The sequence below is a fragment of the Pinus tabuliformis genome, chromosome 4_1 (genome assembly GCF_031772625.1).
Source record: "Pinus tabuliformis cultivar Carrire ecotype Pingquan chromosome 4_1, CPIR1, whole genome shotgun sequence".
Classification (NCBI taxonomy): Eukaryota; Viridiplantae; Streptophyta; class Pinopsida; order Pinales; family Pinaceae; genus Pinus; species Pinus tabuliformis.
This window is the reverse complement of record NC_142303.1, coordinates 692,434,372-692,506,460: the sequence shown is the minus strand read 5'-3', so window position 1 is coordinate 692,506,460 and position 72,089 is coordinate 692,434,372.

Below are 72,089 nucleotides of genomic sequence, written 5' to 3'. Positions count from 1 at the left end.
GGAGTGAAGTGAAAGGATGCGCCTGAGTTAATCAACCATGCCTCATGATCTACATGTGTACTTGAAGAAGTGAAGTACACATCCCCACCTTCATCTAAGGCGGTTTTCACCTCTACAGAAGGAGCCTCATCAGATCCCTTTCCTTTTTCAGGAGCTTTAGATTTACAATCCCTTTTAAAGTGGCCTTCCTTTCTACATTTCTAGTACACCACCTTTACAGGTTTTCAGGAGATTTAGATCTCCCTCTAGATTTAGATCTCCCACTTGATGAATTACTTTTGTTTCTGTTTTGGGACCGTCCTCATATAGACAAGGCATCACCATGCTGGCTCTCGATATTTTTCCGTCTCATCTCCTCCGTCAGCAAGGCTGAGACTATTTCATCAAACTGCAAGGCAGTTGCATTGCTACCTATTACAATAACCAGACTATCCCATGAATCTGGTAGAGAACACAACAAACTGATGCACTTATCTTCATCTGAAATTTTAATATCAACATATGCTAACTGACTTACCACAGTATTAAATGCGTTCAGATGCTTTGTCACCGAGTCTCCATCTTTCATCCTTAGGTTATATAGCTTTTTCCACAGGAACAGTTTATTCACCAGAGACTTAGATTGGTACAAATTCCCTAACTTGTCCCACAAATCCTTTGCTGTAGCTTCCCCTGATACATTTAGTAATACTGAATCTAAGACACACAATCTTATTGTGCTCTTTGCCTTCTGATCCAACTTTTTCCATTCTTCATCGGACACTCCCGTTGGTTTAGTACTCGGATCTACCACAATCCACTAATCTTTATCCACCAACAGATCCTCCATCTTGAGTTTCCACAACTCAAAACTCTAACCATTAAATTTCTCGATCTCTATCTTTCCACTGCTCACCATCTTCTTTCACCACCAGAATCGATCTCGCAGATCTCCTACTAAACAGGGTCTACGACAGGCCCAATCAAAACCCCTCAGCAACAAAGGAATCCCCTTGAAGCCAAATCATCTCTGATACCAAATGTAGGTTTTAACCCCGTACAAAAATTACCTGCATATGAATTCTAAAACACAAAAAATAAATAATGCGAGAGCAGAACACATAAAACACATATACACAGAGATTTTCCCCTAGATCCCAAAACCAGGACTACTAGCTTGATTTTTCATTATGTTCCTTTCAATGTTATAATACATATTTATACATGCCGAAGCATCCAATACCATGGACCGAAAATCGCGTCCATACGGACCGAAAACCATCGCGTCCAATACCATGGACCGAAAACCATCGCGTCCAAAAAACATGTGTGAAAATCATGCACAAAACCATAGGCGGGTCCACCCAACCTAACATAGGGTCCAAAACCAAAATTTTTACCGGTGCCCCTCAAACCCCCTATTAACTACGTGGAAAGAATATAACACAACCCAACAGATCAAACCTACAACACAAAAACGTTCAAACTATCTATGAAATATACACACAGCGCACACAATATTAACACCGAACACACTTTATAGTATACACGATATGATTACAGATCTAAGGCATTTCAGCCTAAGAACGAATTCTCTCTCTCCTACATTTTGATCACTCTGTTCTCACAAATTTACTCTGTTCTCACTCTATCCCTTTTGAACACGCAAGTTCATCATTTATAAAACACATTAGATCGGATCACTAAAAGGATCCGATCAAATCCTCTCCATGAATCACTCAATTGTCCCTAATTCTCTCTACATGCATATATACATATGGTAGATTACATTTAATTAAGTCTTCAAGAGACTTTATCCATTCCATCAATTAAGCTCCGTTTATAACAAAATTTCTCTAGTTTGCTCCGATGGTCCATGTCATCCTCCTTGCTTCGCTTTGGATTCCTCATTTAAAGAAGAGTGTCGGATGCTACTGCATCAACCTTCCCCCCACCCCTATTGAAGATGGAGCAAGAAATTCCTAATTTAATTTTCCATTAATTAAATTAGGAGAAATTCAAATTTCAATTTCATTAAAATACTTGGAGGAATTTAACTAAAGCAATATGGCTCTTATCACTCAATTAAATGAGTTAATTCAATTTGGAGACACTTGAGTTCATTTCTACATGATTGATTGCTAATTTGTAGCAATCTAGTTCAATTAATTTGAGTTTTTGTCAATGTAACTAGTTCTCAATGTTAGTAGAACTAGTGAAGGTTTAGTCAAGGGTGTGTAACTTTTTTCACATTGAGTGATCATCTAGTTAAACTAGTCAATTAGCTTAAATTAACTCATGCATGTAGAGTGATTATGGTCCAACTTGGTGCAAGAAGAGATAAGGTAGAACACCAGAGATGGAACCTCATTTAAGTGTGATGATGAGGAGAATTGTGCCTTGGATGAAAAGGAAAATAAAGGGAAAGGGATGAAATCCCAATACAAATTAAATTCTGGTTAGGCAGGCAAGAAGAAAGACTTGTTGAAAATCAAGTGCTTTCAATGTCATGAAATGGGACACTATGCCATGAAATGTCCACATAAGAAGGAACGTAAGAAGCCCTCAGGAGGAGTGGCAGGTGAAGCTCTTGCTTCACAATTCGAACTTGATTTCGCCCTCATCACTTGTATGGTGAGCACTGTGATGGGTAGTGTGTGTTATCTGGATAGTGGAGCCTCATTCAATATCACAGGAAACCGATAATTCTTCAGTGACTTGGAGGAGAAGGACCTCCACATGCACATCGAAATGGGAGATTACGGAAGGTATAGTTCCACTGGTATTGGTACAATTAATTTTCAAAGGGATTCTGGCTCCCCTCTCAAATTAACAGATGTGATGTATGTTTTGGGTCTGAAGAAGAATCTCATGTCAGTTGCTATGTTGGAAGATCGTGGCTACTATGTGATATTTAGCAAAGTAAAGGCTTTTCTTAGACACATCTCCACAGGACACGTGAAGTGGATTGGGGTTCGAGTGAAGAATCTCTACAAATTAGATGTAGAATATTGTACAGTATTGAGCACAAAACTAGAGAAGGTGCAGATCCGAGACATCGGTGAATTATGGCATACATGTTTAGGCCATTTTCACCATGGAGATTTTAATATCATGCAAAAAATTTCTACAGGACTTCCCAAGGGTACATTATAGTAGAAAGATACATGAAAAGGGTGTACATTGGGGAAGTACATGAAATCCACCTTCAATGATCAGGACAATAAGGTGCAAGAATCCCTTGAAAGCTTTCACTCGGATGTGTGTGGACCTTTCTCGATAGCCTCCATGGCCAAGCACAAGTATTATGTGATATTTGTATATGATTTCTCATGGAAGTGTTGGATCTTCTTCATGCAAAATAAATACCAGACATTATCCAAATTTGTTGAATTTAAAGCACTTGTTGAGAAAGACACTGGCAGGAAAGTAAAATCTCTCAGGAGCAACAACAGTAAATAATATGTGTCAATTGAATTTAAGAACTTCTGTGCAAAAGAAGGCATTCGACGGGACTTGATAGCACCTCATAACCCACAACATAATAGGGTGGTTGAGAGGAAGAACAGAAGTATTGTGGGATCTACACGGGCCATGTTGCATAATCAAAGCCTACCTCTTCACTTTTGGGATGAAACATGCAACACAGTTGTTTATTTTCATAATAATATTCCTCACGGGATTCTTGGCATGAGTACACTATAGGAGGCATTTTCAGGGAAGAAACTAGAAGTGTCACACTTTAGGATCTTTGGATCTTCAGCTTACTGTCATTCCAAGGATGGAAGGAAAAAACTACAGCCTACAACTGAGTTGGGAATTTTTTGGGGTACACTAATACACCCCACAACTATTGTGTGTACTTTCCATCTCTTGGGGTGAAAACTATCAAAAGAGATGTGAATTTTGATTAGGAGAAGGATATGAGGTGTTCCCTTGAGAGGGAGCTTTAGTTGCCTTCAGAAAAAGAACTTTTGGCTCCAAAGGAGGAACCTTAGGAAGTTGTGGAGTAGCCATAAGTAGAGGTAGAGAGACTGGAGACTTCCACACTAGCATAGACATCCAAAGATGGAAGGAAGCACACCAGAGAAGATGACATATTATTTCATGATTCTAGAGAGCATGTGGGATCACCCACATCACAGCGCAGGCAAAGGAGGTCACCAAATTAGTACATTATCTGCATTGCTCTGATGAATGATCTTGCAAATACTGAGTCAACCTCATTCAAGGAAGCAGTCAACAACCAATATAGGTTGATGCCATGGTAGAGGAGTATGACTCCATTATCATAAATGTTTTGGAATTGGTCCCAAGACCAGAGTTCAAGCTAGTGGTAGGTTCCAAGTGGATCTACAAGGTGAAGACAGTAGAAGATGGAAGCATCGAGAAACCCAAGGCTAGATTTGTGGCCAAGGGGTTCTCTCAAGTGGAGGGTATTCAATACGAGGAGACCTTTTCTATAGTTTCAAGGTACTCTTCAATTAGATCAATTCTAGCTCTTGCAGTTTAGATGGGGTGGAAGATCCACCAGATGGATGTGAACACAATGTTCCTCACTGGAGTGATTGAGGAAGAGGTATACATTGAGCATCCAAAAGGACTTCAGACCTTCAATAGAGAGTCACATGTGTGTAAAATCAAGTGAGTGATGTATGGATTGAAACAAGCTCCTCGTGCTTGGTACACCAGGATCGATAGTTATCTCACTAGGTTGGGCTTCACCAAAAGTGAAGCAGATGCAAACCTTCACCACATTTTTTTGAAGGTAAATTATTGATTATAGTATTATATGTCGATGATTTAATTTTAATCGGTGATGAGAAGTTGACCAAGTCATGAAAAGAGGATTTTGCAAGAGAATTCGAGATGAAGGACCTGGGGCTCATACATTATTTCCTCGATATGGAAGTATGGAAAGGAGATGGGGAATTGTTTGTCTCTCAGGGAAAGTATGCCAATGATATACTGAAGAAGTTCCAAATGGAGAGTAGAGAACCCATGGAGACTCCTCTAGCAAGGAATTGGAGGAAGGAATATGCTACTTCAGGTGAAGTAGTGGTGACTACCATCTAGAAACATCTTGTGGGTTCACTTATGTATTTGGTGAACACACGACCAGACATGTGTTATGTAGTTAACTAGCTTAGTCAAGTTATGGTTAAGCCAACCAAACTATATTAGAAGGTAGCAAAGCATGTGTTGAGATACTTCAGAGACACCACTCGGTTTGGTCTTTCATATAGACGAACATAGGAAGTGAAGTTGCAAGGCTTCACAGATGCAGATTGGGCTGGTAGTCCATCAGACAGGAAGAACATATCAGGATGAATTTTCAGTGTTGGTTCAGTAGTAGTTTCTTGGTACAGTAGGAAGCAACGATTTGTTGCACTCACCTTAGCAGAGGCAAAGTACATGGATTCTAGCCAAGCAACATGCGAGGATATCTAGATGAGAAAACTTATTATTCGGTTATTTTGTCGAATGATGGATCCTATAGTGATTTGACAACCAGAGTTGTATCAAACTCTCTAAGAATCCATTTTTTCATGATCGGTCTAAACATATCGACATTCGGTATCAGAATCTACGAGATTGTGTGCAGAGGAGAATCATGTTGTTAGAGTACATTCCTACAGAGGAACGTGATGCAGATATTTTGAAAAAGGAAAATTCAAGATGAAAATTTGAGTCCAATAGAGGCAAGATTGGGGTAGCAGATAATCCCTTTCTTGCTCAGAGGGAGTGTTGAAAATGCAGCAAGAAATTCCTAATTTAATTTTTCCTTAATTAAATTAGGATAAGTTCAAATTTCATTTGCAGTAAAATAATTGGAGGAATTTAACTGAAGTGATATGGATCTTATCACTCAATTAAATTATCTAATTTGATTTGGAGACACTTGAGTTCAGTTCTACATGATTGATTTCTAGTTTGTAGCAATATAGTTTAGTTAATTTGAGTTATTATCAGTGTAACTAGTTCTCATTGTTAGTAGAACTAGTGGAGGTTCAGTCAAGAGTGTGTAACTTTTTTCACACTGAATGATAATCCAATTAAACTGATCATTCAGACTAAATTAACTAATGTATGCAGAGAATTCGAGTTACCTAGTTGACACTGGAGTTCAAGAGAATTGTGCTATCAGTTGTAGACAATTCCAAATTGTACAAGTGGTTCATGCAGCCAGAGAAGGGGCCTACAAGGATTTCACAATTCTAATTGTGAATTTCCCGCATTAATAGGGGGATAATTCCTTGAGGAAAATTGCAAGGAAATAGGGACCTGGGCACACTTAGATTTGGTTAAGCATTGACCAAATCTTGTCTAGGAAGTAGTGAGATAGATTATACTAGTGCATAGGTTGCTCAACCTTGAGAAATCATTGTATTTTTCCTCTATTTTATGACTAATTCAATACATATAGTAAGGGGGTTTGAGCATTTACTTTCCCCTTAGATAAATCTCTTAGCATATGTGATTGAACCTTGCCTCATGTTTATGTTGTGATTTCTTGATCATTTAATTGTTTTTGTTGATGAGTAGAGTAAATTCAAGTATTTTGTTTTAGCATATTTCATAAGTAGTTTGAATCTACAAGGAATTTATACACATCCACCCCCCCCCCCCCCCACCAAATTTCCTCTATCCTCTAACTATGCACGACAATGCCTTATAAATGGGCTTGTGTCAAGAGGAGAATTGCTTACTATACATAAATGAGGGGTGGCAGGGCCCAAAAAAGAGTGGAAAGTTTCACCACCCATTTTCAATCCTATACTACAACCCATATTTAGGTAGAAATTATAAATAAACACTGTGAAATAGTTGATTAGCGCTAATTGCTAATAGTTTTTGAAGTGGTAAAAAACATGGAATATTTGGTTCCAGAGATAGGTCACTCGCGAGGCTTCTTCAATAATTATATGCATATTGTGGACCTCTATTGGCATCTCAAAGCTTTGATGTGTTGGGTCCTGATATATAAAAATGAGCCTCGAGGAAATTCTTCTTTAGTTGGATGAACTCCAGGTGCTATTGTACTCCATGGACTATAGATTGAACAAAAGTGAGGCTCACCTGGGACTATCTTGTACACAAGGCTACTCATTAGAAGACAACGAGGAACCTATCATAGTTTAGGGCCCCTTCAATTTCGACAAATATTAATGCTCTTTTGTTCATCTAGTTTTCTCTATCCTAGCTTTAGTTTTTTTATTTATGTGATGGAAAAAAATCCCTAGTGGCCCAGTCTCTATAAATGTTTTGTTTTATTCTAGCACAAACCTAATATACTCTTCATTTGTTTTTTTTGTAGATTTAAATTCTATTATTTCCTCGGATTCCCTAGAGGTAGACCAAAACAAAATTATGGAATTTCGATTGAAATCTTATTTACATGAAGAGAAAATTAACTTCACAAGAAAAAAATCATATGTGGATTGGGAGATCACTCCTTGGAGGATTGTCCCAAGATTTTGGAAAGGTTCATGAACATGGGAGTTTTTAATATTCTCTAGTTGTTTCCCAAGAAATAAGTATTAACGTCTAAAAAATTGCATGTCATCACCAAATCTAGGGATGGACAAGAAAAGTGCCCCATAGAGAATTTGCAGTTCATTCAATGAGGGTTGATAACCCTTACCTAAATACTCAATACCAATAAGAACTTATGAGTGAAGCAATTGAGTTCTTCAAAAATAATGAATACAAAAAACATACTAATCAATAGAATCATAATACAGTGTCAAGTAAAGACAACATCCACAAAGAATTCCTAGAATTGTTAAGAGAAAATTAATTACTCGGTTGATTTATTTTGAACTATCAAGCACACTAAGAGGATTAAGGGAGGACCAATGTCATACAACAATATTCACCAACTATCTTAGGAAAGTTTTTATGAAGACTATGATCCATAAGTTTACCTAGAAATTAATAGACATATGATAAATCGGATCATTTTTTTAATTTAGGTTTCAATTTAATATTCTTCCATAAGGCATTTGGAGAAAACTTGGTAAGTTGACTTTGAAAATAATCACAATCTACTTGAGCTTGGTGGATTAAATATTTTTGTATCATATTGGTAATGTAAATAATGCTCAGACTACAATGTTGGGCATACCAATTTTCATTCACTTCAAATAATAGACTCGATCTAAGTAATACATGCATATTCCAAGATGGTTGGATGCCCCTGGGGTTGAAACATGAAGACAACTATGTCCATGGAAAGAGATAGGATAAAACTCAAAGGAAACAATAGAAAAATTGTGATTACCCTTTATCCATGAGAAGGGAACCCCTAGGTAGAACCTTGGGATGGCACAAAAGCCAAACAACTATACCAGTTTATGCATGAAGACAAGGATAATGTTGAACCAAACATTGTAGGAGAAATTTTAGTCAATTCACCATTATTTCTCGGCAAAAATTTAGATGTTGAACTATATGAATGGAAGATACAAAATTATAGGTCAAAGGCTAAATAATGATGATCTATTGAAGTAATACCAATTGAAAAGATTCAACCTTGTTTTTCCAGAAAAGAAGTAACCATCGACTATTCATAATACAATTTAACCTCTTAGTCTCACACATTTTCATCACGCATAAGATATTATACATTAAGTAAATCTGTGTAATTAAGAGAAAATTTATGAAGTAAACGTAGCAGATGATTAGTTGGAGAAAGTACAATTGCTCCAATCATCTCTACTATGTACAAATACTCATGAAGAAGGAATAAAAACATGGTTAGTTAACCTTCCAAAAATATATCTCTTCTTTGTATGTGTGTTTTCTTGGAAAGACTTAGTCAGTTCCCAGATGCGTATGGAAGCCAAGCTTCCAACACTTTAATTCCATTGTTGATGGTACTAGATCTAGGACTTTACTAAAGAACCTAGATGATGAGATAAAAAGGCATGCAAGAAGATTAAATAATACTTGCAAGTTGAAATTATTGATCACATACATGTGTTGATTTTTCAAAAATTCCATGTGAAAATATTTTGTTTGTAGATGTTATTCAATTGTACAAGAAATTCAGTCACCTTTAAAATGCCATTTCTTCTTGTATTGGTTGCAAAGAAAATTGATTAACCTTGCCAAATGCATGGAGGCCTTTGAAGCATGCTACAACATTAACATTTATGGAGCACTTTAGGAAGATACTTGTTGCCACTCCTACCTTACTAAAAATCGATGAAAGGAAGTGCAACTCACTCAACCACAATTCAATGCGAAACTTTCATTTTCGAATTTCATTATCTATCGAAACAAGTATTCTTAAGATTTATGCTTTATATTTTAATTTTTAATCGACTATAATACTTATTATGAATGGTTATGTATAAATAATTAAAAGTTTGCATGTTCCATTCACATCATGTTTAGTTGGTTGATTGAAGTCTTGTTGGTCAAATTCAAGTAGATTGGTGGTTCTAGTCCATCAGATTGTGGGTTCTAGTCAACTTAGTCGACTAGTCAACCCAGTCATGTGATGGTCTACACATATATTAACATATTTGATAATGAAACTTCTATTATTATTTGTGTCACTTTCTCTTAATTCAACTAGGAAACCCTTCCTCTGTGTTTTCAATCAATTTATATTTTGAATGATTCTAAATGTTATTAGTTTCTAACCAATATATGTTTCCAATAGCATTACCTAATTTAATTCAAATTATCTCCATGACAAGTTGATTAATGGATGTTATCACTAAGGGTCATTGAATTGGTTGTTACGTTGTTTCAACCTATGGTTGGGAAGGAGAGACATGCTAGCCCCCATCCACTAACATTGATCACTTATCAATAAAAATCGGTGATATATGGAAGCCTTACATAAAAACAAAACTCTTTGTAACAATATATTTTCTTTGGGGGCCTTATTTTCCCAATCCACAATATTCATGTCATGTTGATCATTTTTGGTATTGTTTGAATTCCCTTTGATCGCATAATGGGGTATGCAATGAACCTGGAAACCTCCTCATCAATTAATAATTAATCCTAAATATTGGATGACATTGCCAATCGGTTGAGGCATGTGATGGAGTATAGTACAACCAAGAGGATTATTGGACAAAAAAGTGGACACGATCATTGTTGCAGCCCTTGAATCTTGAGTTGATATCAAATACCTTCTTAGTTATCTCTTGCTAGCTAACTTGGATGATTGGTGATACTATGGAGCTTTAAAATGAGACTGACTCACCATCATAGTACATGGTGATGGAGAGTTAATTGAGGACAACCTAGTAACCACCTTCATCAAAGTGCATCTAATGGGCCTCAACAAATTTTGTGTTGAATTTTTGAGAGAACACTTGATGCAATGTGTAATTATGCTTGAAAAAAGGTCAATTATCAATCACTAATCAACTATATGGGAGTTCCAACTACCAAAACACATGAATAAGGAAATATACATTTAACTAGTAGTTGATCAACTAATTCCAAGATGGAGATAATTGACCAACCATTGACTATCCAATTATGTGCATCAAATGCTCCAATTACTTATGAATTTATGGATGGCTCGCTTACTCATGTGACTTCTGTAACTATCATTTTATGCAATGAGTTGATCAAAATAATCATATGGAGTCGAGCCAAATTTGTTAAAGAAAAATATTATCTTCATTGACAAATAGGAATATTCATGATGTTGTATCAAGTTTATCAAAGAGAAAATGTTTGGATATGGAGTCATATGTAAAAGAAGAAGTTATGTGAAGGATACCTAAGTCGAGTCTATAATTTAGTAGTCTAGTAACTTTGCATTTCAAGGGTCTAGTTGAAAATAAAATGTTGTATCTATCATTTGATTGTGTCTTAATCATGTTAATATATGAGTTGAAAATAAGGAGAGGGTTAAACATGAGTCTTCAAAGGCAGGAAATCCATTATGCCCTTGTAACTTAAGTCAAATTCTAATTAACAAGATTAGTTCACTACCGACATTGGTTGATATCTAGTCAACAACATATTTGTTCAAGTTTTAAGCCCATTATTGGCAAAGTGTCTTGTTTAATTGAGTTTTAGTTAGAGTCTATTAAATTATGTTCTAGTGAAGTCAAATCATGCACATGCAGCAAAGTATTAGTTGAGTCACTCAATTTTAATTTCTTTCATGTAATATAAAATGTAGACTCCACATATTTCCAAAAATAAAAATAAAATTGTTAGGTAAACTTGACTCGGGGAAAGAGTCAAATTTTACCATATCAATAGTAGTGATTTTAGGCCTATATTTTTTTGGTTTCCCATGGATTTGTGCCTGTTGATTGCATGTAATGGAACCTTTAAAAGGCTAGGAGGAAGTCTAATGTAAGGAGCCAGGAGATGTGAGAAATGAAGGATCACTTAGATGACTTGACAAGAGATTTAGCCAAGGATCTAATGGAATTCCTTTAGATGGTTTTCTCCCTAAAGTTAGGGTTTTCTTAGGGTAAACATGGTGTTATATTTGAGTTTAGTTGTTGTCTTAATGTTTCTCTAAATAAATATTTTATGTATCTTCAATAAATTATTTTAACATTTGGTATTAGAGCTAGATATCGGATTCAAAGGGATGCCTCTATTTCTAAGGGTTTATTTGGCATCGTGGATGGATAGATTGATGTTGTTCGTGGATCTAGGTGTAGGTAGAAAGGGGTTGTTTTGAAAGTGGAAACATGTGATTCATTGTATGCCTCGGTTATGAATGGCATGGATTTTTTAGTGATCAAAAGTGTCAAGGAAATAGGGAAGATGGATTTTTAGGCGATCAAGTTAGATCCAATGTTGATGGCTGGGAAATAATTTTGAGGGGAAATCCACAAGTTGTCATCAAGAAATTTACAGTACAAGCAGGTGACTAGCAACATCAAACATTGGATAGATGAAGTGTTACTGAGGATCAAGCAAGGTCGTGGTAAAAAATTATGGATATCATATAACAATGTGAGGCAACCCTGTAGAGAAAATTATATGCACTAATGGACATATGGACGATCACATATAAATACTTGCAAGCATCTAGGATAGGTAGTAGATGAGCCTAATGGGTTTATAGGTGTTGATTGATGAGAATGGCCATGATGAAGGTAGAAATCATGGCTAGATGATAGTGGTTTATCTAAAGTGGTAAAGAAGCACAGTAGGGAAGAGAAAGGGTAAAAATGTCCAAGCATCGAGTGACATCAAGAGTCCCCCAAACATACAGGGGGATAGAGAATCAAATAGGGCCATGGACTATATCTTGAATTTGGAAGGCCTAGTGACGGGCTACGTAGCACAAGTTTTTGATTCCTTAATTGGCCTAATGGGTTAGAGAGGTTTCACTCAATGCTATTTGTTGAATTTCTATGAGATGGCAATGGTTTCCAAGCAACTAGAAAGTGGTTTTTTGGATGCCATCTCTCGTGATACATTTGCAGCTAGAATGATCAGGGAATCGTAGATTGATCACACTGGTAAATCATTTTCTTTCCATGTGTGACTCAACGAGATTATTTTATGTATTGTGTGAAGTGGCCTCTCATACCCCCCATGTCAAATGGTGGAAAAATTATGTTGGTCATGGTGAAGCAAAGTGGAAAATATGAAAGAGTGTTAGGTATGTGTTATATTCTTTGCATAACTAGCCTCATGCATAATATGTATCTATGGGGTGCACCGGGGGGTTCAAAAGGAGTCATAAGAGGGGAAATAGACCCCCCTATTGGGTGGTTTGCAGGCGTAATAGACTTTTTTTATAGGCATTATATGTACAATGTTAAAACCTACATTTAGCATCATATCATTTTTGGCTTCATGCAGTTGCCTTTGTGGCTAAGGAGTTTTTCTCGGGCTTTTGGTACACCTTGTTATAGTGGGAAATCTGTAGGATTGATTCTTCCAGTGAAAGGAAATGATGAACAATGCAAAGATAGAGATCAAGAAATTCAATGGACAGAGTTTTGAGCAATGGAATCTCAAGATGGATGATCTATTGGTGGATAAATATTAGTGGATCATTGTTGGTCCAAGTACTAAACCAATGACAATGTTGATAGAAGACTGGAGCAAGTTGGATCGGAAGGGAAAGAGCACAATGTGGTTATGTGTCCTTGATTTATTATCACTAAATGTTTCAAGAGAAGGTACAAGAAAATCTTTGTGGAACAAGTTAGGGACTTTGTATCAATATAAGTCATTGGTAAATAAATTATTCCTACAGAAGAATTTATGTAACCTGAAAGTGAAGGAAGGAGACTCAGTGACAAAGCATATTAATTCCTTCAATATTGTGGTAAGTTAGTTATTATCTATTGATATTAATATTTTAGATGAAGATAAGTGCATCAATTTTTTGTGATCTCTACTAGACTTGTGGGATAGTTTGGTTATCGTCATAGGTAGTAATGCAATGACTTTAAATTTTGATGATATAGTTTCATCCTTGTTGTCGAAGGAGATGAGGTAGAAAATCATGGAAGTTTAGAATGGAGATGACTTGTGTATAAGAGGAATATCCTAGAAAAAAAATAAAAATATGTCCTTAAGTCAGATATCTAAATCTAGAGGGAGATCTAAATATCTAGGAAAATTTGTAAAGGTATGATGGATATGCAAATATGAAGGGCACTACATGAAAGATTGTAGATCCAAAACTACTGAGAAAGGAAATAGATATGATGGTGTTGCTTTTGAAAAAATCAAAACCACCTCAAATGTGGGTGTGGATTTGTACTTGGATTCTTCAAGTACACATGAAGATCATGAAGCATGACTGATTAACTCAGGAACAACTTTTCATATGACTCCCCATAGGGAGTGGTTTTACGAGTACGGGAGATATGATGGTGGTGATGTCTTACTAGGTGATGAAAGGAAAACTAGAATCATGAGACATATAAAGTTCAAGTTGAATTTGAAAGGTGGAAGGATTAGAACACTCCCTAATGTTCTACACATTCTAGGAATGGCCAAAAATCTAATTTTTGTAAGCAATAGATGATGCATGTGTAAAAATATGTTTTAGAAAGATACTTGCAAGATGGTTTGAGGTGCATTTGTGTTGATGAGGGGATTTTAGATCAGAACTTGGTACAAACTACTGGGAAGTACTACTATTGATGGGTGCAATTGTTCTATTGTTCCTGAGAGTGATGCAAAATAAGGAAAAATTATTGTAGTCCTCGGAGAAAAGACTATGTTGTGGCATCAAAGATTGAGACATATTGGAGAGAAGGGACTTTGAATACTACATGGTAATGGTATGGTAGAAGGTATGTCTAATTTCTCTGTGGATTTTTTTTGTGAAAATTGTGTATATGGGAAAAATAATTAGGTGAGGTTCTCCTATGGTGCTAAGAAGGTAAAAGGAATATTACAACTAGTGCACAGTGATGTGTTTGGACCTATGTCATTTCTATCACTAGGTAAACCTATTTATTACATCTCATTTATATATGAATTCTTGAGGAATACATGGATATATTTCCTCAAGAAGAAATTTGATTTTTTGGGCAATTTAAAAGAATTTAAGGTTATGGTGGAAAATCAGATAGAGAAGAAGATTAAGGCATTGAGGGTAGATAATGGTGTAGAGTTCTATGGGAAGGAATTCTAAGAGTTTTGTAAAAGGTGTGGTATAGCACAACAAGAGACTTCTCCATACACACCTCAACACATGGAGTTACAGAAAGGATGAATAGGAAACGGATTGAAAAAGCAAGGAGCATGCTTAGTGGAACTCTATTAAGATGGGAATTATAGGCAGAGGCAATGGATACAACATGTTACCTAGTTAATAAATCACCTACATAAATGTTCAAGGATAAGACTCTACATGAGATATAGACTGGTAAGTAACCCTCTCTCTCACATCTTAAGGTATTTGGCTATGATGCATATGCACGTGTTCCAAAGGAGAACATAACCAAGTTAGATAGTAAATTCAAAAGGTGCATCTTTATTGCATATAAATATGGTTATAAGGTTACAAGCATTGGAAAGAAGAAATAATGAAGTTTGTGTATAGTCGAGATGTGGTATTTAGAGAATTGAAGGATGTCATGAAACAAGAAGTCCTAGAAACGGAAAAGGAGCTAGAGAAGATAGAGTTTGAATTGAAGGATGGAGAATCAAACTCCATAGAAGAATAGGAATTAGAAGAAGAAGAACCACACACTATATTTTTAGGAGATCGATTTGAGAAAGAAGGAAGCCAAAGAGGTTAAATTCACCTTATTTCCATTTAAATTTTTCTTTACTAATTATTGATGATGATCCTAGAAATATTAAGGAGGAAATGGATTCAAAGGATGACAAACTTTGGAAAAATTCCATGGTTGAAGAAATGGAAACCTTCGACAAGAATGAGGCTTGGGGTCTAGTGGAGTTAATTGTTGGAAGAAAAATCCTTGGAAGCAAATTGATATTTAAGAGGTTGATTGCAAAAGGAAAAGTGGAGAAAAAGATAGATTGGTTAGTAGAAAAAGGTTATTATGAGGTGCAAGGAATTGATTTTGGTGATTTTCTCTTATTTTCAAGTTATCCTCTATTATATTTCTTTTATTTTTTTCTATTGTTTATTTTTATTTTGAGGTAGAACATATGGATGTGAAGACAATATTCCTACATTAGGATCTGGACAAAGAGATCTACATGAAGTAGCTAGAAGGCTTTGTAGTGAATCATATGAAAGAATTGGTATGCAAGATGAAAATGTCTTTGTATGTGTTAAAGCAATCATGCAGGATTTGGTATCAAAAATTTGATACATATATACAAGGACTTGGCTTCACAAGGAGCAAAGCGAATCACTATGTATTTTAAATTAGTTTTTGGTTGTGTTATTTATTTGGTATTGGATGTGGATGATATGTTGCTGATTGGAAATGATAGATAAATTATCGAACATGTGAAGACTGAATTGTTCTCTAAATTTTACATGAAGGATCTTGGTACTACAAATTTTATTTTGGGCATGGAAATTAAAAAAAATCAAGAAAAGAGGAAACTTTAGTTAAATCAAAGGAACTATGTCGAGACAATATTGCATAGTTTTAATATGTAGGAAACTAAACTAGTGAAGCTCCCCATTCTTATAGGTGTCAAGATATCTACAACCAATGTCCCAAGACATAGGAAGATGAAGAGGACATGTCCTATGTTCCATATGCGAGTGCAGATGGAATTTTGATGTATGCACATGAAGTGGGAGTGTTGAGAAGGTTTATGTAAAAACTATGGAAGGAGCATTGGACAACAATAAATAGGGGTTTTAGGTATATGTGTGACACTAGCTATTATGGTTTGTGCTACTAAGGAAGACTAGGATAGGATATAGTGTTAGACATATGCGTCTTTATTGATGAAAATTGGGCTAGAGATATGGATCATAGAATATATACAAGTGGCTATGTTCTTAACCTATTTGAAGGAGATGATAAAGAGAGAGTATGTAGTGGAAATTTCAACTACAAAAGTTGAATACATGGAAACCACTCATGCAAGCAAGGAAGCAATTTGTTTACAGAAATTGTGTTCAAGTATGGGGCTCATACAACAAGTTATAAGCATATATTGTGACAACCAAAGTGAATTTTTCTTGGTAAAGAACCTTTCTTATCATTCGATGAAAAATCATATTTATGTTTAGCATCACTTTGTGAGGGATATGGATGAAGACAAACTGGTGTTGTTGGTATGGACACTTTGAAGAATGTTATATATGCATTTACAAAGTATGTGAGCACTGAGAAGTTATCTTGCTGTAGAAAAACAATGGCCATTACTACATTGGATTGGTGATTGTGTACTCGTGTCCCCCTATGTGTAAAGAAAACAACAAGGGGGAGAATGTTGAGTATGTGTTATATTATTTGCATGGCTAACCTCATGTGTGATATGTATGTGTGGGGCACATTGGGGGGGTCATAATGGGGGTAGCATCCCCCCTCGTTCAAGGGGTCGTAGGGGGGTGATATCCCCCCTTGTTGGGGGGTTTGTAGTGGGGAAGTAGCCCTTGTTGGGGGGTTTTAAGGGGGGTAGTATCACCTCTCCATGGGGTTTGGGGAAATGGCCTAAAAGGAAAAAAAATGGGTGGTTAATCTCATCTATTTTTAGTGGTTTATGGTAAGTGCTTTTTGTTGTTAGTGGCTTTTCAAGTGCGTGGTGGTTTTTCCCATGGTTTTGTAGATTTGATCAAAGTAACTATGAATATATTATAATCCAAGGTTGATGGATTGGTGTTTTATGAGTGTTACAACATGTATATAATGTATTGTAACATTGAAAAGGAACATAATGAAAAATCAATTAGGTTTTCCCGGTTTTGGGTTTCATAAGAAAAATATATGTGTATATTTTTTGTAATCACCATTGTATGTTATTTATTATTTTTATAAGAATTTGTTTGTAGGTATTATTTATGCAGGGTTAAAACCTACAATGAGAAGAAGCAAGAGTTTTTGTGCATGATGGAGTGACCTACGTCAAAGGAATTACGTGGAATTATGTCTCATTATGAGGAAATTTGAGAAGACCAATTCAAGGTCATGAAAATCATGTTCCATGGCCATGGACATGGCTAAAATTATGAGCACCTCGCAGTGGGAGTTTTCATTGAAGTGAAAGTATTGATATCATTGTTGTTATAAATGAGTGTTTTCAGAAGAGTTGAGGTGAATTCTAGAGGGCCATTAGTGGCAGGCACCCTTGAATGTCTAGTTGTTCAAGTGAAGAAGCATAGAAGATATGCGTGAAAATGGTGATGTGTGAACATGGAGCTAATTATATAGTAGTTTCAAGAATATCCATAAAATCTAGGTCAAAATATGGATCAACAAAGTATAAGTTGAGATCAAGCATAGATTTAAAAGATTTTGATTGGGATGAAGGGATTAGGAGAATGTTAGGTCGATAACAACAATGAAACAAAAACATATATATTATTATGGAGTTGAAAGTTTATTGCATGTAAATGGGAATACTATTGTAATACCTAGTCATGCATGTGTACCCCTAGGAAATGATCGATAAATTTTGGTATTATACCTAAGTGATAGGGGCATGTCTAGTTAACATATACCACATGTATAAATTTTGAGGGGGGTAAGAGCTATAGTGAGCACGATTGACTCACTTGGCTGGTTCTGCTGGATTCGGTCAATGGAAACCCAAAGTCAAGGTTTTATGGGGGGTTGTTAGGTAAACTTGACTTGAGGAAAGAGTCTAAGTTGACCAGGTCAAAAATAGTGGTTTTTAGCCTATGGTGTTTTTGTTTCCCATGGTTTTGTGCCCATGGATTACATGTAATGGAGCCTTTAAAAGTTTGGGAAGAACTATCGCAATGGGTTAGGGGATGTGAGTGGTGAAGGCTTACTTGGATGGCTTAGCCAGGGATTTGGCCAAGGATCGAATGGAATTTTATTAGCTAGTTTTTTCCCTATAGTTAAGGTTTTTCCAGGGTAAACATAGTGTTATATTTGAGTTTTGTTGTTGTGTTAATGTTTCTCTCGGTAAATATTTTATCTCTCTTTAGTAATTTATTTTAACAAGTTTGACAAAGAGCATGATCCAATAAGAAACAAACATAAAATTTAGTGAAAATCATCAATTTCAAACCTCCATGACTGATTCAACAACATATACAACATTCAATGAAGAGTATCCATTATAGGCATCCATGATTTTTTTAGCAGTAGTAGATAGAGATTGATAGAACATCCATGAATAAGTGTAGTAGAAGTAGATTTACACGAAGTAGTGGCTCGACTAAGCCTTGAGTAGTTGTAGGACTTGATTTACAGATTGAGCATTATTCATAAAGTTTTTGTAGTAGTTGATAGAGAAATTGATGGATCATTTGAGCACATACAATGGGTGACAAAGAAAAGAAGGTATGTAAGAACAAGTCATCAAATAATGTGAATGAACACAAGTAGCTAAATGGAAAAGATGATGACAATAGAATATTGGACTACTTGAACCCTTTGATGTGAGAAGAGTTCTTGGGTTGTGACAGTGGAAAATAATAGATTGGTTGATGTTGTAGACCCTCATTGATCTTCTATATAAAGAAATCCCAAGAGCAACAAGACATGCACTAAACTCATCCAAAGTGTGGCAAGAGACCAATTGAATTCAAGAGGGGACACCCAATGGTTGTTGGGTAGAGTAATAGTTTGTAATAGTAGAGGAAAGCAAGCATCATTAGATTTTAAAGAATTATTGAAAATTTAATATATACACTATATAGTCACTTAGATAGTTGTAAGTCACAATAAACCTTGAATGTGCATATTTTATTATCCAACTTGTGGTTTTTGTGGTTAAGTGACCTATGTAAACTAGTATGCATGGTTTATGCACAACAAGGATACTTCTGCAAGAGTAGAAACCCGTTATTGCAAACTTGAATAAGACAAGCAAGGAATTGAGGTGAAGGCAGATGTTTAAGGGCATCTTAAGCTCATACAATGTGATCATACATAAGACATTAGACATTAAGTAAATATGTGTAATAAAGGGTAAATACGTGAAGTAAATGTAACTAATAATAAATTTGAGCAGGTACATCTACTCCAACCATTTTTACAATGTAAAAATACTCATGAAGAAGGAATAGAGACATAATTCATTAACCTTCCCAAAATATATCTCCTCTTTATATGTGTGTGCTCTTGGTGTTCTGGGAAAGATCTAGTCAATTCCTAAATGTGTGTGGAAGCTAAGATTCCAATATGAAGAAATTTCTCAAGAGGAACAAGGTTGTTTGAATACCACAACTAAATCAATTAATTATGTTTGGTGAGCACAAGACATGTGTTGTGCGCACAACATCATGGAAACCAGGAGAAAAGCTGCAACTTTTGTTTGCATTGAGCATGAAAAGGGAAACACAATGCCTAGAATTATGGATATATATCGCAATGCTTAGATAGGTTGAAGAGGATGGAGTGGGGATACCTCTTCCACTAAATATTTCTAACCTATTTAATGAGTATGTGAATCAGAGACCACATTAGTTTCCAGAATTTCTACCACCTATATACATTGTTGATCATTACATAGAGTTACAACCAATATTGTATCTACCAGCAAGATCTCCCTAGTATCATTTGTCAGTCATGAATTGGAGGATTTGAAATGACAGTTGATGGAGTTGATTGTTGCAAGTTTCATACATCCTTCAAGGTCCCAATATGGTTGTTTATTCTATTTTATACGAAGAAGGATACAAAGGAGTTGAGAATGCTCCTTTGTTATAAAGCCTTGAACAAGTAGATGGTGTAGAAAAAATATTCACTCCCACTTGCATCACATTGTTTTGAAAGATTAGTGAATGCCAAAATGTTCACAAAATTGGACATTGGGCAGGAGTAACATCAAGTTCAGATTATAGAAGGTGATGAGGTGAAGTCCAAAATGATGAGGTGTGTGATTTTTGAGCTCCTAGTGATGCATTTTGGTCTATGTCACACTCTAACTAACTTTTGAACATTAATGAATAACATTCTTCATCCCTTCTTGGACATGAAATTTATATCTTATATTTTGATCACATTGTTGTGTTTAATGGGAAATGGAGCAAAAAATAATTTGATAGAAGTCTTTAAGGCGTTGAGGAAGAACCAATTGTAATTTAAGAAGTTAAAGCTTTTTTCATAGGAGGATATACCATTCCATGGCAATGTGATAGGTCATGGATGTCTCTCAGTGGATCCCATGAAGGTCAAAGCAATCGAGGATTACGAAGAGCCACAAAATTTGCAGGATGCGAGAGTCTTGTTGGGGACAACAACCTACTACAAGAGATTTGTGGAGGGTTATTCCAAGAATGTTGAACCCCTCACAAACCATGTGAAGGAGAAGACATGGCAATGGAAAAAGAAGAGTGAACATGCATTTGAGGAATTAAAACATAGGATTTTATCTACCCCTATTTTAAAATTGAAAGACTTTGAGTAGTCATTCAAGGTGTGTATATATATATATATATATATATATATATATATATATAGATATGCTTTGGATTTATCCATTAAACGATTTTTGACATAGGATGGGAACCCCATATATTTCAATTGTAAGAAGTTACATGATCATTTTATGAGAAATAGATGACCATTGTTGTGCATTGTCTATGAGTATGTAGGCACTACTTGTCGGGCAAGCCATTTTAACCAGTCGGAATCACTATCCCAAATGAATAAAGGCCTAATTAGGGCCTTCACTAGGTAATCTCCCCAATGTTGATATTGGTTAGTTTTAGTCATCAAAAGGGTGTCATGTTGAGTTGCAATGTCACTGCAATAATGGCGCGGGATGGGCACTCCTGCCATTTAATCGATTGGAAACTTACACAAGAGCACATGTGATTCAAGTGGCTCCATAAATAGAAGTGGCTTTGGAAAAGCTCAAAAATAAAAGTAACTAGATTGAAGTGGAACTAGGATCATATCGAATATCTCGATGCAATATTTCGAACGGTGCGAACAACACCTCAATCTGAGTTTGTATGTGAAATTTATGGCTAGTCAAAGTTTTTGTAAAACTAGGCCCAGTGGTAGCCACTAACGAGGAAACAATTTGAAATTTACTAGTGCATGGATTTTGGCTGCTAGAGTGGGCGAATTTGTCACCTCTTCAATTTGACTTATGACCCTAAGTTTAGCAGATGGGTTTTTTTAACCACCTTGTTTATATATATATTATTTATGGTTGGTGGGTGGCGAGGTTGGTGGCCTACCACCTTTATATATATATGCATGCACACACACACATATATATATATGTATATATATACATATATATGTGTGTGTGTGTGTGTGGGTATATATATACACACACACACACACACACATATATATATATGTTTCAAACAATGAAGGGTTGAGCTGCAAGAGACCTAAACCTTGTCAACGAACAATTTTTATGGTGAGACCAGTAGGATTTGAACCTGCCCGGCCTTGTGGGTTGACCTGCCAAAACAGGCGATCTCATAACCACTAGGCAATGGTGGCCCAAACATAACCATGAAGTGCCATAACGGGGAGTCCCGCGGGTTAGACCCTAGGATCTCCCCAACCAAAATCTTTATTTTGATTCCGCTAACCAACAGGTCTTTCAGCTATGTGTTGGAAGTTTTGTTGATCCACTACATATAAAGCTTCATCATTCACTCGACAGGAGAGAAGGGAGATCCGACCGATGGAGTTGAGAGTGAGTTGTAGGTAGAAGAATGCACCCCAGGCTGGAACTACGCCCAAGAGGGCAAAATTTTCGAGAAATATTCCTACGGAATCTTGTGAGAATATTTTTGTAGGGAATCTTGAGGGAAATCGAAAGATTCCTTAGAGCTCCATAAGTCACCCGCTCAGAACAAGGTCAAGTTTATAGTCATTTGACACGATTTCGTTCCACCAATTCAACAACGATGTTTGTTTCTGCAGTTAAGATTTTCATTTTCAGACCATTCCAGAAAATGGAGGTATAAGGGTCATTTATGTAATTGATTTTAATTTGATTTCTACTATAATTTAATGAAATAGGCCTCCCCACATTGAGCACGGCCCAAAGTCATAAACCACAATAGGTGAAATCTGTCATAAAATTGTTTTAAGCCTTTGATGTCATGGTTTCTTTTTATTTCCACTTCTTTTCATGTGTTTATGTTACTTGGTTACATGCCCTTTTATATGCAATTTTGTATGCATCCTTGAAGTAAAAGATCTGGATCAAGCTTGGTATCAGAGCAAGTCTTATTGATGTGAGTTGCATGAGTGAATGTTAACCAGGAAAAATGTTCAAAGAGAAGGAAAAATCAAATCCTTTGATCCTAAAGCGGTGAGTGCAACATGAAGACGGAACATGGCAGATGAGGAAGCTCAAATGGAGGAAGAGTAAAATTATCGCAATATCTTCTTCACCATGGCAAAGAAAGTTGACAAGTTGTTTGCAGAATATGAGAAGACAATCAAGCCCAAGAACAAATAATGAGATGATCATGCCTCGTAAATCATGAAGGTGGAAGAGGAGAGTTGTTGGGTTGTGTTATATTCTTTCCACGTAGTTAATAGGGGGTTTGAAGGACACCCGTAACCCCACTTTATGGGGTCCGGGGCAGCGCCCCGGAAAATTTTGGTTTTGGACCATATGTTAGGTTGGGCGGACCCACCTATGGTTTTGTGCATGATTTTCGCACATGTTTTTTGGACGCGATGGTTTTTCAGTCCATGGTATTGGACGCGATGGTTTTCGGTCCATGGTATTGGATGCTTCGGCATGTATAAATATGTATTGTAACATTGAAAGGAATATAATGAAAAATCAAGCTGGTAGTCGCGGTTTTGGGATCCAAAGAAAAATCTCTGTGCATATGTGTTTTATGGGTTATGCTCTCGCATTGTTTATTTTCTTTGTTTAAGAATTCGTATGCAGGTAATTTCTGTACAGGGTTAAAACCTACATTTGGTATTGGAGCTGTTTTGGCTTCAAGGGGACGCCTTTGTTACTGAGGGGTTTCGCTCGGGCCTGTGGTAGACCATGTTCAGTGGGAGATCTGCGAGATCGATTCTGGTGGTGAAAGAAGATGGCGAGCAGTGGAAAGATAGAGATTGAGAAGTTCAATGGTCAGAATTTTGAGTTGTGGAAACTCAAGATGGAGGATCTGTTGGTGGATAAAGATCAGTGGATCGCGGTAGATCCGGGTACTAAACCATCGGGAGTGACTGATAAAGAATGGAAGAAGTTGGATCAGAAGGCAAAGAGCACAATACGATTGTGTGTCTCGGATTCAGTATTGCTGAATGTATCAGGGGAAGCTATGGCAAAGGCTTTGTGGGTCAAGTTAGGGACTTTGTACCAATCTAAGTCTCTGGTGAATAAACTGTTCCTGCGGAAAAAGCTGTATAACCTGAGGATGAAAGATGGAGACTCGGTGACAGAGCATCTGAATGCGTTTAATACTGTGGTAAGTCAGTTATTATCTGTTGATATTAAAATTTCATATGAAGATAAGTGCATCAGTCTGTTGTGTTCTCTACCAGATTTGTGGGATAGTCTGGTTATTGCAATAGGTAGCAATGCAACTGCTTTGCAGTTTGATGAAATAGTCTCAGCCTTGCTGACGGAGGAGATGAGACGGAAAAATATGGACAACCAGAATGGTGATGCCTTGTCTGTACGAGGACGGTCCCAGAACAGAAACAAAAATAAGTCATCGAGTGGGAGATCTAAATCTAGAGGGAGATCTAAATCTCCAGGAAAACCTACAAAGGTGTTGTGATGGAAATGCGGAAAGGAAGGGCACTTCAGAAGGGATTGTAAATCTAAAGCTCCTGATAAAGGAAAGGGATCTGATGATGCTCCTTCTGCAGAGGTGAAAACCACCTCAGATGAAGGTGGGGATGTGTACTTGGCTTCTTCAAGTACACATGTAGATCATGAGGCATGGTTGATTGACTCAGGTGCATCCTTTCACTTCACTCCCCATAGAGAGTGGTTCTGCGAGTATGAGAAATACGATGGTGGTGATGTCTTCTTAGGAGATAATAGGAAGGCTAGAATCATTGGTCGGGGAAAAGTAAAGTTGAATTTGCAATGTGGAAGGGTTAGAACACTTCCGGGTGTTCTACATATTCCTGCATTGGCCAGAAATTTGATTTTTGTAAGCAAGTTGGATGATGCAGGTGTAAAGACGGTGTTCGAGAAAGATACCTGCAAGATGGTTCGAGGAGCACTGATATTAATGTAGGGAGTTCGGATTGGAACTATGTACAAGCTGCAAGGTAGCACTGTTGTTGATGGGTGCAATAGTTCTATGGTTCCTGAAAATGGAGTAGAGAGTCTAGTGGTCTTTGGAGAGAAGACCATGTTGTGGCATCAAAGGCTTGGACATATTGGAGAGAAGGGCCTTCGAATACTTCATGGTAAAGGTATGGTAGAAGGTATGAATAATAGCTCTCTGGATTTTGATTTCTGTGAAAATTGTGTATATGGGAAGCAGAATCGGGTGAGTTTCCCCTCTGGTGGTAAGAGGACGAAACAGATATTAGAGCTTGTGCACGGTGATGTGTTTGGACCTGTGAAGGTTCCATCACTGGGTAAGTCTGTGTACTATGTATCATTCATAGATGACTTCTCAAGGAATACATGGATATATTTTCTTAAGAAGAAATCTGAAGTCTTTGACAGGTTTAAAGAATTTAAGGCTCTGGTGGAAATCAGACAGAGAAGAAGATAAAGGTGCTGAGGACAGATAATGGTGGAGAATTTTGCAGCAAGGAATTTGAAGAATTTTGTAAGAAGTGTGGTATAGCATGGCAGAAGACTACTCCATATACACCTCAGCAAAATGGAGTCGCAGAAAGAATGAACAAGACGTTGATGGAAAGGGCAAGAAGCATGCTCAGTGGTGTCGGGTTAGGATAGGAATTCTGGGCAGAGGCGGTGGATACTGCATGTTACCTAATCAACAGATCACCTTCATCAGCGTTGGAGGATAAGACTCCACAAGAAGTATGGACTGATAAGAAACCCTCTCTTTCACATCTAAAGGTATTTGGATGTTATGCATATGTACATGTTCCAAAGGAGAAACGAACCAAGTTGGATAGTAAATCTGAAAAGTGCATCTTTATTGGATATAAGGATGGTTTAAAGGGTTATAAGCTTTGGAACCCAGTCACACAGAAGGTTGTGTACAGCCGAGATGTGTTGTTCAGAGAGGTAAAAGATGTTATTCAACATGAAGTCCAACCAAAGGAACCTGAGAAGATAGAGTTTGAGCCAAAGGAGGAAGAATCAGACTCTGCAGTAGAGGAGGAATCAGAAGATGAAGAGCCACAAACTCCGGCTGTGAGAAGATCAGTTCGAGAAAGAAGGCAGCCAGAAAGGTATAGTCCATCTGCTTTCAGTTCAAATTTTTCTTTGTCTGTTACTGATAATGATCCCAAAACTGTGAATGAAGCAGTGGATTCAGAGGATGGAAAACTCTGGAAAGAGGCCATGGTTGATGAAATGGCATCTTTGCACAAAAATGAGGCTTGGGATCTGGTGGAGTTTCCTGCTGGAAGGAAACCCATTGGCAGCAAATGGGTGTTCAAGAAAAAGACAAATGCAGAAGGAAAGGTGGAGAAATACAAAGCTTGGTTGGTAGCAAAAGGTTATTCCCAGGTGCCGGGAATTGATTTTGGTGATATTTTTTCTCCTGTTGCCAAGGTAACTTCTATTAGATTACTTTTATCTGTTGCTGCTACTTTTGATTTTGAGGTAGAACAGATGGATGTGAAGACAACATTTCTTCATGGGGATTTGGAAGAGGAAATCTACATGAAGCAACCTGAAGGCTTTGTGGTGAAGGGTAAGAAAGAACTGGTATGCAAGTTAAAGAAATCTATGTATGGGTTAAAACAGTCACCAAGGATGTGGTATCAGAAATTTGATACATTTATACGAGGACTTGGCTTCACCAGAAGCAAAGCAGATCATTGTGTGTATTTTAAATTAATTGGTGACCATATTATTTATCTGGTCTTGTATGTGGATGATATGTTGCTGGTTGGAAATGACAGAGAAATTATCCAGGATTTGAAGACCCAATTGTCCTCCAAATTCGACATGAAAGATCTTGGTGCTACAAACTATATTTTGGGCATGGAAATTAAAAGAGATCGGTCAAAGAGGAAGCTCTGGTTAAACCAGAGGAAGTATGTCGAGACAATACTCCAGAGGTTTAATATGCAGGATAGTAAATCGGTGAAGGTTCCTATTCCTGTAGGTGTGAGGTTATCTGCTGAACAGTGTCCCAAGACACAAGAAGAGGAAGAGGACATGTCCCGTGTTCCATATGCAAGTGCAGTGGGTAGCCTGATGTATGCAATGGTCTGTACTAGACCAGACATTGCACATGCAGTGGGAGTATTGAGCAGGTTTATGTCAAAACCTGGGAAGGAGCACTGGACAACAGTGAAGCGGGTTTTTAGGTATTTGTGTGGCACTAGTGATTATGGTTTGTGCTACCAAGGAAGACCAGGATTGGACAGAGTGTTGGATATTCATGGCTTTGTTGATGCGGACTGGGCTGGAGATCTGGATCAGAGAAGATCTACAAGTGGGTATGTGTTTAACCTATTTGGAGGTGCAGTCAGTTGGATGAGTAAGAAACAATCTGTAGTGGCACTATCAACTACAGAGGCAGAATACATGGCAGCCACTCATGCAAGCAAGGAAGCAGTTTGGTTGCAGAGATTGTGTTCAAGTATGGGGTTAGTACAGGGAGCTATAAGAATAGACTGTGACAGCCAAAGTGCAATTTTCTTGGCAAAGAACCCTGCTTATCATTCAAAGACAAAGCACATTGATGTTCAGTATCACTTTGTGAGGGATATGATAGAAGACAGAAAGGTGTTGCTGGTAAAGGTGGACACTTTGAAGAATACTGCAGATGCATTGACAAAATCTGTGAGCTCTGAGAAGTTCTCTTGGTGTAGAGAAGCAATGGGAATCTCAGGGCTGAAAAAATGACTAAGCTCTCCTATGGCCCCCTGTGGAAAGAAAACAACAAGTGGGAGATTGTTGGGTTGTGTTATCTTCTTTCCATGTAGTTAATAGGGGGTTTGAAGGACACCCGTAACCCCACTTTATGGGTTCCGGGGCAGCGCCCTAGAAAATTTTGGTTTTGGACCATATGTTAGGTTGGGCGGACCCACCTATGGTTTTGTGCATGATTTTCGCACATGTTTTTTGGACGCGATGGTTTTTCGGTCCATGGTATTGGACGCGATGGTTTTCAGTCCATGGTATTGGATGCTTCGGCATGTATAAATATGTATTGTAACATTGAAAGGAATATAATGAAAAATCAAGCTGGTAGTCGCGGTTTTGGGATCCAGAGAAAAATCTCTGTGCATATGTGTTTTATGGGTTATGCTCTCGCATTGTTTATTTTCTTTGTTTAAGAATTCGTATGCAGGTAATTTCTGTACAGGGTTAAAACCTACAAGAGTCTCCTGAACTTCCCTCTCCATCCTCTAGTAATAGTTCTTCTTCTTCCTCTTCTCATCACTCTAATGGGAATCATAAGAATGCATCTAAGAAGCCATTTTTTAAGCTAGATATAAAGTTTGACTTTCCCACATATAATGGAGAATGTAATGTAGAGAAATTAAGCAATTGGATTAGAGAGATTAAGGTTTATTTCTGAATTTAGCAGATCAAGGAGGATGAGGCTAAGATCCAATTAGCATCTCTTCAATTGAGTGGCACCACTCTCGTTTGGTGGGAGAGAAAGTTACAGAAAGGCAACAAAAACTTGGATAATCTCCTTTATTCTTGGTTTAATTTTGTTTCTGCATTAAAAGATCAGTTTTTATCCTTTAGATTATCGACAAAAGGCTCTAATGGAATGGCAATATTTGAGACAACAAAATGGTCAAAATGTACAAAGTTTCACAGAAGAGATTAGAAAACAAGCTTTGAATTCAAGCATTTCACTTGATTTAGAAGAAACTATAACAAAGTATATTGGTGCTTTACATAGTTACAAAAGGCATTCTTTGTTGTTATTTGAGCCTACTACTATTGATACGGCCAATGTGAAGGACATTCACCTTGAAAGTATGGGCAATAATAACAAAGAAGAGAAACCAAATAAATCATCTTTCAAACCTCAGAATGACAAGTTTAGAGGAAAAGAAAAGGGAAAGGACAAGAAGGAAACTACAACCAAGAAGGAGGAAGGAGCAAAGCCATCTTGCACACATTTCAAGAAGAAAGGTCGTGATTATGAGTACTGTTGGAAGTTGCATCTAGAGTTGAAACCAAAGAGATTTGGTGGAAAGAAAAAGAAAAATATGATGGCAATTGTACAACAGGGTCTTGTATCTGATTCTGGTGATGAGATGTAGATCACAACAGTGGGAATACAAGGTACTCTCTCTCTTCATGCTAATGTAAATTATGAACTACATGCAAGTACAAGTTCTTCAAATGAGTCTCTTGTTAATGAGCGAAAGGGGATTGAATTTTTCCACATTAGAGTCATAATGAAACATACTAAAGTGGAAACCTTGTTTGATCCAAGCTCATAAGAAAATTTAATTTCATAATCCTTGGTTAAGAAGTTAGGGTTAGAGACCAAACCTCATCTAAAAGCCTACCCTCTTGGTTGGGTGTGTGATAAAGCCAAATTACATTTAACCAATCAGTGTAGATCTAGATCTTTTATTACATCCAAACTAGTAGATGATGTTGATTTTGATGTTGTACCTTGGATATCTATGGCATTGTATTAGGGAGTCCATATTTGTATGACAGGAAAGCAGTTTTATTTCGCCATCAAAACAAGTATCATCTCACGAAAGATGAGGTGGAATACATTGTTAGAGCTCATCATGCCAAAATCAGTGCAAGTCTTGTAAGTGCATGCTAGATGAAGAGATTTATCAATTCGAGCAAAGGATGCATACTCATGGTTGTGAGAGAAAAAGATGCAGAGACATATGAAGCTTTCCAAGGTTTTGATCCCACTCATAAATAAGAATTGTATGAAATTGTTTCTAACTATAATGGGCCTTTTCAGGAATGAAGTGGGTTTCCTCCAAAGCATGAGATCCAACATGAGATTCACTTGCAGTAGGATGCTCCTTTACCCAGCATTGGTATGTACAAGTTGTCAGCCATTAATATGGAGGAGATAAAGAAGCAGGTGCCGGAAATGTTGAACCAAGGGGTCATAAGGCCAAGTTCTTCTCCATGTGGCTCACCCATCATGTTGGTGCCAAAGAAGGATGGCACATGGAGGATTTTCATGGACTATAGAGCACTCACAAAATAATGGTGAAGAATTGGTACCATCTCCCTCACATTCATTATTTAATAGATCAACTAAAAAATGTTGACTATTTCATGAAACTGGACTTGTGCAGTGACTATCATTAGGTTAGGATTGTAGAACATGATGTATGGAAGATGTCATTCGGACTATGCAATGCTTCTACCACATTCATGAGGGTGATGAATGATATTTTCATACCTTTTCTTGATGATTTTGTACTTATGCATCTTGATGACATTCTTTTTTTCAATAGGACATGGGAATATCATGTGAGTCATGTTAAAAAGGTGCTTGGTGTTTTTCAAAAAGAGAAAGTGTATGTCAAACTGTCTAAGTCTGAATTTGGTAAGACCTCTTTGGTTTACTTGGGTCACATTGTTGGAGGTGGACAATTAAAAATAGATCCTTATAAAATTTATGTGATTGTAATGTGGCCTAAACCCACCAATGTTACAGAGGTTCATAGCTTTTTGGGTGCAGTACAATACTAGAGAAGGTTCATTGCCAACTTCTCCGTCATTGAATCCCCCTTACATGCATTGACAAGTGTGAAGAAAACCTTTTAGTGGGAAGGAGAGAAATAGAAAGCCTTTGATACACTGAAAGAGAAGATTAGTACCACACCAGTTTTTTCCTTACCTGACCTCCAGCAACCTTTTGATATTGAGACAGATGTCAATGGGTATGGCATGGTAGCAATGTTGATGCAACAAAGGAAACCTATATGTTACCATTCAGATACATTCTCCCAAGTTGTTGTGAACTATCCCACATATGACAAGGAGTTGTATGCATTGGTTCAAATCATGAAGAAGTGGAAGCATTATTTGATCGGCAAGGAGACCATCATTCATACATATCACCAGCCCTTGTAGTACCTCAAGTCGCAAACCAAGCTTCAAAAAGCACGTCATTTTAGATGGATGGAATTCCTCCAGTAATTTCACTTGGTAAAAAATACAAGAAGGGCACCAACAACAAAGTGGCAAACATGCTTTCTTGCCCTCATATTTCTGCATCTATAGTTTTTCAAAATGATTCTTTATCTTTTGAAAGTTATGTTGAACAATATGTTGATGATGATGATTTTAAGGAGATTTATGCAAACTTGACTCATGGATCGCAGGTGAATAATTACCATTTGTAGGGAAAATGTTGTACCGCCTTGGCAAAATTTGTATCCCCGTCAATGAGAGAATAAAAGTAATCAAAGAGGCACATGCCTCTCTTGTGTCAGTTCATTTTTATGTAGCGAAAACTTTGTGTCATTTGCATAGTTTGTGTTATTGGCCTCGTGAAAAATATTGTGACTCGATACGTAAAGGGATATGTGTTGTGTTCAATTAGCAAGCCCACTAATAGAAAATTTGGGATCTACACACCACTCCCTATTCTAATTCCTCTATGGGAAAGTGTGTCAATGGATTTTGTTGGCAGTTTGCCTTTGTCTAGGAGAGTTCATGACTATTTGTATGTCGTTGTGTATCGATTTAGAAAAATGTGTGTCTTAATACCTTGTAAAAATCAAAATCATTGCAGAGCAGGCTGCTCATCTCTTCTTCTAATTTTTATGGGTCCACTTTGGGTTGCCCACATCCATTGTGTCTGATCAAGACTCTCGATTTCTCGGAGAGTTTTGGACGAGTTTGTGGAGAATGATGAACACCAAGATGAAGAGGAGCACAACATTTCATCTGTAGACCAACGGACAAACAGAGATTTCCAACTGCACAATGATACATTTACATTGAGGCTATTATGGCAAGCATCCCAGTTGTGGGATGAGCAACTTCCCTGTGTACAACATGCATATAACCAAGCAATGCATTCATCCACTTAGAGCTCATCGTTCGAGACATGCTTTGGATATTTTACAAAGGATCCCTTAAACATGGTATTTGGGATATATGAAGATTCTAGTGGGCAAGATGACAAGGAAAAATCACGAAAGTTCATTCAATGAATTCAGATGATTCACCAAGCAATGCAGGAGCAGTTGGAGAAAATTCAAGCTCAATATAAAGATCGATATGACAAGCATTAGGTTGATCACCAATTCCAGGTTGGAGACAGAGTGTGGCTCCACATCAGCAAAGACAAGATGAAAGGGGAAGGAAAGAAGTTGAGACCAATCTGATATGGCCCATTCACCATATTAGAAAAGATTGGAGACAATGCTTTTCGTCTCAATTTTCCAGCATACATGCAAATGTACTCAGTGGTGAACATTGAAAACTTGAAGCTTTATGAGCCTCCTTTTATCATGGACACCGAAGAGGTTGGACAGGTTCCTACAGTGGATGACTTTGCACCTGAATACTTGGACAAGCTACCTGAGGATATCATTCTTGACAAAAGGACTAAGACTTCACGACAAGGATACATGGAGTACCTTCGAATTGGTTTCAAGGGAGTGCATGCAAGTAAGGCCCGTTGGATTGAAAAGGAGAAATTTATGGAGAAATTCCCTCACTTTCCAACTCATTGATAAAACCTTTGGTGGCCCAAAAGCTCATTAGTGGGGAGGAATGATCCAAGTGGCTCTAGAAATAGAAATGGCTTTGGAAAAGCTCAAAAATGAAATTCACTGGATTGAATTCGAACAAAGTTTAGATCAAAGATCTCGACGCAAGATTTACAACGGTGTGAATGACACCTCAATCTGAGTTTGCATGTAGAATTTATAGTCGGTCAAAGTTTTGGTCAAACTAGGCCCAGTGGAAGCCACTAACGAGGCAACAATTTGAAATTAACCGATGCACGTCTTCCGACTACCAGAATGGGTGAATTTGTCGCCTTTTTAATTTGATTGGTGACCCTAAGTTTGCCAGATGAATTTTTTTAACCACCTTGTTTAAATATATGTAAAAAAACAAATAAAAAAAGGTGGATTTAAACCAACAAAGGATCAGGTCACATATGACACGGACCCCGCCTATGGACAATTGTTATGATGAGACCGACAGGATTTGAACCCACCAGACCCGGTGGGTCCGCCTGTCAAAACGGGCGGTCTCATAACCACTCAACAACAGTGGCTAAAACATAACCACAAAGTGCCAAAACGGGGAGTCCCGCAGGTTAGACATCGGGACCTCCCCAACCAAAATCTTTATTTTGATTCTGCCAACCACCAGGTCATTCAACCATGTGTTCGAAGTTCTGTCACTCCACTACATATAAACCTTCATCATTCGCTTGACAGGGGAGGAGGGAGATCCGACCAATGGAACCGAGAGTGAGTTACAAGTGGAAGAGCGCGCCCCAGGCAAGAACTACACCCAAGCAGGCACAATTTTTGAGAAATATTCCTAGGGAATCTTGGGAGAATCTTTTTGTAGGGAGTCTTGAGGGAAATCTAAAGATTCCTTAGAGCCCGAGAATTCACCTGCTTAGAATAGGTTCAAGTTTGTAGTTGTTTGACACGATTCATTCCACAAATTCAACAATGATGTCCATTTCTGCCGCTGAGCTTTGCACTTTCAAAGCATTCCAGAAAATGGAGGTATAAGGGTCATTTATGTAATTGATTGTAATTTGATTTCTACTATCATTTAATGAAAGAGGCCTCCCCACGTTGAGCAGGGCCCGGAGATGTAGCACACACTGGGTGAACTTTGTCATCAAATTGTTTTGTGTCTTTGATCTCATGGTTGCTTTTGATTTCTGCTTCTTTTCATGTGTTTATGTTACTTGGTTACATGCTCTTTTATATGCAATTTTGTATGCATCCATGAAGTAAAATATTTGGATCATCATGTGAGTGGACTAGCCAAAATTGGGGTTTCCTCATCATGCGATCATGGGCGGAACAATGATGAGTGTAATGGTTTGCACATTGGAAAGGTCAGTGTGAAGAGGTGGAATGGTTGGTTAGATGGGTGCATTAGCCTACACTAGTGAACAGTCGATTGGAATGGTGAGATGTAATGGTTGCAATGGAATGAATGATGAGAAGAGAAAGAGGCACGTGTAGAACGTGAAAAGTCGTGGCATTCCTTTCCACCCAAACAATGTGTTCGTTGGCATGCACACATATGGAAGTGTACATATAAAGGATCAAAATGGAGGGAAAAGGCACACAACACACCGTTGAATGATAGGTGAGATAAGGGTCTACCATAGCATGCTCAATTAAGTCATTGTGCGACAGGTCAATGTGTGGAGTGGAGGCCACACCTTGCCTAGCGGGGATAGGTGCATTTCGGCAAATCTGTCTTATGGTTTTTTTGCAGGTCGGTTCGAGATGCCATGCGACTATTTAGCTAACTGAAATTTGGGGTTTGCTGATTTTTGGAGTTTCGCTGAGGTGAGGCAAATTGTGGTTTTGGCAGTGTTTTCCCAACGTTGAGAAAAGCCTAAGGGCTATGCATTTGTAAAACTTTGACCATTACTATATATATGATTTTGGGTGTTAGGTTAAGGCTGGCCAACCATATTATGTCTTTTACATTCTTAGAGATTGTTGCAATTATAATTTGAAAAATTGTTTAAATAATAATTCCACACTTAATAAAAAAAAATAGTCCAAAGCTAATATGCCAAAATTAGACTAACCCTCAGGAAAAAAAACATTAATGTTTCATGCCTCGAAAATGTTTAGAAGCTTATATCAGAACAAATTCTCTAAAATCATGATAACTATGTTTCATCTTAAAAACAGAAATATTAAAAAAATAATAATAATTATATAAACTTTTAAATAATAATCTTGATTAAATAGTTAAATATATAATAAAAATAAAAATATAATTATAAAGTTACAATTTAATTAAATATTAAAAAATAATAAAAAAATTTATATAACATACAAACATTTTTCACGCTTTTAACCAATTAAATTCATCACAATATCTATTAAAAAATTTAATTGGCTCATCACAGCAAGAGATGACATCATAGATAGCAAATAAAATATCATTCATTTCCAGGTGAACATATAACCACCGTCATTTAATTCATTGGCATATGTCTCTCAGCCATCAAAATCATGGACCTTTTCACGGTTCACGGGTAAATGCATAAATAATCGAACAAACGTTTTTCTAGAAGAGTTGTGATGATTGATCCACCTTGTACATCTTTTTAATTATATCTATATATATATATTTTGTCTAATAAAGCTATAATTTTGTTTGGATAGTAAATTTTTTGATGAGAATTTTTAAAAAAATTAGAATATATGTATATATTTTAGTAAAATAGATTTAGCAATTTATCAAATATTCATAAATATCTCAAAATTTAACAACTATAATTTAGATTTTCTAAAATTATAATAAATTTCTCAAAATCATAATTTCTATTATTTTAATAAATTATTTATTATAATCCCAAAACAAGTTTATAGGAGAGTCGTGATAATAATCATACTAAAACATGTTTCTGGAAGAGTTGTGATAATAATCATAGCGTATATCTTGTATAATTTTTTTAATGAAATCTAGGCAATTATATATATTTTTTGAACTTTGTCTCAGAGTGTCCACAACACCATATTTGTCAACATTTCAAATCCCAACAAAATCCATTATCTTCTTAAGATTGGAATTTACATATTTGCATATAACGTTCATGGAGCGCTAGAGTTCCAAAAGCGGGTTGTGGAGAACGTTACGTTTTAAAATTTCTTTTTTTTCTGATTTGAGTTCGATTCTCGAGAATGACTGGTATGTTCAAACAAATAACTAGTATGTTCAAACAAATAATTGGAGTGTAGCCTAGTTTAAACTGGTTAAGATTTTTGCAGTTTTCCTTTTGGATTTTAATAGTGGAGACTGCAGAGGCTTTATTTCTTTTTAATATTTTTTTTTTTTTTTGTAAACTAAGGCAAGATTCTATTACTAAAAGAGAATATACATACATAAGCAGGACGCCACCCGCCCAGAAGGGAAACCGGGTGGCCTTCGATAGTATATAACAGCCATCCAAAAAAAGTAGATGTTCAGTCTATCTAACCATGCTAACAACCCTTCTATTCGTCCTAAAAACATACTGTTCATAACTTGAAACCAAACCATTTACTATATCAAAAATACAAAAAGATTCAAAGAAAAACCTCCTGTCGACATCTGCATATTCTACTGCTTCATGGCATCAGGCTTGCCCTCAGTTTCTGCTTTAACCTCTATCCCACTTGCTTTAAACATCTGGACCAGCTTGTCCATCTTCCTATCCTGCATGAGAAGAGTCATTTGTATATTCTTCAGTTCTCTTTTAAGGGTGGGCATTCCTTGAGCCAACTCCACCATTTCAACTGCCACTTGTTCCATAGCCTTAGCGAGTAGTCTCTTCATACCCCAGTAGACATGTAAGGATTGCTTATAAAGGGACATTCTCCCTCTAGTGTGTCCCGGATCAGGGAGAAGACTCTCCCAATCTTCCATTTCAGGTTCAGATTGTTCCTGCATTGCCTCTTCTTCTAGGTGATCTATAATTCTCCGAATGTTAGGATTGGTCTCATTAATATAGGCCTCCTCTTCCTCCTGCAACTTCCTCCTCATATCCTTTTTTCCTCTCTTCCTACCTCGGACTCCACTGGCTGAACCTTCCTCATACGCTGCTCTATTTGTTCGGCTCCCGCCACTACCTGCAGGCCTCCCTCTGCTCCTGACGCTCCCTTCGACGACGCGACTCCTTCCACGCCGGTTGCCCTCATCCTCGTCTGATTCTTCCGAATCCTCCTCTGTATCTCCCCTGGCGCCCAATGGAGCATTACTCCGCTTGCATATCCCAACTTTTCCGCCCGAGGTCGACCGTTGTTCCTCCTCGGCAAGATAATCCCGGATATCAAATTCTTCTGAATCTTCCGGTATGTCCAGGTAAATGCGATGCAGCGGTTCCTCAGCCACGTTCTTCCCTTTCACATCCATACTCGCCCCCTGGCTGCGCGTTCGCCTTCCATCACCTCTGTCTGGGTTCACTGCCATAATGTATATCAGTAATTTCGTGAACCTACTAATGTTCGCTCCCACTTTCGCGATACTATACTCAGACAGAGGAGCTAAGCCTCCCCCCCTCGCTTGACTATTATTCACTCGCAAATTGAACCTTTGTCGACAAGCATGCAGCAATAAAATGTTTTGCCTTCTACAGGCATGCAAGATTAGAGCGCTGCTCCATCTACAGGCATGCAGCATTATAACCCCGCTCGGCCACCTTTCCTCCTTACTGCTTGGGTTCCTCCAAACCTGCTCATTATTACACGTCTCAGGGCTTGGATCGTGATGTGATATGATCCCTGTCCGTTTGACACCACCGCTCCACCACCTCGGTACCTGACCCGTATGCCTTCTTGGAATGATCATTTCGCTCAAAGCCTTAGTATACTTACTCCTCCTGAAATTAATTCGGACGACATTGTTCTTCATACCCCCGATGCTATCATTAATGAACCTGTCCTTTCCCCTCCAATTCATTATGAGGAGGCAGCTAATCAGTCCTGTCAAGCATGATCGCCTCATCATTATCTTGTCTTAAGATGGATGATAACTCAGTCCACCGTGGATCCTCCTGGAATACTAACCAACTACCGTCCATCGCCCTATTCGGCTCTCCACATGCCCAATTGGCTAAGAAATCAGCAGCCCTATTACCTCGCCTCAAAACATGAGTGAATGTAATATAGTCAACCGTCCGCATCAGCCCAGCTATGTCCTGTATGATCGCAGCTGTCCTCCAGCTTTTCGCCACATGGTCCCAGCTTTTGCCACCCCCCAATTTCTTTAACATTTCGATCACAAGTTGGGAATCACCTTCAATATCAAGGCTTCGATATCCATTTCTTGCGGCAATTCGCAATCCATGATAGACCCCCCATAACTCTGCTTCATTATTGGACATGTCTCCTCCCCATTCTGCATATGCCCACCTTGAAATCCCTCTACAGTCACGGAAAATACCTCCCCATCCTGCTTGCCCAGGATTGCCCTTTGATGCGCCATCGAAGGACAATTTAATTCAGCTGTCTCCTGGGAAGCGAAAATGATTTGGGCTCTGCATGCGGTACCTATTATGGCTGTCAGTGTTGGGATATAACATTGTATAGTCAATATTCAATTTTGATAATATTCGCTGCTCGACCAAGTTTAATTTCCAGTCATCTTCACTCCAGGTTTCAGATAAGATCGTCTCTTTGATCGATCGGCAGACTTCGTCCCATATTATTGATTCATGGCAGCATCTTTCTCTGAAAATCCTACGATTCCGTTCTTTCCACACCTCCCATATTACAAAACCAACTGCTAGACTCCATATCCTCCTAATAAGTTTACTTTGAAACTGCCCCTTTCCCCATTGTAAAATGGTATTCCTCAGACTGTCGGGATCTCTGTTTGACTAGCCAAAGAGTACCCGAAGTTCTTCCCACAAACTCTGAGTATACATACATCTGTTCAATAGGTGTTCCTGGTTCTCAAAGTCCTTGTTACACAGATAACACCTGGATGGACCAATCATTCCTCGTTTCTGCAAATTGTCCCAAGTGAAGATCCTTCCTCTACACACCAGCGATGCAAAAAGTGTTACCTTTGGCCACCATTTAATCAATAATGGATAGAATTGTAAATTTTAATTATTAAAATTTATAAAAAAAAATGAAATGGTTAAATTTATTTTTTATAATAAAATAAAAATTAGATAAAGAAAAATGATGAAAATATAAAAAATTCAAATCATATTTTAAATTCTTCATTAATAATTCCAGTTGTTACTGTTTAATACTTCATATACATTCTCATGGTTACCATTTAATACTTCAAAACGATTATTAACTTTAATTTCTATATTAACATTGAATGAACATGTAACTTTCATAAAAGTTTGTTTCATCCCAACTTTTAATAAATGCATGGACTAGAATATACGTCATAGATGTACAGCTTTTTTATGTCCCAACAATGAGCTTTGTAAGTGTTTATCTGGAGGAAAGTTAAATATCCCATTTAAACTCTAAGTGTATCATGTTAACCATAATTTAATTTTTGTCAAGAAATGTTATTTGTTATGTTTTTATTTTATTTGTTCGTAATAAAAGAATAAATATTTAAAATATATTTTTTTATTTGTTTGTTTGTAATAAAAGAATAAATATTTGTAACAAATTGTAATAGCTTTTGGTGTGATTTTTTCAAAAAAGCATCTCTTTGGACATTGGATTTAGCTCCGGGGTGGTCAACTCCAAGAAAGTTGTTGTGTAGGTGCCTTATAATTGGGTGGAGAGTGGAAGTGTCTCTTTCAAGTGCCTCCTTCAATTGCCACTTATCTTAGAAGTTGTCTATAATGAGATTTTTTGGAAGCTTTTCCGGTGGGTTTTTCCGGTCAAAATCCAACAGCAATTTATTGAAATCGCAAGTTTCATAGCTAATTTCTGCACAATCAACGCGTCCAGGGGTTTTTCAGGGTGCTGAATCCAAATATGCAGTTAAAAAAATATTTTAAAAAATACAAATCAAGATTTATCCACAATTTTTTCCGCCGGATTCCGTCACCAGAATCTCCAAAAAGTCGCCTTATAGACAACTCCCTTATCTTAATTAGTATGTAGTCTTGTGTCTATGATTTTAATGAATGTTTGAACTATGTTGTTCAATAATGGTTTGCAGATTTTTGTGGTCTGGTTTTTGTGTGTTTGGGTTTGGATTTGGATATTCCACAGTTTTCATTGTCAAGTTGTCTACCTTTAAGTCTAGATCAAGACTTATCCTCAGGATTGATTTACAAAGAAGAGAAGCGTAAACAATAAATTTGATCTGGAGCGATGTCAAGTTGGGGAGCCGACCAGCTTGATGAAAGAAACCATATTTTTATTATTATAATTCATTATTATTATTTTGTTATTTCATAAATTATTTATTTATTTTTAATTCTTTCTATGCTTTTCTATTTTAGTTTAATAATGATTTATGAAATTTAATTAATGTTAATAAATTTTATTCTGAGTTATATTATATTTAATATTATTTTTTCTTTAACAAATTACATTTTAATTTTATTATTACTCTAATTCTTCAATTAGAATTTCTTTGTTTAATGTTTATAAGAGTTAATACATTGCTATATTTTTGCTTAGACTTTAGTTTTATTTAATCCTATGTTAATTAGTTTGTTGCTAATATAATGTTATTTAAAATGGTTAATATAATGCTATTTATTTATTGCTAATGAATTATTTATTTTAATCTACCTTAAATCATTAGCGACATCTGAGAGTAACTTAGGCCATAAATTGCGCAAAAGCCTTTCTTCTCAAATGTTGCTAAGTGCATGAAACATAGAGTTGCCTGATTCTTCCGAGGACTATGCAATCTCTCCCAGCAATGCATGGCAGTGTTCTCGAAAAGAAAAAAGAAAGAAGCATCTGTCAGAAGTAGGGATCTATTATTAGTTTCCCAAAGGTGGCACATTGCTATCCTTAGAAGTTTTCGCCAAGTGTCACTTTTGTCCTTGATCTAAGGCATGTGTGTCATAAATTCCAATTTGCTCAATTGTATGTAATGGACGCTTCTAGAGTTCATTTTTGCATTCGATCGTCAAGCTCTAGCATTCCCAAGGAGATCAAGGAGCCTTTGGAGTATTTTCGTCGCTTTTCTGGGTGATTTTTTCTTTCATCGTCTTTTGTCGCTTTTTTTTTTATGGCTTTTTATTGTTTAACTTGTATAGGTGTTGTTTCACTTGTTTCTTTCCATGACTGCTGGTGTTTAACTTGTTTTATCTTGTAGAAGTGTTGTTTCGAGTTATAGATTTCCTTTCCCAAGTGTCGCATGAGTTTTCCTGTTTTTACACCAATGGTCGTCGTTGTGGCAACTCTCTTCACATGCTTCATTTTCCTTCAATTTAATCAATTGTTGCACTTGTTTCACATGCATATATATACACTTAGTTATATATGCACTCAACCTCACACCATCTTTCAGATCTTCTTGTTTTTCACACTCCGCATGGGCAGATTTGTGTCCCCTTGCCCGGATCTCACACTTCACTGCATACACTGTGAAATTTGGGACCTCAAGGCCTTTGCCTTGGCTTCTGGGATTGCAAAGATCCTATCCTGGGATGCCTCCAACTACACACTACGCAATTCCATGAGCCAATCTCCCATCTTGGCCATGGAGACTGCGCAATGCACAGTCTCTCCTAGGCCCTCACCTAGAATGAACTTCACATTGCGTAGTTCCAGTCATCAAGCCTCCACACTGACTGTTGGGACTGCGCAATGCACAGTTCCCATAGTTAGGCAGTCACCCCTGTCAGTCAAAATTGTGCAATCCCTCTCATTAGATGCCTTAATTTTTGCTTGATCATGTTTTGAAGTTAGATTTGCAAGAGCTAATGTTTGTTTACCATGAGTGTCCTTTCTATCTCACAGGTACCACACTTGTGAATCACTTTTCTCTAACAGGCATTGTACCATGGAACCAAAGAGAGCTGCTTCAGGATAGTCCACTGAAAGAAGTACTGGGGAAGTAGTTGAGAAAGTGTCAGTTAACTTTCCAATATATGTGGAAACTCAACTGTTCATACAAAAGGAGTCAACACTAACATGGCAATAAATCCAAGAGCAATAGAAGAAGACAACAATCCAACACAAGATATGGGAAAGAGGAAGTTGTTGACATAATAGAGGGAAAACAAAGTTGCAAAGTGAAAGCAAATTCAATCTTCATGCAGGAAGCTTTGGTAGCAGAACTAAAGCAAAGCAGGGGACACAGATAGTAAAGCGGAGGAAGAGAGAAAAGCAAAGCTTGCAGGTAGCAGAATAGGGATCGTAGAAAGAAGAATAAGATTTGAAGGAAGAACAAGAGATGAGGGAGAGAGAATACGAAGAGAAGCAAAAACAGGAATAAGAACAAAGGCAAGGCACGATGACAGAGGAAACAACACCCATACAGGTTGATGAGCCGAAACAAACAGCAGGTGATGAAGAGAGTGAACAGATGTAGGTTCCCTCACCAATGCTAAACAAAAGAACCAAGTCCAGCTAGAGATCGATGATACATGGAGCAGCTAAGATGAGAGGCCACTAGGGAAGACTTGGAGATGAATGCACACAACTTGTAGAAGTACATCGGTGGTTTTGTGAAGGTCAAAGCTATGTTGCTCATGCTTCAAAATGAGTTAGATACATGTTCCAAGACCATGTAACCGGATGCCATGGAGAAAAGAGTCCTCTTTCAGAAAAACACCATCATGTTGTACCAAGCTTGGCATTGATATGTGACCAAGAAACACCAAGTGGACGTTGTCGAGTTAGTCTTTCCCCAAGATTAAAAATCATATTGTGTTGTCTTGTCTGGTGCCTCTAGCCTATTTTGTCTCACATGGGTACATGTGGAAAAAGTAATATTATTTGTAAATATGTTGTAAGTGAAATTCCAAGTGTCATTAGTGGAATTTGAAAGGTCATCATGTTATGTAATGGGTTACTTGTAAAGAAGTTGAAGAGTAAGGAGGAAACTCAAAGAGTCACAAAGCGGAATGTCAAGGGTCACCCCATCCTTTGTTATAAATATAACCTCATAACTTATAGGACAAGATTTTGGCTAGGCTTGGGCTTAGAAAAGGCTTGGGAGTATTGTGATGGGCCTTGGCTTCTCCATAGCATAGAGTGAGTATACTTCTTTGGAGGAGCAGTTGTTCTTGACTATAATGTTCCACTATTGGGGCTAGTGGTCATCAATGGTGTATGTATGGATGGAACTTTCACTTATAATAATAATATCAGAGCCAACACGCTTTCATGCATATGTTTTTATTGTAGTTATACTATTCTGGTTTCTTTAACAATGTATGTTTTTTAACTTACACATTTTTCTTATGAACTATATTGTATGCAATTGTATGAATCTTATTGAATGTGTGTTGTTGGATTAACTAGTCACTTTAATTTGTGGACTATTATGCATTTTAGCTTGTGATGTCATTGATGGGCCTCTAAATTAGAAATAAATTAAGGCCCATGCCTCTAAATTAAACATAAATTAAGGCCTATGACCATCCTTCAGCACATTAAACCTTTATTTTTGCATTAGATAATGTATTTTTAACTTTAATATATTCATTGGGAAGGTTTATGAATAGTTGCATGTTTGTGCCAAATATTATTTATTTTTGTGGAATATTATGAGAATATTGGGCAGATTATGAATATTTGGAGGAGGAAATAATTTAGGGACTTTCTCCCTACTACAAGAGGATTAATATTAAATAATAAATCAACAAGATATTATGGAATTATGGCACAGACTCTGGAACTCCAATGATTGAGAAAATCTAGGAATGTGTTCCTTGTCATTTAATGCAAATTCCTAGTATTGGGAACCAGATCAACTAATAAAGGGATTTTGGTGGGGAAAGTTTCCTCCATTCATGGAGAATTATTCCTAATAATTTTGTATAAGTACCAAGTTGAATTTGCCTCTACGTATAGAGATTTTCATTAGTGTTCTTCTGGAGAGAACTCGTATTTCTGCAACTCCATTGTCTTTTCTTACAGGGATGTAATTGTATTGATGAAAATAATGAAGATTGGTGTCATGTTCAGCTTCTAAATCTTGTTCTCCTCCATAGGTCTCTGAGTTTCCTTGGGCTTGGCCATCCCAGGAGCATTAGAGCCCTTTTGTATCATTTTCTTTCATTCTTTTCACTTCTTATTCACATGCATCTCTTGTTCTTATTTCTTTCTATTTATGCATTTACTATTAATGATTACTTGTTGTAGGATTGGGTTAAATGGTTAATGTAAGTTCTTTTGCAGGATCACAAGCATCATTTCATCATTGGAAAAGCTTTGGAAGTTCATAGTAATCATTGAGCTACTTGGATTAGCTTTCTTATTCCCAAAACTAGATTTTTGGAACTCCTTTGTGGCAAAGAACAGTAAATTTATGCTATTTTTTATAGCATGCTAACAAGATCCAATCGAGTTGGTTCCACTTTATATAAATCACAAAAACATTCTAGTTCATAATAAAAATCACCCCATTGCCATTTCACTTGATTAGGTTACGCTTTTTATAGATTTACTAGCTCACTAGTTCTCGAATTTCTAGATTTTCGACTAGTAGTTTTCTGCTATATTTTAGCGTGGGCTAACAGAGGTATTTTTGAGTGATTCCACTTCGAATGGGGACCTAAGACATCCTATTCAATAAAAAAAATTGTCCCATCTAATTTGGATTTGATGTTCTTGGTCATTCGATGAATTATAAGTTCGTATAGTAAATCTATAACACCTTGTTGTAAAACAGAGCATCCTTGTGGAGAACTAGTACATCCTGTAGGAAATCATGTAGCGGCCTGTTTTGAGCCTGAATTGAGAAAAAACATCATTAAATCTGGGATTAGGCCCCTACTTGACCTCCAAGCCATCAAAATCATTGTACCCTTCTTCCTTCACACCTGTTTCCCTTGCCAAAGATCAAGGAAAGATTAACATTTGCATTTATAAAGCAAAAAGATTTAAAAAATGAGTTCTTTTATATTTACACATGCACATAGCAGTTAGTACTCTCTATATTATATTTCATGCTTATATTAGTTAAAACATCACATGTGACAAATAGGGTTAAAATAGGCTTCTTTTGCAAGAAAAGTGTGTTAATAAGTAGATAGAGGATTTGATGTTACTTACAAGCACTTTTAAATTCAGTCTTTCATTCCTGCAAATAGGCAACATTTATTTTCTCTCATGACAACAAAGGAATGACACATTGTATGTTGCACATATAGTTTCAATACCTCTTAAGTTTGTATGAACCTCGGGTTGATAATTAAAGTCGGTAGCCTTGGGATTTGCATCATTCTTGTTGCAATACCGAGGCTCATCAGTCATTCCACTTGTGTGTTCCTTTCAAGTTACGTACTATTATAGGCTTCTAAGGGGCACACTTCCTTTTCCCCTCTGTGTGTTATAACCTTCATGCATCACCCTTGACTCTCCATAGGGTCACACACTTTCTCTCACCCAAAGTTATCATACTTATCTCTGTTCACTACCGTGGTCAAGACATTACACTACCACCCACTATTGGGACTCCTACTTGTTGGTGTCCAAATGGGAATAAACTATTCCACCCTTTTCCACATTCGTTTATCAATCTGGGTGCATATAATTTTCAAGGTAACGTGCAAGGCATATGTAGGGGCAAGGTTACAATTTGAAATTAACCAAGGATTCGCGACTAAAGAATCAAAGCATCGTTGTAACAATAATGAGAAATAAAATTGCATAACTTAAAAGGAGTTCACAACAATCAATAAAGACTTGTAACAACAATAAGAAATTAACACACCATAATACAAACAACACACATAAAGAAAATAGGTAGCACCTAATCAGAAGAGCGGACCTAACTCTCTGATCAGGTTACGTTAACTCACAGCTAAGAAGAGAACAACAACTTGCTTGTATTTAATATATGAGAAACTGTTACAATATTTGTCTCTGCGCGGCTAACCCCTCGCACAGGAATAAAACCCCTTTTATACAAATACATGGGAATGACATATTCCCTAAAATCTGGCAACTAATGCCCAAAAATATACAACTGTTAGAACAACAACTAATTTTCGAGAGAGCAAGAACAGTAAAGATCCAAAATAGGCTTGAAAGAAGCTACAAGTTGGTTATGTTGTTGCAGTGTTGCCAAACAACTGCTATGAACATGGGACTGCTGCTGCAAGCTGTGAAAGCGATACTTGTTCACCGGAATCTACGAAAATAACAAGGTTTAGTAGTTTGCATAGGCAAAATCCCCGTGACCTTACTTCATCAATTAAATATTCCAAGAGACATTAGAAAGAAGGGTTACCTCATAGATTTATCAAAATTAATGCATATCATTTTGTACAAAAAGGATGAAAGGATAGGTGAAAATATAAGGAAAAGATAGGAAGATTTGGTGCCCAACATCTCCCCCCAACTAGCCTTTTGCATGCCCTCATGCAGCTCATCGCTTCCGTAGGTCTGGGTTAGAATGGTTGTAGTCAGCATGGAGATGGGTGAGATCATACTCATCTGCCATGTCTGTTCCTGGGGGTTTGTATCCTTCTGTGAGAAGAACATCCTTCCACCAATCACCTGGTACATTGTAAGCTGGGGTGTAATGCTCTGCTAGAAACCAAATGATGGGGAACCTGAACTGGAGTCCCATCCACCAGACCCTGCATGTTTGGATGCATGCTACATATCTCGGCACACGACTTAATGCTCGTGCAAAATTTGGTGCTCCAAAAGGTTCCTTATTCTAGACAACTGTAGGTGACATCATCCACCTCTTCTGACAACTATCAAGGGCCTCATCTTGAAACGTGACTATTTGTTTAACACAAAGGTCAATACACCACTTCTGTGTCCTCAGCATCCGTTCTCTATTTCCCTCAATCTCCAAAAAGGTGGTGTGCTTATTATACATAGTCATGGACCAATCGTGCTCCCCTCTCATCATAAGGGACTTCATGTTTTGATTTGACTCAAATGTATTAGAAGCCTTCTACCAGTTTATTTGGTTGATATAATAGGAGGTGAGATCCCTTAAATGAAGGTCCCCCACATATGGGACTGGGTTAAACTCTTTTTCATTGTGCAAGAAGTATCCATGCAAATAAAGCTCACACATCAAATGTTGGGTTACCAAGCCATGGATTCTCAGTATACGGAGGAACTATATAGAATCCTCAATCTCATGACTGACCTAATTCTTGATACTTTCCAAACATAAGAAAATAAATTTCTCATGCAGGAACAAGGAATAACTAGAAGCAGGAGGGAGACATGCCATTACCTATTGTGCCTAGCTAAACATCTGTTCTTTGTCAGTTTTCAATTCCAGCACTTTCCTTTCCAACCGTTCTACTTTGAGCTGCTGCTTTGCATACCTCAACCATAATATGCCCACTTTCTCTATATACTCGAAGATAGCCTTGGACGACTTTTCTTGGACCCTTTTCACCTCATTGTGATAGCGTCCATGGTATATTTCCAAGTTTGAATCTCGACTGTTAAAGAGAATTCACGGTCATCGAACAAGTGCTCGATAGGATCTGTTTGTGTAGCAATAGAGGTCATAGGAACATCATCTACCTGTGTTGTTGCTTCGACCACCGTATCCTTAGGATTCTTAGCCCACCATTAATACTTCCTTACCTACTTCTTAAGTCAATGCACCTATCTTCTCAGCCTTCAAACCTCTGTTTTCAACCGCATCGTGTCTCTAAACTATAGCTGATATTTCTTTTTAAGGGGTGGCCTCCTTAGCTCGCACGGTTCTATCCACTCCTGCTTAACAATCACTTCATCTGGCCCTGCATCTAGTTTAGCAAGTGGTGTATTACTTGAAGGAGTATCTACTGGTCCCTCTACCGGGTTCTCCTTACTTGGTTCCTCTCTCTCGGGATAAATTGCTTCATTTTTGACAACCAACTCAACCAGCCCTACAGCTGATTCAACAGGTGGTGGATTACTCGGAAGAGTATCCACTGGCCCATCTATTGGGTTCTCCTTACTAGGTTCCCCTTCTTCGGGGGAAATTGCTCCTCTTTGACAATTAACTCAACCGGCCCTGCAGTTGGTTTAGGAGGTGGTGGATTACTCGAAGGAGTATCCATGACACTTCTACCGGGCTTCCCTTACCTAGTTCCCGTGTTTCAGAAGCATTCACTTCTTCCTCCCTTCTGGGCTCGAGGGCATTTGTTACCTAAACAATACCTTCTTCGTCCATTCGTTGTTCCTATTATTTTGCAATGTGTTCCTCCTCTCTCCATTCTTCAGAATGGCCTTGCTAAGAATCATCAGCCAACAAACTAATAACGGCCGAACCTTTTACCGAACCATAAAACTTTAAAATGGGAGGGACAGCAACCTCCTTTTCTGAGCGTCAGGGAGAACAAGACACTCTCGCTCCTCTTGGTATGGTGGCACAAAAAGGAGACTGGAAGATGTCCTCTCCTTGGTCTATACCGGCTTTGTCTGTGACCTCGAGTTCCTTCCCTTCACCTGCGACAATTATGCTCTGGCCCAAGGCTCCCTCCTATGTTAGCTCCTATCCCATGGTTGACACTGGTTCTTGTGGGGCAGTGTCAACCTCAGGACTCATTCTTTCCACATTTTCCGGGACTAGATGGGTTGGTGGTGGTTCTTGTGTGGCACCACCACCCATATCCGACACTTCCTGAGCAGATGGTGCTGGCATTGTTTCCTCTTGCACTTCATTAATAAAAGTGGATTCTTGTATCACCATGTCAATCCCACCCATCGTGTCCATAATTCCTTCCACCATGTTGAGGCTGGTTCTTGTGTAACAGCCTCGGCTGTGGTACTGACTGTCTCTTCTATTTCGAGCCTTTCCTACTCCTGCTCTTCCTCTTCCATTGGTTCCATAGTCGAGGTTGGTTCTTGTGTAATAGCCTCAGCTGTGGTACTAACTGTATCTTATGTTTCGAGCCTTTCCTACTCCGGTTCTTCCTCTTCCATCGGCTCCATAGTCAAGGATGGTTCTTGTGTAACAGCCTCGGCTGTAGCACCGACTGTTTCTTCCACTTCAAGCTCCCTTTCTTGCTCTGGTTCCTCTTCTTCCATTTCCATCTCTTCAGGCTCTTCTTGGTCTACATATTCATCCTCTATTGGTTCCTCCTCCATTCTCTCCGGCTCCTCTTCTCTAGTAGCTATAGCAGCTGCTACTTCTTCTTCTGTTGATTCCCAAAACACTGCCCAAGAAATTTGAAATTGGGTCAATGCATGCATGACCAGTAATCGAACTAGCCCATGATTAGTGATGACTGCTACAACCTGTCGCGAATGTTGGGCTGATTGCGCCATCAATTGGAGACTTTTCAGAAAAAAGAAAGGCATGTTCAACAAGAAGACTTCTGACTGTGGAAAGAAAAGAGAGCTAACACCCTGAAATGGTATTTGAACACAGTGGTGAACCATCCTTCGCAAGTTATGTATTTCATAACAAAACCTGCTACATCGCCCCACAGATGAAGCAAATAGTTCTGGTCATACCCCCGGCCTTTTTGAACGACGCTATTGCTAGCCTGCAGAAATACTTCCGGGAACCCTGAGAGGGAAGTTCTTCATGAAAACTAACTTTTTCCCTACTGAGGCAATCCACTGACTTTTGCAATAACTTCCTCTATAATATGGATTTCTATCCCTCTAACCCGAGAGAAATTCTCATTCAAATTGAGTGTGAATTCCACTGTAATCCCCCGGCCTTTTTGAATGATGCTCTCGCTAGCCTGCAGAAATACTTCCGAGAAATCTGGGAGGGAAGTTCTTCATGAAAACCATCTATGTCCCTGCTGAGGCAATCCATTAACTTTTGCAATAACTTCCTCTATAATAAGGATTTCTATCCCTCTGACTCGAGAGCAATTCTCATTCAAATTGAGTGTGAATTCCACTGTAATCCCCTCATCAAATCCCTGCAACCTGTTAAAATAGACATCCCAGCCTGCATTGACAAAAACCTACCACACTTCTTTATTGTTACGGACCAAGGTGGTATCGTCCGTCTCGTGACGCATAGCCAACCCACCCATTGCTATAGAAACAGTAACAACACTTGGACACTGTCGGTTGTTGGGGAGAGCATAGCAGCAACCAAATTAACAGTGATGGTAACGGCATGTCGAGATGCTGGGTAAAAAGCAGTGAAAGAAGCTGGTAATTTTTTGAAAAACACAAAGAATTATGGCAAATCATGGTAAGTGCGATGAAATGATTGCGGTAATTAATTCGTATGAATTGAAAAGACTGATTGGTTATCGAATGTACATAATTCAAATTCCAATGCATCGAAATAATTATTACGAAATCATGGAATTTATGGGTGTACCATTCGCACAAGATTTAATAATGATACGTGATATGTCATTATTGTGGTTTTAAATATGCCATCGTTTACTTACGACGGGACCCCCCAACTTAAATTTAGTTGTCCACGGCATGTATATGTCTCATCGATGGAATATTTTAATTGACTCCGTATAAGTTGATAGAGACGTACCTGGCAACCTACCTAGTAGCGGAGTAACGACAAAGTAACCAGCGGAGTAACAGTAGCGGCGGAGTAACAATAGTGGCAGAGTAACAACACCGATAGAGTAACAATAGTGGTGGAGTAACAATTGCAACAGAGTAACAACAACGACAAAGTAACAGCACCGGTGGAGTAACAACACCAACGAAGTAACAACACCAGCGGAGTAACAACAGCAGTGGAGTAACAACATCTGACACTTAGAAAATTTTTCAAGAGTAACAGCAGTGGCATAGTAACAACACTAGTGGAGTAACAACAGTGGTGGAGTAACAACATCCAACACTTAGAAAAAATTTCAGGAGTAATAGCAGTGGCGGAGTAACAGCACCGGCAGAGTAATACAGCGGTGGAGTAACAACATCTGTTAGGCCCCTATACTAATAGTGTAACCCCTTATTGTTATTAGTACAACCCCCTTATTATATTGTTGTACCCATGTAGTCCCCATATTGTTACTATTGTGCCCCATAGAAGCCCGCTATTGTTATTATTGTTCCGTTACATTATTATTGTTACGTCAGCTTTGATTATATTATGACCCCTTAGACTCCTATATATAGAAAGGAGGTCTTGTCATTTGTATCATCCAAGAATCGTTCATTTGTGTAATGTAAAGGAGGTTTCCCCCTCGAAGAGGCTTATTTCTAAGGTGTTGATCTATCTTTTCTATCTTTTTGTGAGCTCGTTTCATAACATTTGGTATTAGAGCTTTGGATTCTAGGGTTTTCGCTGCTCCTAACAGGTCATCGTGGCATGTTCACTATAACTATTTTTCTACAACGTTTTAGAATCTAAAAAAAAAACCATTTGAGGTGAAATATCGCTGAACCTCGGGTCCAAATTTTAGATCTTTTCTTTCTATATTTTCGGAGATATGATATGAGGAAGTTAGGGTTTTTCCAAGCTCCAGAATTTCATCTAAAACAAGTCATCATGGCATTTTCGCTATAAATTTGTTGATACAAAGTTTCAGTAGCTAAAACAAAATCCCATTTGAGAATAAATAGATCTAAACCTAGGATCCAAATTTCAGGTCTTGTATCACTATATTTGTAGATATATGATTTGACGAAGTTAGGGTTTTGGAAGACGCCTGAATTACATCCTAAACAGGTGACCTGGGGAAAATCGTCATAACTATCTCTTTGAGCATCAGATTGAAATTTCGTAAGATGTTATAGAAAGAGGACAGACTTTAGTTTTTTGTGTATATTTTTCAAATCCGAAGGTCAAAACAGTGACACGTGGCGCTTCATACAAGTTCGCTCTTCTGAAACTGTATATAATTAGGTCATCTTGGGAGATTGTGCATAACTCTTTCTTGGAGAATCCAATTTTGATCAGAATAGTGGAATTGGAAAGAGGACATAGAGGGCTACTGTAGATCACTATTTCAGAACTGGAAGATCTGAAATTATAGAGTTACAATCATTTCAAGATCGATCTCCTAAAATCAAGAAAAAGAGAGATGAGGAATTTTGATGACAAGGATCTGGTAAATTGGATACTACAGATGGAAAAATATTTTGATCTACAAAAGATATGTATTGCATCTAATTATTTAGAACCAAATCAATTTTTATGGTATAAAGGGCTTTGTTCTCGTAAACAACTTGTCACGTGGTCAATTTTCACGGAGGAAATGATATCACATTATGAGGATACGAAGAGAAACACCTTCTTTAACCGATTGATAAATCTCAAACAAAAGTGTTCAATGGCAGAGCACATTGAGGACTTTCAAAAATTGAATATAAGGGTAAAAGATATTCCAGAGAAGAAAAGGATTGATGTCTTCATAATTACTTTAAAGGATAACATTCAACATGAGGTTTGTCTTTGGGAACCTGATTCATTAGAGAAGGCATTCTGGTGGGCAAGAAAATTTGAAAGTGAAATTATGGAAACAATGAATCCCACCACTCACGACTATAATTATGAAAGTGTTTCTTTTCCTAGTCTTACACAACCTACAAGGTTTACACCAAAACAATTGGAAGAAAAAAGAGAAAAAGGGCTTTGTTACAATTGTGATAGCAAATGTACTAAAGGTCATAAGTGTGCTGAGAAGAAATTATTTTACATAGAGTATGAAGAGGAGGAAGAAAGGGACCAAGAAAAATCAAAAGAAGAGGATATATGGCCAGACCCAACCCCAGAGAAAAAAGAAATGAATCTGAGCATATCTTGTAAAGCATTGGCAAGAATTACCACTCCTCAAACTCTCAAGATAGAAGGACATATCAAGAAGAAAAAGGTTCAAGAAGTGAAAGATCACATTATTATGAAACCAGTTCACAAAAAGATAGAAAAGAGATATAAACGCCTTAGAATTCAGCCTCTTCGAGGGGGAAACCTCCTTTACATTATACAAGTGAACAATTCTTTGATGATACAAATGACAAGACCTCCTTTCTATATATAGGAATCTAAGGGGTCATAATATAATCAGAGCTGACATAACAATAATAATGTAAGGGCACAATAATAACAATAGTGGGCTTTTATGGGGCACAATAGAAACAATATGGGGACTACATGAGTACAACAATATAATAAGGGGTTTGTACTAATAACAATAAGGGGTTACACTAGTAGTATAGGGACCTAACATGCCCCTCTCCTTCAAAAATTGTTGTCCTCAATGCTTGAGTAGTTCTTGATGCTTCTGTATAAAATTCTTGTCCTCCCAATTGGAATCTTCAGCGGGTAAGTTCTTCCACTTGATGAGATACTCTGAAATAGATCGATTTCGTAGCTATCGGTTCCTCAGTTATGTGACTGTTTCAGGTTCCAATATGATTTTTCCTTCCTTGTCAAGTTCTCGCAATATTGCTTGAACGAGGATCTTCTGCAACTTTTGAATGAGTTCCCACTCCTTTGGGCATATGGATATATGTAAGGCCTGATGTTTGGAGGAGCACTTTGTGGAATCAAATGACTAGCATGATCATGATCATGAATAGGTGGGAGGCCTTTGGGAGTCTCATATACCTTGGAATGATTGTCCAAAACATTTTGGAGATCTGAAGAAATACATGATTTTGATGTGGGATCCTCTAGTGAACATAATTGTGCAATTACACCCCATTGTTCTTTATTTAGAAGCTTTGTCATGCTGTTAGAGTTGATTATCTTTCCTGGTTTTCCTTCGATACCCCTCAATTCAACTTCCTTTCCTTCCCAAAAAAATTTCAAGAAAAGTTCTTGAAAATTAAAAGCTATCGTACCCAAAGGTTGTAGCCATTGGACTCCTAGTAAAACATCATCACCACCCATTGGAATAGAAAGCATTGGGCTATTCAATACATATTCTCCCATGGATAGCTTGATATTATGGCACTTTCCAGAGCAATTTATGGTTCCTCCACTTGCAACCATCAGTTGACACTCCGGTTCTGGATATAGGAAGCAATTCAATTCCTTGGCTATCTTACAATCAATAAAATTATGGGTACTACCTGAATCAATTAACACTCTTACCTTTTTTCTTCTTGATATGTCCTTCTATCTTGATAGTTTGAGGAGTGGTAATTTCTTCCAATGCATTACAAGATATGGTCGGATTGATTTCTTGAGACTCGATGTGATCTTTCAATTCTTGAAAATTTTTCTTCTTGATATGTCCTTCTATATTGATAGTTTGAGGAGTGGTAATTCCATCCGATATGGTTAGATTCATTTCTTCTTTCTCGATGTGATCTTTCACTTCTTGAACCTTTTTCTTCTTGATATGTCCTTCTATATTGATAGTTTTGGGAGTGGTAATTCTTTCCAATGCTTTACAAGATATGGTTAGATTCATTTCTTCTTTCTCTGGGGTTGGTTCCTGGTGCCAAATCTCCCACGATGACCTGAGTATAGATTGGTTCAGTAGAGCGAACTTGTACGACGTGTCGCAGGTCCCTGTTTCAACCTTAGGTTCTGAAATTGATACCTGAAAAACTAAAATCTGTCCTCCTTCTATAACTTCTTATGAAAATTCAATCTGATGCTCAGAGCGAATGTTATGACAAATTTCCCACAGTCATCTGTTTGGAATGTAATTCATGGGTCTGCAAAAACCCTAACTTCCTCAGATTATATCTCCGAAAATATAGTGCAACAAGATCTGAAATTCGGGGCCGAGGTTCAGACCAATTTCTTCTCAAATGGGTTTTTCTTTGATCTTCTAAAACTTTGTAGCGAAAGAGTTATAGCGAAAAATTCCACGATAACCTGTTTTAGATGAAATTATGGAGCTTGCAAAAAAACCCTAACTTCCTCAGATCATATCTCTGAAAATATGACACAAAAAGGTTTGAAATTTGGACCCGAGGTTTAGTACAATTTATTTTCAAATGGGTTTTTCTTTTAGCTTCTGAAACGTCGCAGAAAAAGAGTTAGAGTGAAAATTCCATGATGACCTGTTTGGAGCAGTGAAACCCTAAAATCCAAAGCTCTCATACCAAATGTTATGAAACCAGCTCACAAAAAGATAGAAAAGAGAGATAAACGCCTTAGAATTCAGCCTCTTCAAGGGGGCAACCTCCTTTACATTACACAAGTGAACAATTCTTGAATGATACAAATGACAAGAACTCCTTTCTATATATAGGAGTCTAAGGGGTCATAATATAATCAGAGCTGACATAACAATAATAATGTAAGGGCACAATAATAACAATAGTGGGCTTCTATGGGGTACAATAGTAACAATATGGGGACTACATGGGTACAACAATATAATAAGGGGGTTGTACTAATAACAATAAGGGGTTACACTAGCAGTATAGGGACCTAACACACATCGAGAAAAAAGAAATGAATCCAACCATATATTGTAATGCATTTGCTGGAATTAGCAGTCCTCAAACTATCAAGATAGAAGGACATATCAAGAAGAAAAATGTTCAAGAAGTGGAATATCACATCGAGCATCAAGAAATGAATCCGACCATATCTTTTAAAGCATTGGAAGAAATTACCACTCCTCAAACTCTTAAGATAGAAGGACAAATCAAGAAGAAAAAGGTTCAAATAGTGAAAGATCACATCGAGCATCAACAACAAGTTCTCCAACTTTTAAAGGATAACGCCACTTTGGTGCAGAATCGAATGAAACAACAAGTAGATCAACATCACATTGAAAAAGGTTTTGATGTAGGTGATTGGGTATTTTTACGGCTACATCTCAAGCAAGCTATTTATGAGAAGGAAATGTTGGCAATACTACATGCACTTAAGAAATGGCGACCTTACCCAATGGGAAGACACTTCAAGGTAAAAATGGATCATGATAGACTTAAATACTTTTTTGAACAAATATTTTCTTTAGAAGAATAGAAAAAATGGGTCACAAATATGTTGGGTTATGAATTTGACATTATCTATAGGAAAGGGAAGCAAAATTTTGTTGCAGATGCACTCTCAAGAAAGGATGAGGATGTCGAAGCATTGTTTTGTGCTATTTCTATTATCCAACCAGATTGGATAAACGAAGCAAGGGATGAATGGAAGGAGGACGAAGAAGTGTGGCCACTCATTCAAAAGTTGCAGAAGATCCCAATTCAAAAAATATTTACAAAACTTGAAGAGGAAGGAAAAATCATATTGGAACCTGGAGCAGTCACAGAAACAAGAACTCGACAATTACAAAATCGATCAATTTCAGAGTATCTCATCAAGTGGAAGAACTTACCCACTGAAGATTCCACATGGGAGGACAAGAATTTTATAGAGAAGCATCAAGAACTACTCAAGCGTTGAGGACAACACTTTTTGAAGGAGAGGGGCATGTTAGGCCCCTATACTACTAGTGTAACCCCTTATTGTTATTAGTACAACCCCCTTATGATATTGTTGTACCCATGTAGTCCCCATATTGTTACTATTGTGCCCCATAGAAACCCACTATTGTTATTATTGTGCCGTTACATTATTATTCTTATGTCGGCTTTGATTATATTATGACCCCTTAGACTCCTATATATAGAAAGGAGGTCTTGTCATTTGTATCATCCAAGAATTGTTCATTTGTGTAATGTAAAGGAGGTTGCCCCCTCGAAGAGACTTATTTATAAGGCGTTGATTTATCTTTTCTATATTTTTGTGAGCTGGTTTCATAACAGCATCCGACACTTGAAGAAATTTCAGGAAAAACAGCAGTGGCGGAGTAACATCACCGGCGGAGTAACATCACCGGCGGAGTAACAACAGCGGTGGAGTAACAACATCAACTATTACTTGGTAAATTTTTGTCTGCTCCTCATCATTAGATTTCGATCGCTATTCCTACAAAAGACAAACAAGTGATATATATATATATATATATATATATATATATATATATATATATATATATAGAAGAGAATGCAGAGGAAGCATTCTCTGCACCAACAACCATCAAACCAGATTTATCAGAGAGATATTTGATGAAGGAATCCTTAGAAGTTGGACGGTGGTATAATTCTAGATGATGTCCATTCACTAAGAAGGAAGCACAATTATCATCTATTGTAACGAATCTGACTGTTCCATTTTCAAACACAGCGTCCACTTCATAGGGTCCCATCCAGTGAGTACGAATCTTTCCTTTAAAATATTTAAAACAGGAGTCATAGAGAAGTTCCCCATCTCCTTTATGAAACACCTTATTCTTGATAAATTTATCATGCCATTTCATTCTCTGCTGTTGAATAGCAATAGTTTTCTAGACAGCCATTGAATGAATTTCTTCTAACTCATTTAGTTGTTCCAACCAGTGTTTCTGGGCCTTTTATAAGTCCAATCCTACTTCCAAAGATGTTCTGAGCATGCTGATATAAAATTATACTAGAAACAAGGGGGATTTCCCATAAACTAACTCAAATGGTAGAAACCCAGTTGTATTCCGCCATGTTGTCCTGTATGCCCAGAGAGCTTTAGGAACTTTCTAGGACCAATCCTGATGATGGATTGCTACAGTCTTTGTCAAGATATTTTCTAACACCTTGTTTTTACTTTCTACTTGTCCATTCACCTAGGGATGGTATGGCGTTGTCACCCTATGTTTGAATCCATATTTCTGCATAAGCCTTGCTATCATTTGGGACATGAACTATGCCCCTCCATCTGAAAAAATCTCCCTTGGAGTACCATACTGAGCAAAAATATCTTCAAAAAGAAAATCTGAAACCATCTGTTCCATTTCTTTCGCAACAGCTATGGCTTCCACCCATTTAGTCACATAATCAGTGTAGACCAAAATGTGAACCTTCTAATGAGAAGGTGGGTTAAAAGGCCCAACGAAGTCAATTGCCCACTTCTCAAAAGGCTCGAGGACTACTTGGGGTTGCAATGGCATCTCATATGATTTCCCAGGCTGCCCCATGCGTTGACAACTATCACATCTTTAGACATAATCTCGAGCATCCTGAAAGATGGAAGGCCAATAATATCCCATTTGCAACACCTTGTGGACTGTGCTTTTATCTGTAGAATTTCCTCCACAAGGGCCATCATAAGCAACCTTCAATATCTCATAAATTTCATCCTTAGATACACAGCATCGAAACTACTGATCAACCCCTGTGTGAAAAAGGTATCTTGCCATCCATGAATATCGAGTACTATGATGAATAATTTTCTGTTGTTCCCTGTATGACAAGTGACAAGGTACTTTCCCTGTAGCAAGATAGTTAGCAATATCTACATACCACAGAGTGTTAGCAGAAATTGCAAACAGGTGATCATCTGGAAAACTATCTTCTATGGGTGTACTTTCAGCGTTATTATCTAGTATAGATAGAAAATCAGAAACCACATTATCCTTTCTTGGTTTATCTACTATGGTGATGTCAAACTCTTGAAGTAACATCATCCATCTTGTAATACGACCAAGAGTAATGGGTTTATTCATCATATACCTGATTGTTGCGTGATTAGTGTGTAAAAAGGTAGGATATCTGGTAATATAATGCCGGGACTTGTTGATGGCGTAGATGACAACAAGGAATTCTTTCTCAGTCACTGTGTAGTTTAACTGGGCAGGAGCCAAGTTTTTACTAACATAGTAAACTGCATATGGTACCTTGTCTACTTGTTGTTCCAAAACTACCCCACAGCTGTTTGAGAGCCATCAGCATGGATATGAAATGGTAATGTCCACTCCAGCCCTCAAAGGATTGGAGCTCTACAGACAAGTTCCTTGATCTTCACAAAGGCTGCATCACAGTCATATTTCCACACAAAATCTGCATCTTTTGTCAGCAAGTGAAAAAGTGGATGTGCTATCTTAGCAAAATTTTCTATAAAGCACCTGTAATAACCAAAGCTACCAATAAAGCTACGTACCTATGTAGGTGTTTGGGTATTGGAAAGTGTAATATTACCTTTATCTTAGTTGGATCCATCTGAATTCCAGCAACTGAAAGAAAATGTCCCAAGACTATTCCTTCCTCCATCATCATGTGGCACTTTACTGTACTCAAAGAGACATGCATCCATTTACATCTTTCAAGAAATTTTTCTAGATTTGCCAGCCCTTCTTCAAATGAGTCCCCGTATGGAGTAAAATCATCCATATAAATTTCAACATTGTTATCTACCAGATCAGAGAAAATCCCTAAAATTTCCCTTTGGAATGTTGTAGGCGCATTACAGAGACCAAATGGAAGGACTCAGTATGTGAAAGTTCCCCAAGGGAATGTGAAAGTGGTTTTATCTTGATCCTCGGGAGCTATCTGGATCTAGTTTTACCCACTAAATCTATCCAGGAAGGATAAGAACTTCTTCCCAGCCAAAGTATCCAAGACTTTATCAATGAATGGTAAAGGGAAATGGTCTTTCTGTGTTGCCTTATTTAATTATCTGCAATCTACACATATCCTCCATTCACTATTTTTCTTGGGAACAATCACCAACGGGGAAACCCATTAGCTGTCCGAAATGGGGTAAATAAATCCTACATCCAACAACTTTTGAAGTTCTTCCTTGACAATGTTTTTCAGAGCGGGGTTCATTCTCCTTTGGGGCTGTCTCACAAGACGAGAATCCTCTTTGATGTATATATGATGGGTACATAGATTGGTAGGAACCCTCTTCATGTCTGTATAGTCCCAAGTGAAGGCTTCTTTGTGATTTCAAAGAACATCTATAAGTTGTTTTGTCTGGGATTCTGACAGATTGGATTAATATTCAGGGTCTTTCCTGGCTCTATCTCTATAGAAATGTTGTCATGGGACACAATTGTGGGTAGTTCTTCAAATCCATTTGTTGTTTCAATGATTTCCTGCATTTCACAGCTCAAGACAGATTCTAGAATTCGTTGATTTGGATCTGAAATAGCACAGGGGTCACTAATGAAGGTGGTAATCGTATCATCTTTTGTTTTTGTTTTCAGCTGAAGGGCTTGTCCAATAGTAAGAACTGGTCTTAATTCCTCATCTTCAAATTCAGACTCTTTATTTGGTAAAGGTTTCTTATGACTAGATGGCTTCACCGACAAGCTAGGTTCTATAGGAGGGTATAACACAAGGTTTTTAGTAACCTGCGCATTTGAGATAACCATATTCCTAGAACAACACCCAATGTAACCATCTGTGGTTTCCAACCACGGTCTTCCCAGAATCAAGGGGTGGCCACCAACTAGGGACTTCATTTGTAGCACTAGGAAATCCACAGGGTAATGCCATGAATCAAATGAGATTGTAATGTCTTCTAACTTCCCTACCGGTTTGACTGTAGATCTATCTACCAATTCTAACATAGTAGGTGTATATTTTAGGTTTCGAAGACCCAATGTATGCATAGCTTCAGCCGTAATGACATTTATAGTAGCACCCAAATCTACCAGCACATTTGGAATTTCCACTCCATTAATTTGCACAATTAGAATTGGGTTCCCTAGGTCCCCATATTTCATAGGCATAGCCTTTCCCATCATAAAATCTGATAATTTCCCCATCACATGAATAGTGAGTGGGTCCCTTGATTCCTTTCTAGGCTTTTTAGTACAATATTCCCTAAGAGATTTTACATATATAGGTACATCCCTCATAGCTTGTAACAGGGGAATCTTAAAAAACATATTTTGTAACTCCCCTAACAAGTCAAACTCAGCTTGAGGGATCTGTTTACTCAAGGTCAATATTTCAAGATAAGGTGGGTCAACTCGGTGTTCTTGAGTAATTAGCAGTTGAGGAGATGTCTGATTTTTACTAGCTTGGTTCGATTTCTCTTCAATTGTTTCTGGTTCTTTAACCTCACTGCCAACTTGTTCAATAATAATAGGTGAGGGTTGAGCATCTACTACCCTCCCGGATCTCAAATTTATCTCATAAAGTATTGCGGTAGAGATACTGTATGAAGGCTGGTTGAGGGTGTCAGCTTGCTGAGCCCCTTTATTGTTAGGATTCAGATGGGGCTGGATAGGAAGTTGAGTGCGAACATGCGAATTACCAGGAGGTATGTTAGAGGGCAACTAAAGGTATTGTTGTGGCATTGACTGGGGAAACTATCCAGGAGGAGAGGGTCCACGCCAGTTTGGGGCCCATGAAGAAGTCGAACTAGTTTGAGGAGCCCACTGCTGCTAGGGTGGAAACTGATAGTGGGGCTATTGTCACTCAGATTTTCCTTAGAAGTTATGGGAAGAAGGAAAGGGGTCCGAGGTAACCACAAACCAATCTTTTAAGTACAAAATCTAGCCAATATGTACTCAAAGAGGGCTCTCTATTTATGATTTAGCTATATTTGAAAAGATTTTAGGCTAGTTATAAATGTTCAGGGTTGTTTTGTTTAAGAGTGGTGGAATTGTGAAACAAATGGGCAAACTAGGCTTCAGCCATTGGGCTATGGAGTCAATCAGGGATAATTCACTGGATTAAGTCAAATTGCTGAGATATGAGTCCAATAGGCAGGATAACAGAGTAAAAACAAATTTAGGGCTTGAATGGATGATATTTCTGTTCAAAACAAGAGGGCAATTAAGAATCCTCAAGTTAGGATTAGAAAGAAGAAAGGAATATAGGTCAACCAACATAAGGCAATCAAGAATCCTATACCAAGGACTTATTGAAGAAAACTACAGGGATAGAGGAGCAATTAAGAATTCCTTTACCGAAATAGTTTAGAAGAAAACATGTAAATGGCATACTGTTGATAGCAGAGAGCAATGAAGCTAATTTTGATATACTTTGACTATTTTACCATTTAGTTTTAAGATGCATGAAACATTGAAACATGTAGAAAACACATAAATCACAAGGATAAAATACTTATTTGCAATTTAGACTGCACATGAATTTGATGAAATGTCCTCAACTTTTTTTCCTTTTCTAGAAAAAATCCAGACTTGAGTATAAAAGCTATCTTAGCTTGATAGAATAGCATTACAAAAATGTTATAGAATCCACCCTCAACACTTCAGATGGAGAAGTATTTATACTAATTCTAAACTGAAATATCTTGAAGAAATATCAAGATTGGTTTTGCAAATATCTCAAACTGCTTTACAATAATAGAACTTAAATAAAGGACATTCAAAACTAATAAATCTATTTGGCACTATTTTTATGGATTTATGGTGATAAAGAAGAGAAATTATAATTTGGTAGCAACTCTTAATTGATGATGAAGCATCCCAGTCACTAATTACATCATTTCTTTGTGCATTCTGCCCTAGAAATTCTGCAAACTTAGGGTCTAGTGATACGCTTGTATATCTCAATCCGAGATAGATATGTAAAAATTTAAAGAGGTTATTGTCTATAAGAATGTTTTTGAGATAAAACTCTCTCATTTTCCCAAAATTCAGCTCCAACGGTTCACAATATTCTCTGTAAAAGGATGTCAAAAACAGGACTTTGCACAAACTGAAAAAATAGGCTGTGAAGACATGCACTTATCTCCTTTTTGGTAATACCTGTGTAAAATGTGAGAGAGGTTTTTGTAGATTATCATTTTAGGAACAAAAACCTCCTCTATTTTTTCAAAATACATCTTGTATTGCTCACAATAGTTTCTAAAAAATTATGACTTAAACAGGAAATTTCTCAAGAATGTACCATTTCTGCTCTGATTTCATATTTTAACCTTGAATTTCTTTTAATTGTTTTTTACTTTTACTTTGGATAAACTTCATTTTTGTTGGTGAAAGTGTTTTCATCTCTGTTTAACCCTTACTGCATCCATTTTACTTTTACTATTTATTGTTTCCTTTTACCACTTTGTTTTTTCATCTGTCTTCACTTTGACATGAATTTGTATGCTCTGTAATTGTCTTCCCTGTTGTTTATCTTCATGCTAGCTGATTTAATTGACTTGGTCTTCAATGTGATACTCTTTAACCCTGATACACTTTGACTGTTCTTTACTGTGTCCTTTTAACTTCACCGTATATTTAGGTTTTTACTGTTTGTTTGAACAGTAAATCCTTTTAATTCCATGTTTCTCTCTACTTGTCTTTTAACTGTATGTTTTATTTTCCATCTCTATTTGAATAGACCTGATAAAAATCTCGAAGTAAACAGGTCTTATGACTAGTATTAAGACTATTTATCCAAGGCTGCAGTCTTTTGATCAACTATAAAACAAAACAAACTATTAGGAAAACGTTGGGTTGACAGAGAGGGTAATTAATGGCTTTGGTGAATGCTTTGCTGGGTGTGCACAGTAGTCTGCAGTGGCTCAAAGTTTAGCAACTAATGGCACTTGGCAGCTGAAAGTCAATTGTTGGTCTGGATGTTCTTTGTGCATGCATGAACAGAAGTCGCTTTCTCGGGGAAAAGGGAAAACAATGAACATTTTTGTTTTTATGCACAAAGTCAATGCTTTTTAGCAGGCGAATGAAAATGACAGTCGGCGTATACTAATGATGGGACACATTATCGTTTATGGGGGGTGGTAAGCGGGTTTCATCGCACTGCTTCTGGGAGGCGAGTCGTTTTGGAGGAGGGTCGCACGATTCCATTGATCGATTGACACGTTGCATCGGCAAGTTTTGGAAAAACGCCCATATCGTGCACTTAACGTTCGACTGAAGGGCCCATGTGATATGAGCGAGAGCTGTTGGATCTGGGAGATCTGATCGGATGGTGGATGGCATTGGAAAGTGGCGAGGAGTTAAATCGAGGGGCCTGACCATAATTAAATGCCTTAATCATATCGGGGGTGATGTGATTGGATGATAAGTTATTAATTAATCCGGATGATTAATTAATCCCATTTATCAAACTTTATTATGGTTATTTTTCAAACTAATGGGGCGGGATACATATTTTTGGGATTTTTAATAGTAATATGGGAAAGGGGTGATTTATTTTCTTGGGAGTAAAATAATAATACGAGTTAAAGTTAATATGCCCTTGTAGGATATGAAATGCACTAAGTTAAATGTTTCCGAAAGCATTTTCATCATATAACATTTAAGACTTAGGCTAAATGAATATGAGGGTTTTTTATATACAGAATGTTTTAATTTTCCTAGGTAAAATAGGGATTTTTCTTAGGAAAAACATTATGAAGGGGATGAATGAATTTATGAAGGGAAAATATTGATGAAGGTGGCTTAAGTACTTTAGGCATTTCAAATTATTGGGCTGAGGGTCCGGTCCCTCCAAAAGTCAGAGAAATGCTCTGAGCCCCTCTAACTTGTTGTAGGTGCCTTTAGTACTTAGGGGAAATTAGTAAAAATTAGGGGAAAATGAGTGATGAAGTTAATTAATTTGACTTTCAATTCTTGATATGTTGTTTTTACTATGCTCCATGCTTTATCTAAGTGATGAAAGCAAAAAGATTAAATCATTAAACTTAACCATTCATCACACCTTTGTTCTGCAACCAGTCATCTACTTACCCTACCTACTTAACCTAGCATTTTTACTTCTTTATTAGGGTGCACTTAAACTGGAAAACCCTTATCACACTTTCTTTTCTTTTACATATAGATATCTATCTAAGTCTAGCCTTATTGCATCCAAGGGATCAGATTAAACTGTTGAGCTCCTTTTATTCACTCTACCTATCTACTTATCTTCCAAGATTAAACAGTTTGGTCAAATTTTATTCTCTATCTCTATAAACATGAAATTGAAAACATGGAATAACCAAGTTTAAACTATTTGGTTACCATGGATTGTGGCATAAGTGACAAGCTGCACACAACCTTTATTACACAAAAGTAAAGCAGTGGCATTTGGACTTGCACACTTTCATGGTCTTTTCTTTTTGTTGAGGTTCATTTTCTTTCATTTTTTTTTTACCTTTTCTTCATTCTTTTTGCCATTTGATTTTTATTTTAGGACATACCCTCTTTACATTTTTTAATTTTTTTGATTTCGCAAATATGGAAAACATTTGCAACAAGCAAAGGTATGAACATATTTTAGAGCTAAACCAAGTCAATCATGATATATGACACCTTTTGGTATAGGAACATAACAGGGGCCACATAGGTGGATAGGGCATGGACTGAGGACCCATATTAAAATTGTTAAAACATTGAGATGGATCCTGAAACATACCTTGATTTCCGGTTGGTGGCCGAGGTTGCCATGGCTTTTTAGATCCCATAAAATATTGTTGGTCTGCATCTTCACCTATCCCTTGAAAAACCACTTTCAATCCTGGCAAGGAGGGGCATGAACTTGTTGCATGGCTCAGCATGCAGATTGCACATTCTTCCATGGAGATCAACAAACATTCTCTAGGTGGATGCTTATTGTTGCAATTCGGGCAAAATATAGCCATAGTCTTTTCCAATTCCATCTATTTTTGTTTTACTTATAGTGTGTCCATTTGTGCAGACAGGGTAATCAAGATATCATTCCTTAAGTTATCCAACAGGTTTCTAATTTTTTCTTTTGTGACACCTCCACCAGATACTTTTGTTGACCAAATTCCTTATTTAGTCCTTGCAGCTCCCCTTGAGCACTGTATGCACATCTCACAAATGGTATCGAAGTCCTCTTTTGATATATCTCCCTTTCCTACAATGTTTAACAGTTCTAGAGAGTCTTCTTGAAAAGCCCAAAGAAGGATAATTTTCAAAATGTCCTTATCCAGGTTAGAATGACCTGATCTCTATAGTGTGTACTTAAATCATTCCACACAATCCTCCATATTCTTGTCTTCTTTCTGCATGAACTTAAAAAGTTCTTCCTTAATATCCCGAGATTTGCAGTAATCTTGATACTTCTCCAGAAAATAGGTTTTCATACCATCCCATGTGGAGATAGTCTTTCCTCCTAGACCCATAAACCACTGCAGGGTTGTCCCTTTTAATATAGCAGGGAATATTTTCAGTTTTTGAGCATTGGTTATGTAGTCATATCCCCGACACACAATATAAAATTCAAAAAGGAACGTGTCGGGGTCTTCAAAAGTCAGCCCTTGAAAGCTTGGTAAAGTTGTAAGAGGAATGGGCTTCATTGGTGTGCCAGTCCCAAGATCCTCAATTGGAATGTCAATAGTAGAGGTTGTGGGTGCCATGAATATCCTCCAATAATCACTGGAAATTTCAGCAAGCTCTTCAAGGAATGATGGAGGGGGTCTTGCATGGAAAATTTTAGGGGCGAATGTTCGCCCTTTGGCGAAATTAAGGGGTTTTAAATTTTTAGTGGGCGAATATTTTGTATCATAGTACATTTTTACAAATGGCCTCAAATAGCCCACCTTATTTTAAGGGAGAGGATAAAAAAGGTAAATTTAGCCCTTGAAATTAGGAGTTACAACCTTCCATTCGCCCTAATTTTCAAGAATAGGTTTTATTTAAGTGAATCCTATGGATCAAATACCATATTTATAAAAGAGGTATGGTAAATTAATAAAAATATAAATAAATGAGAGGTATGGTAAATAAATAAATAAAAAATTATATTTACTCCATAAGTCACCTTATATACATGCAAGGGTGTAAACAAATAAAAATATAAATAAAGTGGGGGTATGGTAAATAAATAAAAAATCTTTTTATATTTATTCCATAACCCTCTTTCTATTTATGAAGGCTCAAAAAAGAGGTTTTATTTAAGTGAATCCTATGGGCCAAATACCATATTTGTAAAATAGGTATGGTAAATTAATAAAAATATAAATAAACGAGAGGTATGGTAAACAAATAAAACATTTTTTTATATTTATTCCATAAGTCACCTTATATTTATGAACACTCAAAAAATGTGTTATATTTAGGTGAAACCTATGGGCAAAATACTATGGGCCAGATTATTATTAATACCATGCAAAAAAACATTATTAACCCTAATATTAGTATTAATAAAAATAAAAATGGCACATGGTATTGACCCATGGTATTCACGTGGAATGTAGCCTATTTAAATGGGGGAAGTAAACCAACATAGATCCATCTTTACTCAGCTCCGAGAGGTATCAAATATCGTGGTATGCAAACTAGCATAGAGTGAAAAAATATTTGATCCCTCTAGGGGCTTGGTGGATCAAGAGTAAAAATGGATGTTGTAATTTAATGTATGTTAAACATTTTAACTTGGTTAAAATAAAAAATAAAATAAAAGTCAATTATTAATTTTATTAATTTTTATACATTACTAATAGTAATTTTTAAGCTCCAAGTTTATGATAACCCATGGTATTGACCCATGGTAATACCATGGTATTCATGTGAGCATAGACTATTTAAAGGGGAAATTCTATCATCTTAGGTCCATCTTAATTCTGGGTCTACCAAGTGCTCAGAGGGATAAATAGATTTCATCCCCCTAAGAGTGGTAGATGTGGAGTTAAGATGGATATAGGTTGGTTTTTATGACAATGAAGATATTAAATAGACTTATGAAATTATATTGTAAAAACATCTTAAGGTGAATGGTTAAAGCTACATTTAGTCACTTCACAAAATTTAGTAAAAAATACCAATATCTCTATTAATATTGGTTTTTAACTTTTTTTTTCTGATTTAACAAAAAAAATTCAAAACAATGAAACCTTATCACTCTTTCTGCATCACCCTCGCAGAAGATTTCTCACCATTTTTCAAACATTCTCAATATGATATCTTCATGAAAATGTTTAGGTACTTATGTTGGAATAGTTGTTTGAAAAATAAGTTGGTTTGTACAACCTTTCATCTTCTGTGCTATTCTTAGTTTGTCCTAATGATTTGTAGGGGTTGGAGCCACTGCACCATATTTTCCTAAAAGGTGGAGATTGTTCACCAAAAAAGAAATTAATCTACATGTTACAATGTTGTTAAAAAATGTGAGACCTATGAGGGTATTGAATTATGCTAATAAGAAATTTAGATTGGGAGAGACGTAATTAAATTTTATTATTTAATTGAAGATTTCCAATTAAAATAATAATAAATCTACATTTATATATTCATATATTGATTAGAGGGATTCTCACAATGGTCACTTCTTTCAATTAGATCCCCTTCAAGCCCTTGGGATGCCTAATACTTTCTTATATAATATAGTTGGGGCTTGCTACTTGTTGGTGTGTTGGGGTAAACAAAGTTGATGTGTTTTTTTTAATCTCGCAGTTGGAGTCGATGGAATAAGAAAGAAATTTGATAACTTGAAAAAAGTGGTAGCTTGACAAAAGTTGTAGAGAAAAGATTAATCTCTCCTACCTTGATATAACTCGTTGTCAATATCAACACCTACAAGAAATTTGTTGTGGAATATTATCAAAACTAATAGAAGGATATGAAAGAGTGTATTGTAAGAACCTTGACCAACATGGCCACTGAAACTTGGAACATTGTTTGAAGGAAGAGAAAATTATGTTTCTTTTTCCAAACATGTATGTTAGTATATTATAGTTTAATGAATATGTTTTCTTATTATCATATATGGTTTCATACTTTAAAAAAACATTCGCCAAGACTTCACAATGTTTTATTAATCAGTAAAAGATTTGCCAAGATCTTACAAGATTTTATAATTTAGTGAAAGATTCTCCATCACTGTACAAGATAATATAATCTGGTGAGAGATTTGCCAAAAAAATTATATATACATATTATATTATTGATAAAATAGCCTCCCATTTTTCCTATGTATCATGGGGATTAGCCCATTTATTATACATATAAATTTAGGGTGGTTCTTAAAATTTTCCCTGGGGTCTTGTCACGAAAGTTTGAGTTGGTTTAACAACAATCCCCTTATCCCATGGTGATATCAATACCCTTACAGCTCCTTCCTCCCTGACACAATGGCTTGATCCCTCAGAGCCTTTTCTTGCAACTTCTCCTTCCCTACTGGAATGGGCTAGTTCCTCAGATCTTTTGCTTGCAACTTCTTCTTCCTCTGTTATCAGCAATGATACTCCTCCATCAGGTATACTGTTGCATACTTCTTCTGCTGTTGGAAGGTTTTTTTGTATTGAATCAACAGGAGGTACTGTGGATAGCACTGGTTATTCAATACATTGTCCCTCTGATTTCGTTCGAGTCCCTGCCCTCACAACAACACGATAATATGCCTCTGATTCAGCTTTTGCGATGATTCGTTGAATGTAAGTGTTCCTTCCCAAATCCCATCCCCCTTTCCTTGGGGCTTTTCCTCTACCCCTTTTATTTGAATCTCTGTTCATGCAAGTTGGTAAGAGGGAAATATCTAAATTAAATCACTATGCTTAGGACCTGGAGTAGGGTGTCAAAGGACCATTCCCTCCCCATGATGAGAGGTAGGGATTTACCAAACAAGAAAAGAAAACAACTAAAAAAAAGAAATCTAGGGTTCAAGACCTGGAGCAGGGTGTCAAAAGACCCTTCCCTCCCCAGGATGAGAGATCAGACAAGAAAAGAACACGCATAAAAGGAAATCTAAAGCTCAAGACCTGGAGCAGGGTTTCAAAAGACCATTCCCTCACTAGGATGAGAGATCGGGTTTTAACAACTCAAAAAAATTCAGAACAAATAACCAAAGCAAGTGACTCGGCCCAAAAACAGTAAAAAGAGACAGAAGTCAAAATACTAAGCTTAGAACTTAGAGCAGGGTGGCACTTCCCTCCCTAAGATGAGAGATTGAACCTCTGGTGAATATAGATCATGTCTTGCACCTTGTTAGCCTTCCCTGGCAACGACACCAAAATCTTGGTGTCTGAGCAGGAATAAACTATTCCACCCTTTTCCACATTCGTTTACCAATCTAGGTGCGTACAACTTTCAAGGTAATGTGCAAGGTATATGCAAGGGCAAGGTTACAATCTCAAATTAACCAAGGATTCGCACTAAAGAATCAAAGCATCAGTGTAACAATAATGAGAAATAAAAGTGCAGAACTTAAAAGGCATTCACAGCAATCACTAAAGACCTGTAACAGTAATAAGAAATTAACACACCATAATACAAACAACACACATAAAGAAAATATGCAGCACCTAATCAGAAGAGTGGGCCCAGCTCTTTGATCAGGACTACGTTAACTCACAGCTAAGAAGAGAACAACAACTTGTTTGTATTTAATATATGAAGAACTGTTACAATATTTGTCTCTGCGCGGCTAACCCCTCGCACAAGAATAAAACCCCTTTTATATAAATACATGGGAATGACATATTCCCTAAAATCTGGCAACTGATGCCCAAAAATATATAACTATTAGAACAACAACTAATTTCCGAGAGAGTGAGAACAATAAAGATCCAAAATAGGCTTGAAAGCATATGCGAGTTGGTTATGTTGTTGCAGCATTATCGAACAACTGTTGTGAACACAGGACTGCTGCTACAAGCTGTGAAGGCGATACCTGTTCACTGGAATCTGCGGAAATAAAAAGTTTTATTAGTTCGCATAGGCAAAACACTCGTGACCTTACTTCATCAATTAAATATTCCAAGAGACATCAGAAAGAAGGTTTACCTCATAGATTTATCACAAGGAATGCATATCATTTGGTGAAAAAAGGATGAAAGGATAGGTGAAAATATAAGGAAAAGATAGGCAGATTTGGTGCTCAACACTACTCCAAACAGTTTGAGGTCTAGTTGGGACTTCATATCAAGGAGATCCCCTCAATGTTGGCGAGTCCAACACCATCAATAGAATCCCACCTAGTGGAACTATGCCTTATGGACCCCGTCAGTTGTCAAACCTTTGGAGTAATTAATCAGATCAAGTATGGAGAGACTCGACGTTGATGGGTCGATATAGTGTTGGAAATAATACTAAGAGGGGGGATGAATCAGTATTATCAGATCAATAATTTTATTTCCCAAATAGATTTGTATACGCTACTTCAACTAAGTGAACTAGTGTGTACACGCGACTGTACTTAAAGCAACCAGTGTATATGCAAAGAACTTTTGATTTAGCCAATTTATCATGCATTGAACTTTAACCAGTATATCAGAGATTTATTAGACAATGCAGTAAAAGAAGAATAAAGAATCACACATAAGTAACACACATGAACACCAAGATATAAGGTGGAAACCCAATGTGGGTAAAAACCACCTGCTGCTATCGTCTCTGTCTTCTTTTAATAATAAGAAAATCTGTTTACAATCTTCTACTGGTGCAGACTCATATCAGTACGCAGGCTTCTACCTGCAGAAGGTTACAACCTTCTCTCGTTCTCCAACTTCTACTGGAAGGGAGCTACAACCCCCTAACTCTTGTACTAGCCGATATGTTTACTAGTATGTAGGTGGCAACCTACAGAAGGCTACGACCTTCTTTCTTCCTCCAAGGACCACGTTTCATAAATTTTCAGACTGGATGATCCGGATTTAAACAGGAATGCAATAAAACACAGAGATAACCATATACACAAAGATGCAGCAGAAATAATACTTCATTTCATTAATGGAAAATACTGAAATATGCTTACAACCGGAAATAGAATAAACCAGCTAGGGCGATGGTAACTTATCTCTGAGAAGAGATGTGTGGCTACATGCCTCTGAATTGTTCCGAACTGTGTTACAATGAGGCTCGAAGGCCTATTTATTGTTGAGAAACAATGGAAAACCCTTCACATCCCGAAACCTAACCCTAGAAGATGAACCGCCAAATTGTGGGCCCCGTTTGGGTAAATTGTTACATCAATTTCCCGGGGTCGTAACTTTGGCATACGATCTCCGTTTGACGCGTACGATAGCTCGTTAGAAATATCTATCCGAGTACTACCACTTTGGGAGGAAACATCGGTTCATGGACCCATGTTGCCCCAGATTCGCAAAAAAACGTCTTTTAGGGCCTCAAAACGGCTCCGGAAGTTCAGGACCCGAAAAACTGCTAAAAATAGTAAACTGTGCTACAATTTAGGAAACTAAAAAGACTGAAAGAGACAGTTGTGGGGGTCCAAATGGGATAGGTGGGTGGCCACCAACATCCACCTGGATCATTCCTCCCCCCTTAGGAAGCAATGGTCCCCATTGCGTTGAGTTCCTCCATCTGCTGAACTTGTCCTGCAATCTCTGATGTGTCCAGTGATGGTGGGAAGCATGGTCGACGATGGTCCACATTGAACATTTGGTGCAGGTGAAGGAATGGAGGAATGATGTGCTCCAAAGAATTGTTCCCCATAGCCTTGGTACTGCTGTAAGGACCATGTCGGAGTGGTCTGAGCTTTTGATGGGTTCTAGTAAGGCGTTCTTTCTGTCGATGCAACCAGACTTTGTTGCCCACCTGAAACTTGTGTGGTACCCATGTGGGTGAGGAGAAGTTGTTCCTGTGTTTTGTCATGACCGTATCCCTTTGCTGCTGCTGCTACATGGAGGAACCCTTTGCAGGGTCATGGATGTAGCAATGATCTTCCCATTATTTTGGGAGTGAACCAGACAGATGAATTTCCTGGTCTGTGATATGAGCTTGCTGCCTTTCTTGGTAGTGATCAAAGATGTGGCGGTAGGTGGGGCTACCTCCGGTATCATGTATAATGAATCATTCAAAGAAATAATGACAGCACGAGGCCTTGACTCATACACAGCATGTCGCCTCCACAAGTATGGTTGGCCTAATAATACATCACAAACATCCAGAGGTGTAATATCACACAATACCTCGTCTGTGAAGGGCTTGATGCTGTAGGGAAGGCGACATTGCTGGCAAACTTTGAGATCTCGTCCTTCGTGAATCCACCGATACTGTACGGCTGTGGGTGTGGTGTAGTCGGTAGGCCCAACCGCTTCACAACCTCTGCTGAAACCAGGTTCTTTTGGCTACCACTGTCGACAATGAATCGCAGTGGTGAACCCTTCACCCACATCTGTGAGTGGAAAAGACGCTCCCCCTCCTTTGTATTTTCGGGCTCATCTTTCTGGATCTTGGCGGTGGCAACAATGGC